Source organism: Solanum dulcamara, chromosome 2 (assembly GCF_947179165.1).
Source record: "Solanum dulcamara chromosome 2, daSolDulc1.2, whole genome shotgun sequence".
Lineage (NCBI taxonomy): Eukaryota > Viridiplantae > Streptophyta > Magnoliopsida > Solanales > Solanaceae > Solanum > Solanum dulcamara.
Genome location: NC_077238.1, coordinates 32271300 through 32343388, shown reverse-complemented (window position 1 = coordinate 32343388; position 72089 = coordinate 32271300). Strand labels below are relative to the sequence as shown.

General features: G+C 36.1%; 1 protein-coding gene across 1 annotated transcript; it reads left to right on the top strand.

Annotated features, from left to right (window-relative positions):
* The first annotated feature begins 15507 nt into the window (after nt 1-15507).
* On the top strand, nt 15508-64963 carry LOC129880488 (protein REBELOTE). Its single transcript, XM_055954541.1, has 14 exons — nt 15508-15756; nt 27139-27257; nt 28228-28285; nt 29832-29940; nt 30022-30073; nt 30207-30301; nt 47107-47172; nt 60489-60998; nt 61824-62126; nt 62220-62537; nt 62642-62848; nt 63758-63847; nt 63936-64033; nt 64612-64963. The coding sequence occupies exons 2-14, from the start codon at nt 27149-27151 to the stop codon at nt 64760-64762; spliced, it is 2166 nt and encodes a 721-aa protein (XP_055810516.1). The 5' UTR covers nt 15508-15756; nt 27139-27148; the 3' UTR covers nt 64763-64963.
* The last annotated feature ends 7126 nt before the right edge of the window (nt 64964-72089 follow it).

The following is a 72089-nucleotide window of genomic DNA, read 5'->3' as shown; positions in this document are numbered from 1 at the left end:
CCTAATGTGATTCTAAAAGAGTTATTTAAAAGTTAAAGTGTAGAAAATAAAGTCAAAACTATGGTCTGTACATGTGCATTGATTGAACTTCATTCGTGAGTGTGAGTGATTTAGTTTCAGTTTCTGTTTTGCTTATATATATCATGCGAGAGACTTCCTTGTGGTGAGGGCACTGTGATTATGTTGTTTAGTATCTATATTGACTAGTACAGCGTGGTCTGCATTAGTTTAGTTGAGTGTGGGTAGTGCAATGTCATAAATCTATCCTTGTGAGTTAGTTGAAATATGGGTGCATTGCATAGCTGAGTTGGTTGAAAGATAGGGTCATGTGTTTTGTGTTTTGGGATGCTATATGTCTTCTGATAGTCATTTGTGTTTGTGTGTCATATTGTTTTGTTTTGTGTTATTGTGTGAGGACAAACAATGGTCCTAAGTTGAGGATGTTGTTGTGTAGTGTATTCACGATACTTTCAATGCTCAAAATGGTGAATTAGTGTGAGTTTCAAGCATGATTTTGTAAATATGATATGTGTTTTGTTCATTTTGCAGGAAAATTAAGTTATGCATGAGTTTTGGGATTGTTGTTGAGTTTTGATGAGATTTGCTGAGAAAAGTAGAGCAATCAAGGACCATGAGTGCTACCACAGTCCGTGATGCCTTATACAATCTGTGGTGGATAGCTGTTGTGATGAAGATGTTAGAGAAGAGAATCTATTGAAATTTTGTTAAGTGAAACTCCACGAGACCCTTCAAGGCCATAGAATCCACCAATGGATCGTGGTGGTGGAGCGTGAAAAAGATTGTAAGTGGTTTGAAAAATCCAAGTGAAGAACCACGAACCCCATCACGGGGCGTGGAGAGGACCATAGAGCATGGAGATTGCTCGTGAAAGAGAAGATGACCAAACATTTGTGGATCCAAGTTAAACACCAAGGAGAAAGGACCACAGGCGTGAATTGCAGTATGTCCCATGAATCCTGACGTGAACTATTCCGACTTAAGTTTTCTTTATTAGTTTAGGATTGGGTTTTGTACTTCTATAAATACCCAAACTTATTTTATTTTAAGTTTTATGTAATTTTGCTAATTTTTGAATTTTGTGAACATTGTGAGGAGCATAATCTCAAGTACTTCCAAGATTCAAACATTCAATATAATCTTTTGTTCGTTCTTGATTTGTTCTTCGTTATTGTGATTCAAGGTTTACATTTTCATAAACGTAACCATTTTCTTATGAATTCTACATTGATTCTTCATTCATTGCTAGTGAATATGAGTAGCTAAACCCCATAACTAGGGTTGTGGAAATCATGATGGAAGAATGAAGTAGGAAAATGTATAAGTGATTGTCATTAATTATTTAGCGTGAATTTTAGTTTTCTTCATCTTGTTTTCTTTTTAACATGTGCATGTGTTAAAATCACATGTATTCATTACTTGCTCAGGAGAGGGGTAGTAATTAGGAAAAAAAACTAAAATAAAGATTCAAGGTTCAAAACCTTCATTTAGAAAATTGAGCCCAGGAGAGAATAGTTGCCTGAGGTCAAATGTAGGGGTTAGTTAGATACACACTCAAAGATCAGAGGTAAAGAATGAAATTCATCTAATAGGATCAGAAGGAGTTTATATGTACATAACTTGCTATATTTTGCATGCGACGCATTGATACGATATCATTAATATGAAATGACTACTAAGTTACATGTCATGAGAAACACAGTCCTAGCTACTTTCTCATCTTATTTACAACCTTAAGTCTATTTCACTCTATTACTGCAAAAAATGATAATTGTTTCTTCTTAAACAACAACCCCCACCCCACCCTATTTACTTTATACATTTTCAATATATGAAAATACTGACTATAACTGAATTGAAGTGCTAGTAGACTTATTTCCTCCGCATTCCCTGTGGGTTCGACCCCAACCAAGTTGGGTTTTATTTTGATAACAACCTCTGTATTCTACTTAATTTAAGTGTAAGTTTGGGCGTATTCTTCTTAATAGAAGTGTAAGTTTGGGTGTATCAGTTTGTGGCAAATGATTTTATTTGAAGACCATAGTTCTCGGTATTCTTTTCACCCAAGATCCACTAAGATGTATCATGATTTAAGGGATATTTATTAGAGAAATTGAATGAAGAAGGATATTCAGAGTTTGTATTTAAGTGTCCAAATTACCAACAAGTAAAAATTGAAAATCAAAAAATTGGAGGTTTGGCTCAAGATAGAGAGATTCCTACTTGGAAGTTGGAGGATTTGAATATGGAATTCATTACATATTTACCTCATATGTGTCACCAATATAATTCGATTTGGGTTTTTGTAGACCGAATGACTTAGCCGGTGCATTTTTCTCCAATTAAGACTTCTTATTCACCCGAGGATTATGCTAGACTTTACATTCGAGAGATGGTCAAGTTGCATGGTGTTTCATTGTCTATTATTTCAGATTGAGGTACTTATTTTGCCTCTTAGTTTAGGATATCTTTATAGAAGGGTCTTGATACTCAAGTTAAGCTTACTACAACTTTTCACCCTAAGACCGCTGGTCAAGCCGAGCAGACTATTCAAACTTTAGAAGACAAGTTGAGAGCTTGTGTGATTGACTTCAAAGGAAATTGGGATGCCTATCTTCCCTTCTTTGTTTTTGCGTACAATAGTAGCTATCATTCTAGTATTCAAATGGTTATGTTCGAAACAGTCTATGGTTAGAGGTGTAAATCTCCTATTGGGTGGTTTGAGGATGAAAAATTCAATTTGATAAGGCCAAACCTGTTCATGAAGCCATGGAAATAGTTAGACATATTAGAGAGAGGTTGAAGACTGCCCAAAGCCGACAGAAATCCTATTTGAATTTAAGAAGAAGAGACCTTGAATTTGATGATAATGATTGGGCTTACTTGAAAATCTTGCCTATGAAGGGTGTGATGCATTTTGGTAAAAAAGGGAAGCTTAGCCCCTGTTATCTAAGCTCATATCAGATTTTTAGGCATTTCATTAAGGTGGCTTATGAGCTAAATTTGACTTCAAAATTGGCATCAATGAATTCGGTGTTTCATGTTTCTTTGTTGAAAAAGTGTATTGGTGATCCTACAATTGAGCCATTAGAGAGTGCTGGCGTGAAAGAAAGTCTCTCCTATGAAAAAGTTCTGATTGAGATTCTTGATCATCAAGTCCAGAAGTTGAAAAATAAAGAAGTTGCATCCATTAAAGTACTTTGGAGGAATTAATTAGTTGAGGGTGCTACTTGGGATGCCTAAATAGATGTGACGTCTTGTTATCCTCATCTTTTTCTTGGTTCCTCATGTTTACTATTTTAGATTCATATGTCTTAGTTATTCCTATGTTTCCATTAGCATGCATGCTCATGAAATTGATTTGTAAAGTCATGTTTTAACTTGGGGTTGATTACTCCTTGGTTTATGTATTTTGATGTAGTTGGTTATTATATCTCTTTCCCTACTCTATTCATGTTAACTAGAGCTATTTTTTAGGATGAATATTTTCAAGGGTGAGATATTGTAATACCTGGAAGTTGGAAAGTCAAAATAAAAAGAAACAACTCACAAACGTTGTTCATGCACTGGTTCCACACCTTGAACAGACCGTAGAAGGTTGTACTGGTCATAGGAACCAGTCATGAGAAGGAAAGATTTGAGACTTAGAAATTTTTGGCACTAATACATTATACGAGACAATCTATGGACCGTATAAGGTCTTATGGTCTGTAGAAGGGCCTCATAGAAGGGGTCCTGATAGTTGGAAGACAATCAAAGTTTCAAGTGTTTTTGTATGAACATCTATATGGACCGTATAAACTTCTACGGTCTATAGGAGTGATTGTAAAAAAAGATTCAGAGACTTGGATTTTTAACTTGTACAGGATAAGAGGGTATATGATCCATAAAAAGTTCTACAGACCATAGACATTGGTCATAAAGGGGAACCTCAGAAATTGGACATTCTGTACTTGGATTGTACGAGCGATGTACACGGGTCATAAAAAGGCCTACGGGCCGTAGAAGGGTCTGGTAGACCCTGAATCAAAAACTCAGAATTTCTATACGATTTCCACGGTGGCTCTCTACAGGACGTATGGGCTTCTACGGTCCATAGAGGCCTCCATAGACCATGACCGACAATTATTACCCCGAGGGTATTTAGTACATTTTCCATCTCTTTTAATGCTTAAACTAGGTCGTTTTGGACTATTTCTTAAGACCTATAAATACTCAAACCCTTCAAATTTCCCCATTCTTTCTCATTCACCTAAAAATCTCTAAGGCTCTCAAGGAACTCTACCAAGGTCTTCTTCTACAAGTCAAGCTAGGGTTCAAGGACTCAAGTCTCCTCTTTATTGTTTAAGGCTAGGATTCTTTGAGGTAAGTGAGAATTTCATCCATGGAATCCTTTCCATTCATGAACTCCCAAAGTGTTTTCAAATTCCTATTATAATTTCTTCCTAAACCCTAGATTTTGATGATCTTGCATTGGTTTCAATCAATTATGATCTATTTCACATCAATTGATCTTATTATGCATGAATTGATCATAACTACACGTTTGTGATTAAGTTCACATGAGCACATGTATTGTGTCTATTTTATGATTATGAACTATGTTTGAGAATTATGCATGCATCATTATTTTATGAACTACGATTTTAAAGATGCTTTAGATAAAGTATCAACATGAATTTTATGAAACTAATGTTCACTTCAAAAGAGAAGAAATCTCATGATGAATGTGATGAAGGTTTTCCATGAGTTAGACACTTTGATTTAAGTATGTGTCATGCTCCGAAAAGGTACCCTAGGTGTGGCTAGCACTCGGAGACCATTTCTAGCCCCAAGCGAACCACTTGTTTTGATCACTTGTTCAATAATCTAACGGAAGGCTCAACTCAATATAAATTTAACTCAAGTGGGAATTTAAAACATCTTCATCAATAAGTAAATAATAGATTTAAAAAACTCAAAGTATAATATACTCCATGTCATAGACTCAATAATAAAATTATGGTTTAAAAATAGATCTGAAAGAATCCTTCTAGTCAACTCTATTCTGTCTATGAAACCTCTAACTGACTCATAAGAAGGTGCCGAGACAAGTGTACGGCTACTTCAAAGAACTACTAAAAAATAAAGGAACGACTGGAAAGAAAGGAGCTCCTCCGAATGCAAAGAGGTCTCACCAAAACTAGAGAAGTAGATCCTCAATGATATGTCTATTGATGATCTCTAATACCTGTGTATGCATCATAAAATGATGCAGGACAAATAACGTCAGTACGTGGAATGTACGAGTATTAAAATAGTTGAAAGGAAACTTACTCTAGGACACTCAAATCAACTCAACTCGACTCAACTCAACTCATGAGACTCACTCTGAAATGACTCAACTCAATAAAGCACGAAGTAAAATAATATAAAAGCTTTAAATAATATACAGTAAGAGGTGCAACTCAATATATAAAGATATAATATTTTACTCTTATTGAGTTTCTCTAACCGACAACCATCACTTTAATGATACAGCGCTTAAAACTGATGTTGCTGCAACCGTCCAATACCTTGCCAGGAAAAAGGACGCCCAAACTCATGGATCCAATATAAAAGTCCTCTTTTGGGACAAGAGAGACTTGGCCTCTATCCTACGCTAGCTATGTAGTTTATGGGCTCACTCCGTATCGGTGCTCAATACTACTCCCAAGATATTCTATTATGCTCATATACAATACGTGAGAGAATTTAATCATTTAGTCTCTTTAGGAATTTAACTCAAGACTCAACACATGCCCACTCAAAGAATACATTTAAAGCGTAACTTGACTCCTCAACTCATCTCTTCTCTTTAAAATAGGTATAACCTCAACTTAGTGAATGCATTTAAAATAAGAATAGAATTTAACTTGTCAACTCAATTTCAAAATAGATGTCTTAATGTAATAATGTTCAACTCATTTATATTTAAAATACTCAAGCTCAAGATAATAATTAAGGGATTTCTCAAACTCTTCCTTAATCAAAGGTGAAAATATTCACTCTTCAAACTCAAAATAGTGCATAAAATATTTAATGCAAAACGTTCACAAATCATTCTTTAATAAAACACGATCAATGCATAATATATAAGTGAAATCTCAATTAGGGTTCATATGAATAAAAACACGAATTCATACTCTCAACAAGACTCAACTCAAGAAACTCATCAAGAAATATTGTAGCATATACAAGAACATAATGGGATTTTATGCAAAACTCAATGAGGATTATAAAGATTCAAGAACTCAAGAAACTAGGGCGAAAACTCAACTCAATTGTTTAACGGTAGAATTTAGATGTAGGGCGCGTGGACGAACTCAATCCAACGCTATGATTAGCCTTACATACCTTAAAAACTCCACAAATCTTGATGAAAAATCTTAACTTGAAGAAGAACAATCAAGATACCTTTTCTTGAAATTCATAGATTCATTTTCTTGGAAAACCTATGGTTAGGATTTAAGATTTCTCTTAGCGATTCATGAATAGATGAATAAGTTTGGTTTGGAAAGCTTGAAATCTATGAAGAAGGACTTACCTTGTTGAAGAATCTTGAAAAAGAACCCTAACTTGATGCTCTCTTGAAAATTCTTGAGCGTTAATGTTTAGGAGTGAATGAGAGGGTTTTTCATGAGGAAATACTGATTTCTACAAGTTTAGGGACATTAAGATAACTCCCCAAAGAGTTATAGGAAAAAATATCCTTAAAAAAATAAAGGGGGCGTCGTTCGGCTTAGGCAGTGGAATCTGCATCCTCTTCGCATCGCGGATATATCACGGACTTCTGTCAAGATGGAGCGTCTTTAGTAAAATGGTCATTACTTTTTACTCCAAACTCCATATGAGGAAAACTAGGTAGCGTTGGAAAGAGAATACGTATATCTTTAATTTGATAGGTCATGGGCCACTTAACTCTTTATATTATGAGATATATGATCATTTAAATTTGACCCTTAGAAAATCTTATACAAAAACTTAATTGGTAAAGGATCTTTGAACTCGACTTAGTACTAGAGGTTTCTCATGACCCCAATTCACCTCAAATACAATTCAAATTCTTAGAAATTGATCCTAAAATATATATATACAATTAGAAGTCAACAGATTCGGGCCTATACGCACAAGAAGAATGACTTGGGTCTTAGCTTAAAAAATTTTGGGGTATAACCGTATGATTTTCTATGAAAAGCTTATCATGATCTAGATGCTTTTCACTAAGTATCTCATATGACTTTGATCGGATTGATGGTTCATGATATGTTTTAAGGAGTTGTTCTTATGGTTTTATGTATTTTGTGAAGAACTTGGTATTACTAGATTTTTACCTTTCTTCTCAAAAAGTATGATTTGTTATTTATGACTATTTTTGTTGAGAGTTTACCTAGCATCGAGTGGACTAGGAGCAATCATCTAGATCCCATAACTACGTGCACCCGTAGGATATTCCTATTTAATAGGAAAAATAAATTAATTTTCAACTTTTTTAGGGTAAAAACCAACTTTGAAAAACAGTCGACACTTGATTTTTAAAAGAAAATTAAAAAACCTTTTCAATTTAATTTCAAAAAGACTTAAAACAGAAAAATCTTTTTGAAATTTCAAAGAATGGTACGGGGTTCTAATTTCTATTTCAAGAAGGCTTTATGCACTTGAAACTTCCGGTAACATGCGATTTCCAACGATTTAACTAATATAATTTGACTAACTTTTAGGAAAAATGTTTAAAGTAAGAAAGAGACATTTGAATCACTTGGAAAGGAGAAATTAACTTGAATGAAATAGAAAAATCAAAAATGGATAAAAATTGGACAATGTATTAATTAAATAATAAAATAAAATTTAATAAATGAAATTAACTAAATAAAGCAAACACAAAGAAATTGGTTCTCCTTTTCGGGAATTCGACTATGTTAAACAAAATCTAAAGTTAGTCAAGCAAATTACAACAAATAAAATGCAAAATTAAATAATAAAGTTGTCTAAATTAATATTCTTTTTAGATCCAAACTCTTTCTAGCCCATTTTCGCTCAAAATACATTTAGTAGGCCCCCTTGGCCCATCTGGAGATGCAAGAATGATGGGAGAGTCCACAATGGACTGGGTTTGGTTTCACATGCACCACAACAAATAGAAAAATAATTATTACATCCAATATGAATTTAACTAGAAAATCATAAAATTAAATTGATATGTATGCCACTTCATCAGTCATCTGCCATACTAATTAATTACAGAAGGATACATCACTCCCAAGGAAAATAAAATCACATAAAATACATAAGGTAACAATCACACAATAATACAATTTCTAGAACTTGAGTAACTTGAAAATTTCACAATGTCGAAATCATGTAAAATGGATTGTTTTAAGATTTTAAAGAAATTAATATGAGTTCAAATACTTAACAGCAGCAAGGCAATAAATAACCTATTGGAGTCGGAACATGATTGAAACATTCAAATAAGAAAAACTTGAACTACAGCTCATACTTTGAAAAAAATTAATTCACTCTCGAGCCTTTCTACTGACTAATTAAAATAGTGACCATGCTATATCTAAATGTGAAAAGCAAACTAGCTTAAATAGAGAAATAATACACAGGGATTTATGCTAGGACTGTACAAACCCAGGTGTTATCAACATGTATCAGGTCATAGGATTCGTAAACAGCTAATCCCAAAGAAAATACTAAGCATGTAAAAGCCAAGCCAAGACAGGCAAAAAGGAAAAAAGAAAACAGATACTATAGGGAGAACTTAAACAGCCATGAGCTTAAGAAAATAGCAAGTTAAGAAGGTCATGTGTACCAATAAAGAACAACATTAAACTTATGCTTCCACAATGATACACTTTGAGCCAAGGCTACAATATACAAAAAATTCAGCTACACTAATGAAGCATAAATTTTAGTATCACTTTAAAGCAAAAAATACTGAAATGGACTCGAAACAATATTAAACGAGAAAAAAAATAGACTAGGACTTGAATCAAGGATTAACTAAAGGAAAACGGGAACAATAGAAAACATCGACCTAAAAATAATAATTTGAAACATATGTTTCAAAACAATAGTTCTTAACAGAGAATCAGAGCAATAACAACTTAGGAAATATATTCAACAATCACAGCAACAAGGACAGTACACTAGAACTATCAATGGACCAAAATCATAGATAAGCATTGGAAGAACACTAATAAAAGACATTGTAGAAAAAGAAAACTGGAGCTAAATTCTACCAATAGACAACATATTAACTAAAGATAAATTAAGATTTGAAAAGGATTGTATCTTTCTCAGAGTAGTGAAGTGGAACTTGAACTCATATGCCACAATTCCACCACAAAGATGAACTCCGGTGAAGCTCTAATGAGCCAAAAGATGACTAGGGATAGCTGATGGATACAATTTCCCTCCACAAAATCTAGAACTCCCAAACAAGGGGGTGTTCTTCATCTCAAAGCTCCCGAACCCTCCATGAACAGTGAAAGATAGGTGCTTATATATAGGCTTCGAGATTCCCAGAAATTTGATTCTCCATATGTGTGGGAGCATTAATATTTTTCAATTCTTAAGAGATAAGCCCTTATTTTTAAGCCTTGGATGTGAATTCGTACTGATTTTGCAACATAATTTTGAGAAATCGAATAGATGTGCGACGCATGGCCCTTCTTTGGAAGTTTCTAGCACGAAGGCTTGTACCTCTTATGTACTAACTATAACGAATTTGAGGGAAAATTGGATGAGCATCGTTTAGTATGGTTTCTATGGTTCGATGGTATCATTTGGTTTGTTCTTCTCTAAAGAGACAAAGTGAGGAAGAAAATGAGAGCGTGTGAGTTATTGATGGAGCATCTATTCATTTGAAACAAAGAGTGTGTGCGTGGGTTGAGAAAGATGGGTGAGCATCGTTTAGTATGGTTTCTATGGTTCGATGGTATCATTTGGTTTGTTCTTCTCTAAAGAGACAAAGTGAGGAAAAAAATGAGGGCGTGTGAGTTATTGATGGAGCATCTGTTCATTTGAAACAAAGAGTGTGTGTGTGGGTTGAGAAAGATGGGTGAGCATCGTTTAGTATGGTTTCTATGGTTCGATGGTTTCATTTGGTTTGTTCTTCTCTAAAGAGACAAAGTGAGGAAGAAAATGAGGGCGTATGAGTTATTGATGGAGCATATGTTCATTTGAAACAAAGAGTGTGTGCGTGGGTTGAGGAAATAAAGAAATTAGGCCGAGTCAAGAAAATTGGGCCTGAAATAGGCTTCATTTTAGACCAATTTTGGTCTTTAGGACTTGACCCAATAAAATAGGTGAAGGGACCAGGTCCCTAAACATATTTTCACAGATAATTTGAATTCGATGAATAAGAACGAGAGGAATTAAAATTAATTATGAGCTTCTTAATTTTAAAAAAGTAAAATAATTACCTAATATATTACATACATATTAATTATAACATTAACTATAATTTAGTAAATTAAAGAGAAACCAAAACACATACTTAAAAGGAAACACTTATTTTTTGAGATGATTTTCTATATATATATATATATAATGAAAGTCGTATATAAAGATATATGTAAATATATAGATTATATAGAAAAACTACCTAAAAATAGACTTGAAAATATTTTTGAATTTTTAAAAGTAATTATTTTCAACTATTTAAAATGGAAGAAACTCGATAATTTATTTATGTTGTGGGAGGCCAAAATTGGGTGTCAACGATCCCAATTGGACAATTAATACTTAAGCTAGTGGATCACAAATAGCTCATGTTAATGGTCCTTACCTTGGCAAGTGGGACAATCTTTTTTCGGTGTGGGTGGAATGACAATAGGACTACATGTTATAGATCACATAGTTTAAGTCGATTACGGTATCTCTCACTACGCTATATTTTGATTATGATCTATTTACTGATATTGCATTGATCATGTTTCATGTTTCTAACGATGTTTCAAAGGCTTTCTTCATGTTTTAGCTTGTTCATTGCATTACTATGTTTCATGTCATGCATTGCACATTCTCCATACTCAGTACATTTCATAGTACTGACTGCATACTTCTTTTGCTTTTTTTTTATAATATAGGTCACGACGCTCTCCGTCCGACTCATGGTTAGTATTGGATCCTATCTACGTAGCACTGCTTTGGTGAGTCATAATGCTTTGAGGGCACAACCATCTTATGATGTCTTTCATTTCATATCTTTCAGTTCAGATTATTTTGGGGTTATGATGAGTCGCTCGAATAAACGGTACGATCCTATCTACGTTGGCTGCGTAGGTTATGGGGTTAGAGTTCTCTAAACTTGTACCCATATCGGTGTTCGATACTACTCCCCAAATATCTTTACTCTGTGCATATATTTAAGTGGGTGTATTTACTCCATTAACCCTTTCAGTCTCTTTTGGGACTTAGCTCAAACTCAACTTTTCTTAACTCGTCTCTTCCCTTCAAGATAGGTAAATTCTCATCTCAATAATGCATTTAAAAGCATACTATAGCTTCTCAACTCAATCTCAAAAATAGAAGGTTAAATGTATTAAGAATTAACTCATTTATGCTCAAAATAGAATTTAAGAGATTTCTTTCAACTTGATTGGACTCATGCTCAAACTCTTCCTTAATTAAATGATGTAAGTAATTATTCTTTATTTAAAAAAATGCATAAAATATTAAATACAAAACTCAACTAGGGTTCATGTGAATGCAAACATGAATCCATAATCTCAAAAACTTAACTCGTCAAAGTATAATCAAATACACATACTAGGAACTTGTCATATGCCCGGTCTAGACTAGTAGAGGCATGTTAGATTTGTGATGTCTATATTGTCCCTTTATTCGGAGATTTTAGATTTGTACTTGCTTATGATGAGATTTTCTTATTGAGACTTCTATTCCATTCATGTGTTAGCTTATTGCTTCTTATTTACTTTATGTATGCTCGTGGATGATATGCTAAGAGGCTTGACTGGAATCCCTTGGGGTTCTAATCGTTGTGTCACGTCTAGGGTCTAACTTAGGTCGTGACAATGCTTATGCTAAGAGGCTTGTTTAGGGTCTTTCGGGATCCTATTCGCCATGCCATGTCTAGGGTCTAGCTTGAGTCACGACAAACCAAAATTTAGAAAAGAGTATTATGTTTATTTAATTTTTTTCTATATATTTTATTCTCATAAATTCTAAATATATATGGTAATTGATTATAATTTAATAATTAATTTTTCTTTTTCAATTGGAGTATAACATTTATTGTAATATTTTTGTAAGACAAGAATAAATATATATAAATTATTGTACGTTACATAATAATACACATATTTAAAAGGAATTTTTATATAAATGAACTCTTTTAGATTAATAATTACCATTTTTAAAGGTACTTTTTTTATTATGGTCTATAACATATATATCTTAGTTAATAACTAAAATCACCAATTAATCCCCCCCCTCTCTCCCTTTCTTAGTTAATAACTAAAATCACCAATTAATCCCCCCTCTCTCCCTTTCTCTCTTTCTGCGTCATTTCTTTTTTTGTTTCTATCCTTTTTTTGTCTTTCTTTCTCTCTCTTTCACTTTCTCTTTTTCTTAAAAAATAATAATTAATTATTCTAATTTAAAACTAATTTAAATAGTACTGAAATATTTGAAATTCACACGTAATACCTATAATAAATTTGTATTAAAAATATTTTAATTATATATTCACCATATTTTAATTATAATATATTGAATTCAAAATCTATTATAATTATTTTTTTATTTTTTTCTCTTATTAATGGATTATATTATTATAGTAAAAATATTTTTGCTATATATTTAGCACGTGCATTAAAACATATCTATTTTATGTATAATATATTGAATTCAAAATGTATTACAATTCGAATTTAATATTATACATTATTTTGAATTCGATTATTGTTATTTCAACAAATATAATATATTTCTAACAATGTAAATTAATTTAAATAGTACTAATATATTTGAAATTCACATAATACTTATAATACATTTGTATTAAAAATGGTTTAGTTTTATATCCACCACGTGCATTGAAACATGCCTATAATATATATAATATATTGAATTAAAATATAATTATTTTTAATTTTTTCTCTTATTAACGATGCTAAGATATATTATTATATTAAAAGTATTTTAGTTATATAATCACCATGTGCATTGAAACATGCCTATAGTATATTATATTGAATTCAAAATTTATTATATATTTTTTATTATTTTTCTCTCTTATTAATGAAATATATTATTGTATTAAAAATATTTTAGTTATGTATTCTCTACGTATATTGGAACATGTCTATAATATGTATAATATATTAAATTCAAAATGTATTACAATTATTGTGTAGATTTATTTCATTTATTGGATTAGAAATGCATTATATATGTATCTAAATAAAAAAATTATTTAATTTAAAAAGTAGTAAAATTATCATTTTCGTAATATACAATACAAAATTAAATTTTAAATTAAAATAATTAATTATTATTTTAAAAAAAGGAAGAAAAAGAAAAAGAAAAAATGGACCAAAATAGAAAAAAGAGAAGAAGGAGAGAGAGAGAGGAAGAAAGAGAGAGGAGAGAGAGGGGGAAGAAAGAGAAACAAAGAGAGAGAAGGGAGAGAGAGGAAGAAAGAGAAAAAATGCTCTTTTTTAAAAATTATTTTGGGTAAAAAAGTATTGTCAGTTTTGGTAAAACTAGAATATGTACTAAAATTCATAATTAATATTATATATTATATTATTTAAGTAAATGACTCTATTTAAATCTCTCTAATTGATTATAGTTTTTAAAAACTTTTTCAATGGAGTCAATTGTTACACAAACTATTAAAAATATTCTAAAAGTGTTTAAAAATAAAATTAAGACTTCACTGAATTGAATATGCCAATTAGATTATTTTTTTACTTATATAATATTTTGTATTACTTTTAGTTAAATCAATATTATAGTGATTGTCACCTTTAGAAGACATTCAAAGTTACAATATATATTTTTTAAAATTTAATTATTTGATAATCTAGGTAGTTTGAGCTAGAAACATTTAATAAAACATCTCAAAGAATTGAAGACAATTTTATAAAATCAATATTAAAATATGATTAATTCAAATTGAAGTGAATTAGACAAATTAAGAAATAGAAAGTAACTATAAATTTAATTGTCTATGATTTTTAATTATAATTACATCAATAATAAAATTTCAAAAATATGTGCATAATAATTAGTAAGAGATTACCAACAAACTATTAAATTTTTTTTAATTAATAGTAACAATAAATACATAATTTTTTTATATTGTACTTGGGGTATTTTGTTTCTTCCAAGTATACTATTGATTAATACTAGGGTTGTGCAAAATTCAGGCCAAATCAATAACCCGAATCAATTTTTGGTTGATTAGGCTAACATGTTGGAATATTGGCTTATTGGTTCGGGGGAGGGATTACTAGTTCAGAATATTAGTTTATTGGTTTGGATCTTGATTTGGGGAAATGAAATTTTGAGATACCCAATAACCGATAAGACCCGTTACTAAGTCTTGTTTTAATTTGAAGTTTTTGGCAAAAAACATTCCTTAACTAAGAAACAAACTTAAGGTACATCATTGTCTTATAAAAGTGAACAAAAAACATCCCTTATCTATGTCAAAAATTACAATATTCATCCTTCTATTAGTTTCTTGGCAAAAACTAACAGTTATGGTCTAAAAGTCAGCAGTTTGGCACAACTTGGATTCAAGAAAAGACAAAATTCAAAGTTGAATAAACAACATAAAATACTAATACAACTTGCTTAGTTTTGTTATCTACTAATCAATTGATTCAAATTCAATTTGCCAAATGCACACTTAAGCCAAAAAAGAAAAAAATATATCAAGGAATAAGTCTTAATAGATATGAACAAAACAATCAAAGCTACAATGGAATCATTGAAATAAAAGAACTGACAAAAATAAATACAATGAAAAACTTATTTAAAAAGAAAAAAAATTATATATTGATCAAGTAAAACATCCATTTTATGCAATTGTTGAAACATTCATATCATAATGAGTTAGGTTGAAAGATTATACAAAAATGAAGTTTCTTGTACTAAGAATTTCCACTGAAGCTTTTACTTCCGCTGAATCCTCTGCTGCCTTTTTTCATCCGATCCGTTTTCATTTCCGTTGTTTTTGGCCTTTAATGACCATATCCGTTAGTTTTTGCCAAGAAACTAACGGAATGATAAATATTATAATTTTTGACATAAATAAAGAATATTTTTTATTCACTTTTATAATAGAGGTATGTACCTTAAATTTGTCTCATAGTTAAGGGACGTTTTTAGCGAAAAGCCCTTTCAATTTGTTTAATTACTTGAATTTTCAACGCAATTCCTTATTCCCAATTAAAAAAAATAAAAATAAAAAGGAGAACTTATTAGGTCTTAGAAGCCTTAGTCACTCACCTCTCACGCCGCGTCGTTCCCTTCTCAAAGCTCCACAGTCCTCAGTGCTCAGGCGAGACGACTGATCACGATTTCACTGTTTCACTTTCAGATTTTGCTCACTGCTTACTGTTCAGAAGTCAGAAGCTCGAGACTTCGAGACTTGGAGTCTTCTCAGTTCTCACCGGCTCTCAGGACTTAGAAGCTCACAATTTCACTCTCAGAACACCGCTCAGCCGCTCAGAAGTAAGTCTCAAATTCTCAATTGCACTTAATTTCAACATTTCACCGAGATGTTAGGGTTCGATTTATGAGAAAACTATCGTGAATTTCAACCCAAGTTCTCGATTTCCCTCTTTTGTTACTGGGTTTAATTATTATTTTTATGGTTTGTAGCCTTGTTTTGTTGTTACTGTTGTTGTGTTGTTACTGTCTTACTGAAATGCATTTGATCGCTAAGATTTGTTTCTGTAAATTGCTACTATTGTTGTGTTGAGCAGCTTGTAGTGCTGCACTGTGCAGTGTGTGATTAGTTGGAATTGGTCCTCTAGGCGTTTTGTTCTAATCAGTTTCTTGCTCGATGATTAGATGATCTGTACATATGACAGATTCTCCAGTCTTCTGCCTTCAGTCAAGAGCCTGGTTTGCTAGAATATTTCTTTTTTTTTTGAAACTGGTAACGTGTATTCATCAGCATTAAAGGTATGCTGGCCACCTTCAAAAGTGTGATTACATAGATAGCTAATTACAACAAACCTAGGAAATCCACTATGTGTATTTCATCTACTATAAATTGCTCTTTACACCAAAAACATAAAGTAGACCATTTTCCTTTGATCTTCTGAATGGAGTTTGATCTGCCTTTGAAGATTCTCTCATTCCTCTCCTTCCATATAGTCCACCATATGCAAGCTGAGACAGTTTTCCACCATCTCTTTTGGCTTTTGCTCCCTCCCCTTCTGATCCAGCTACTCAATAGATCAGTTGTGTGCTCCGGCATTGTCCAGCTTTCCCAGCTAAGGTGATGAATAAGGACCAGACTTGAGATGTTACCTTGCAGTGGAGGAAGAGGTGGCTGTTTGTTTCAATAGCTTCCGTACAAAGAGGGCATATGGAAGCTAAGTTAGATTTCCTTTTCTGTAAAGCTTCATGGGTAAGGCATGCCTTCCTTACTACCAACCAGGAGAAACATTTCACCTTATTAGGTGCCATGCTTCTCCAAATAACTTTCTAGGGACCTCTGTCTCTTCCTATTAGCTCTAAAAGGCCCTCCAATGGACTATGTTGATTGAGAATTTGCCATTTGTGTTGTGAATCCATCTATAATATCAGGGTCATTGGTGGTCCCTGTGAAGGTTCCTATTCTACCAAGTAGAGCAGCCACTCTTTCAACCTCCCAATCATTCAAAAACCTCCTGAAAATTAGGTTCCATCCCTGATTTGTCCAGGTATCTTCTATTGTGCTATTTTGGTTGGTGCTGATGTTGAAGAGGGTGGGGAAGCCTCTTGCAAAGTGCCTTGACCATCCCAGTTATCCTTCCAGAAAAGGATTTTTCTGCCATTACCCACTTGGAAGGTAATGTCCTTCCCAAGGTTGGTACAGAGGGACCTGATGGTCCTCCATAATCCAGCTCCATAAGTGTCAGTGGATTCGTTAGTGCACCACTAACCATTTTTTCCATATTTTTGTTGTATTACATTCTTCCACAAGGCTGTTCTGTCCTCAGCATATCTCCACAACCATTTTTTTGAGCAAGCTGCTATTTTGTAGCATTAGATTTCTGACTCCCATACCTCCATCTCCTTGCTATGTTGCACTATGTTCCATTTCACTAGGTTGTAACCTTTATGCTCCTTGTTGCCATGCCATAGGAAGTTTCTTCTCAATTTGTGTAGAACTTTGAGTACTTTGGCAGGCATAGGGAAGAGGGACATCACATAGGTTGGTAATGAGTCTAGCACAGAGTTGATTAGAATGAGCTTGCCTCCTAAAGATAGATACTGTGCTTTCCACATAACAAGCTTCTTTTCTGTCTTCTCAATGATATTATCCCAAATATCCAATGCCTTGTGTTTTGAGCCCAATATCCTAGGATGTTGGCTAGAACCTGAATCTGAGTGACTTCATTAATAGGGAAGATGTTGCTTTTCCTCCAGTTTATCTTCAGGCCTGAAATTGCTTCAAAGATGACTAGCATTAGTCTCAAAAAACTGATCTGCTCACTGGTAGCATCACAAAAAACTATTGTATCATCTGCATAGAGTAGGTGACATCTCCAGCACCTCTTCTGTCCTGCTCCTTACTTTGAAGCCTTTTAGCCATCTCCTTTGTATTGCGATCTTCATCATGCTATTGAGCCCTTCCATGACTATGATGAAAAGAAAAGGGGATAAGGGGTCCCCTTGTCTTAGTCCTCTTTCTGCTGGGAAAAAACCAACAGGTCCTTCATTTACCAGAATTGAGAACCTGGTAGTTTTAATGCAAAAGCTAATCCAATTTAGCCATCTTCTTCCAAAACCCATTTGGCTAAGGATTCTGAGTAACTTCCAGTTGATGTGGTCAAAAGCTTTTTCAATATCTAATTTGCACATCACCCCTGATTCTCGGCCTCTCAGTCTAGTGTCCACACACTCACTTGCCACCAAAACTGCATCCATGATTTGCCTTCCTTTAATAAAGGCCATTTGGTGAGGGTTGATTAGCTTATCTATCACTCTCTTTAACCTTTCAGCTAGTACTTTGACAATGATCTTGTACATTCTAGTGATGAGACTTATTGGTCTGAAATCTCAGTTCAGTGGCACCCATCCTCTTTGGGATAAGGGCTACAAATGTGGCATTGAAGCTCTTCTCAAAGATCTGATGTGAGTGGAAATTCTGTAAGGTAAGTAGTATGTCTGATTTCAGCGTTTCCCAGAAAGTAATGAAGAATGACATTGGGAATCCATCTAGGCCTGGAGCCTTGTCAATGGCACACTATTTAAGACCCTCTAGTATTTCATTTTCTTCAAATTGTCTTTCCAGCCACACGTTCTTCTGTGGAGATCTTGGTATTCACTTGAAGGGTGAAATCAGATCTCCAATTCTCAGATTCTTTGTAAAATTCCTGATAGAAGCTTATTATGGAATTTTTAATTTCTTCAGGATCAGTAACTTCCGCCCCCTCCACTTTGAGGATGTCAATGGAGTTGAATCTTCTACGAGCATTTGCCATCCTATGGAAGTACTTGGTGTTTTTATCACCATTTTTGATCCACTGTACCCTGGATCTCTGTCTCCATGCAATTTCGTCGTTTCTGGACACCTCTTCAAACTCTATAGCCAGGTGAATCTTCCACAGTTATTCATCATCTGTCAGAGGTCTAAGGTTCTGGATGGATTCCAGATTTCCTACTTGTGATAGAATCTGGTCCTTCCTTTCCTTCCAGTTGTTCCTGTTGGCTTTGCTGTGTTCTTTGCTAGAATTCACAGATGCTTTCATTACTATAAATCTTAAGAGAGGACACACCACAATAGAGAGTATCATTGACATTGGGCATGAACAAACTTATAAATGCTGTATGTTTGCAACAACATCTATTTATATAAATAGCCCTTTGCTGCAAGTTTAGTGAATGAACTGTATCTGCAGATGGCCACTGAAACATGTTTGGAGGATATTAGACAGACTAACATTATTGTTGTTTAAAAGGCTTCTTGATTTTTGTTTTCTATTGCCTATTGGGGAAAGTTGCAAGTTTAAGGTCTTTAATGTTTTTCAATAAGCTATTCCTTTGATATTTTTTGGGATAAGTTAACTTTAGCTTTGAATTGGATGACTTGGGTGATTTTAAAAACTACTAGTAGTATTATCATTAAAGTTGAGCTATTTTAAAAAGTAGAATATGTATAGAGCTAAAAGTTTGAACATGAGTCTAGTAATTAGAATGGTACATATGTGTAGTTGTGCCTCACGCTGCTCAACTACTGTATATTTATAATTTAGTACACTGATTTTCAATTAAAAAAATATTGTGAAATGTTAATGGTTAAACCGATAACTGAACCGATAACGATCAATAATCGATAACCGATTAACCGATATCTTAATGGTTCTTCACCATTTACCATGTCTACGAACCGATAACCAATAAGTAAAAATGATAACTTTCATAACCGAACCGAACGATAACAACCCTAGTTAACACAGTGCTTCTCACAATTAACATTTGCATTGCCTTCATTAGATCTGGTTCTCTTTTTATATATCTCCTTCATCTTTTGTCTGCGTCTTCTACTCAGTGCTTTTGGTTCTTTGTTTAATCTTGCATCTTGGTCGAATTTATTTGTTTTTTGTGCATCTTCGGATGTATATATATGTTTTCGTATTGAGCTGCCTTTTTCAAACTGAATTTCGGGGAGGGTTTATGGTTCTTTGGAGGATTTGTAATTTTGAGGCCCTTATTTTTTTGGGCCTTTAGTGGCTTTAGCCGCCCTTGGATGGTTGTTAGTTTGTTACACATTGTTTCCTAATATATTGTAATGTATTGTATTGTACTGTATTGTTCTAATGAATGCTGTCTTTTTTTGACAAAAGTAATGTTAATGAATACAATGTTTTGATAAATTATATCGTTTTCCGTCACACATTACAAATTTGAAGCCTACCATAAAAGTAGGGTATGGCATAGAACTACCACAAAACTTTATGGTAAAAGATAAAATATGATTATTAAATTATAAGTAGAGACAAAATGAGAAAAAAAAAGGTAACAACGCGGTCATACCAAATACTTTTCGTGGTTACCTGATGATGGATTTAACAATATGATACAATAAAATTTAGGCGAAATGGTCTGATGGATCCTTGTACTTGTATAAGCTTGTATTCTGGACCCTTCTACTTAACCATTTGTCAACTGAATCCTTGAACTTAATTAAAATGAGACTTTTAAACCACTTTGACCATTGATCGAGCTTATGTGGCATTTGTTTCGCTGACTCAGTTATGGCACGTTGCATCACACTTACAAAAGCAGGTGGAAGCAACGAATTTGCTTTTAGCAAAAATTAAATAATAAAAAGGAAAAAGAAAAAAGCAAAAAACAAAAGTTCCCAACCCTCCCGTTTCTTCCGCTACATCTCCGCCTTCAATGGCTGTTTTTTCCCCAGAGAATTGCATAAATAAAACTAAACAAACAAACCTTATTGTCGTAGCACAAGTGAGTCAAAGGTCCTGTAAATTTTTGAGTATTCTTAATTGTATTGATTCTTTCTCATAATTCACGAATACCTTAGTGAATTGAAGGAAGGGGGAGTTTCAGTGTTTGGAAAGTGGGGTTTATGTAGTCTAGCATCAGAAATGGAAAATCTGAGGAGATGAGAAGTGAAAGAGAGTGAATAGGAATCACAAATTGGGTTTTTCGATGAAACCCATATGGAAGAAGCCATTGATTATCCGGAAGGAGTTTCGATGAAACCCAACCTTCTCTATTAGCTTATTTGGTAGAGACAAAGATGTTAAACGAAGAACAATTGAGGAAGAGGAAGCATAGCAAACCCTAAATGAAATCAATCCCCGTTGATTGTGGTTGTGGGTTGGGGGAGGTGGAGGAAAGGTCAGAGAAATAGCAATTTTCTTTTATTTTTTTAAATAGAAAATTTATTATTTTTGCCTTTTATTTAATAATTAAAAAAAGTTATGAAGATAGTTATGACATGGCATTAATATATCTGACGTGGATATGCCATGTCATTTATGTAAGGGAGAGTGAGCTACACACATGGTTGGACGGGTTTAAGAGTCTCATTTTAATTGAGTTTAGGAGTTCACTTAACAAAGGATCAAGTAGAAGGGTTTACAATACAAACTCATACAAGTACAAGGGTCCATGAGACCATTTCGCCTAAAATTTAAATATCAATCAAAACAAACATTGTATTTAAACTAACAAGAATATATTACAATAAGTAACAACCATCCAACAAGCTGTTAATGTATTTGAGTTGTGATTTGTTCAGTTATAGGCTTTGATTCTGCCTTCTTTCCTCAAGAACCTTGTTTCTGACTTTGATTATGCCTTCTTTCCTTGAGAACTTTGTTTGATTCTGTCTTCTTTATTGCTTATTGAGTATGCCTATAAAAGCTTTTTACTCTTATTAATCAAATGAATGAATAGTTGAACTTTGAACACTTTGATTCTGCCTTCTTTCAGTTTATTTGTTTGCATTTTTAATTCTCTTTTCATTCAATGTTCATAAATGGAAGAACTTCAAAGTTGAGTTAGTGAGGTGGATTCCATGAAAGTGAACCTATTTCTTCACCTACAAATTCAATTGAACTTGAAACTAGTCAAGGTTCAGAGAAAGGAGAAGTCGTACAATCTAGATTAGGTGCTTTGGGAACATTTTGAAAAGTGTAAAGATGCTAATGGAGATGATAGAGCGAAGGTGTAATTATGTGATTGTGATTATAAGGTTGATACATGAAAAAATGTGAAAGTTTGATAATGAAGTAGTTAGGGGAGTTTTAGTTGATATACTCACGGAACAACTACCTTTTATCTTTGTAGAGAAGGAGGGCTTTCAGAGGTTTATGTGTAAAGCCAACCTCTATTTTGACGTCCTTCCTATAGGACAATAACACAGAATTGTTATCAGTTTGCAATGAAGAGAGACATGCTAAATAAATGTTTCAGAGCAGTACAACAAAACATTTGCTTACCACAAACTCATGGACTTCGTTGCAAAGAATTAATAATGTATTTGACCGCTCATTTTATTGATAGAAATTGGGTGTTGCAAAAATGAATATTAAAAAATTTGCCTTTTATTGAGTCATAAGGGTAACGAGATTCCGGATGCTATTGGTAAGTGTTTACTTGAATTAAATTTGGACAAGATGTTCACTATTACTATAGATAATGCTTTTTAAAAATAATGTTATGGTTAAAAATTGGTTAAACGATTAGAGATGTGGGAAACTAATATGATGGGTGGTATGCATCTTCATTTGAGATGTATGACTCTCATACTTAATCTTATAGTTCAAGAAGGTTTGAAAGAAATTGGTGCTTCTATCAAATATGTTAGGCAATAGGTCATGTATGTTACATCATCTCCTACAAAGACTAGAAAATCTAAGGATTGTTGTGAAGACCAAAAGATAGAATGTGATAAATCATTATCTTTGGATGTTCTACTCGGCGGAATTCCACCTACTTAATGTTGGATACAACACAAAACATTGAGAAGGCGTTTGATAGATTTGATCTTTTTGATAATGGATTTGTTGTTCACTCTCTGTTGTTCTGTTTTTCTTTGGTTCTTCTTTCTTTCTTCTTCATAAAAAAAATCTAGTTTCACAGCAGATTATTTATTACCCTTTTAGATCTTCTATTAGATTCTCCATTACTGAGTTGAAACCGAGTTATACTCTCGATCGGAGTTGAACTCAGTTCTCAATGTTGGCTTCACTTTCTTGAACCCCTTCACCATAATGTCGGCTTCACTTGCTGCATTTGAACGTCCACGTATCGGTACTTCAAATACGCTCCTCTGAGATCTGCTCAGCCACGCGCTGTCACGCGCCGCCAGAAGCCGCAAATCTGCGTCGCCACACGCTGCATGCGCCGACGCGTGTGGCAGTTTTCGGTCAGTTTTCGACTTCATTTTTTCTCCCAGTGTGGTCGCCTCTACATTCCGAGGCTGACCATATATTTGTATTCAGTGTTTCCCGGCGAGTGAACAGTACTTCCGGTAGTGAACAGTGTTTTCGGCAGTGAACATGTTTTATTTACTTGGAGTTGGTACCTCCAATAGCCCATTTCCGATATTTTAGCCTTATAAATATTGCTTGCATCGCCTAATTAAGTACCTATCTCACAACTATTAGACTATTGCTAACATGTGCTATACTATTGATTTTTTATTTATCTGAGATTATCCTTTCAGTAGCGTATATTTGCTTTTCTGGCTTTAGTGAGTGATGGTAGACTAGGGTCATGTTCCCGGTTGGGATCGAGGGCCAGGGTTGGGGGGGCTAAGAGGGTTGAGGGAGCTTCTAGATTGAGAGTAGTAGGTCTTGGAATATTGGGATTTTATCGGGAAAGTCCATAGAGTTAGTTAAGATTCTTAAGAAGAGGAAGATTAATATAGCTTGCGTCCAAGAGACTAAATGGGTAGGACCTAAAGCTAAGGAGGTGGACGGGTACAAACTTTGGTTTTCGGGCAAGTCGAGGTATAGGAATAGAGTAGGGATCTTAGTAGATAGCGAGCTTAGATATCAAGTGGTAGAGGTTAGGAGGATAATGACGATTAAGTTAGTCGTTGGAGGGCTCACCTTGAACATTATTAGTGCCTACGCTCCGCAAGTGGGGTTGGACGAGGAGATAAAAGGGCGCTTTTGGGAGGACTTGGACGAAGTGGTGGTCAGTATACCGCCTACTGAGAAGCTATTCATAGGAGGAGATTTCAATGGGCACATTGGGTCTGTTTCGACATGCTATGATGAGGTGCATGGAGGATTTGGCTTCGGGTGAAGGAATGGTGGAGGAGCCTCACTCTTGGATTTTGCAAAAGCTTTTGGATTAGTGGTGGCCAACTTGAGTTTCCCAAAGAAGGAGGCACACTTGGTAACCTTTCGTAGTTCGAGGGCGGCGACGCAAATAGACTTTTTGCTCCTTAGAAAAGATGATAAAAGCCTCTGTATGGACTGCAAGGTCATACCAAGTGAGAATCTTACGACCCAACATAAGCTATTGGTCATGGACTTGGACATAAGAAGGAAGAAGAAGAGGGTCGTGGATGACCGACCGAGGATTAGGTGGGGTCGTTTGACTCCGTCTAGTGCCCTAGAGATGGGGGAGAAGCTGATGGCCATATGGGCGTGGGCTAGTAGGGGGGATGCTAGCAGTATTTGGGATAGGACAGCCAGCTGCATTAGGAAAACAGCTAGAGAGGTGTTGGGGGTCTCACGAGGCCGCTATGGTGGGCACCGAGGGGATTGGTGGTGGAATGGAGAAGTCCATGGAAAGGTAGAAGCAAAGAAGCAGGCATATGTAAAGTTGGTAGATAGCAAGGATGACGAAGAGAAGCGAACGAACAGGGAAAAGTATACGATGGCGAATAAGGAGGCGAAGATGGCAGTTTCGACGGCTAAAACGGCAGCCTTTGAATGCCTTATGCAGAACTAGAGGACAGAGGCGGGGATAAGAAGCGATTTAAGCTTGCCAAGGCGAGAGAGAGGAAGGCACGCGACTTGGATCAAGTGAAGTACATCAAGGACGAGGATGGCCAAGTACTGGTACAAAAATCCCGCATTAGACAGAGATGACAGTCATACTTTCACGAACTCTTGAATGAAGGAGGGGACAGAGACTTTGTGTTGGGAGACTTGGAGCACTTCGATAGGCGTTGCGACTTTGGGTATTGTAGGAGAATAAAGGTTGAGGAGGTTAAGGGAGCTGTTCGTAGGATGTGCAGGAAAAAAGCGACCGGACCTGACAAGATACCTGGGGAATTTTGGAAGAATGCAGGTAGGGTAGGATTGGAGTGGCTGACTGCGTTGTTTAATGTCATTTTCAAGACATCGAAGATGCCGGAAGAATGGAGGAGGAGTACAATCATTTCCGTGTACAAGAACAAGGGAGACATTCAAAGCTGCAACAACTATAGAGGTATCAAGCTGCTAAGTCACATTATGAAAGTGTGGGAAAGGGTGATGGAAATGAGGGTGAGGAGAAGTGTGTCTATTTCAGAGAACCAGTTTGGATTCATGCTGGGGCGCTCGACTATAGAAGTCATTTATATTGTAAGGAGATTGGTGGAGCAGTATAGGGAGCGAAAGAGGGACTTACACATGATGTTCATTGACCTAGAAAAGGCCTATGACAAAGTGCCAAGAGAGGTCCTATGGAGATGCTTGGAGGCAAAATGTATACCTGTGGCGTATATTAGAGCGATTAAAGACATGTACGATGGAGCTAAGACCAGGGTAAAGACGGTAGGAGGGGATTCAGAGCACTTTCCTGTTACGATTGGGTTGCACCAGGGATCGACTCTTAGCCCGTTTCTATTCGCCCTGGTGATGGATCAATTGACAAGACAAATACAAGGTGAGGTGCCTTGGTGTATGTTGTTCGCGGATGACATAGTCCTGATTGACGAGACTCGCAACAGAGTTAACGACAAGTTGGAGGGCTGGAGACAGACGTTGGAATCTAAAGGATTTAAATTGAGTAGGACCAAGACAGAATACTTGGAGTGCAGGTTTAGTGGCCTGCCACGTGAGGCTGACGGGGAAGTGAGGCTTGGTACCCAGGCCATTCAAAAGAAAAGAAGCTTCAAGTATCTTGGGTCTATTATACAAGAAGATGGGGATATCGATGACGATGTTTCACACCGTATTGGTGCAGGGTGGATGAAATGGAGGCTCGTCTTCGGAGTGCTGTGTGACAAGAAAGTGCCACTAAAACTCAAAGGCAAGTTCTACAAAGTGGTGGTTAGACTGACTCATGTTCAGAAGATGAAAATCGCGAAAATGCGAATGCTGTGGTGGATGTGTGGGCACACTAGGATGGATAGAATTAGGAATGAAGATATTCGAGACAAGGTGGGAGTGACATCGGTGGAGGACAAGATGCGGGAAGCGAGACTGAGATGGTTTGGGCATGTGAAGAGGAGAGACACAGATGCTCCAGTGCGGAGGTGCGAGAGGTTGGCTATGGACGGTTTCAGGAGGGGCAAAGGGAGGCCGAAGAAGTATTAGGAAGAGGTGATTAGACATGATATGACACAGTTGCAGCTCACCGAGGACATGACCTTAGATATGAGGCTGTGGAGGACTCAGACTAATATAGTGGGCTAGGTGGCTTATCTTTTCTCCATAGTAGTCGTAGTTTTGCTATTTGTTTATTAACATTTGATTTCTGCATTTGATTACTGCTTATATTTGTTGGTCCGGTTTACTTTGGGTATCCTATTTATCTATAGTAGTTAATGCTCCTTTCTTTCCGGTCTTTCCTACCCTGAATTTCTCGCTCTCATTATTTATATTTTTATATTGTTTTCGATATGATTGGCTCTACTGACCTATGTCTTGTTTTCCTTGTTTCTCCTCTCTTGTTCTTCTCTCTTAAGTCGAGGGTCTTTCGGAAACAGCCGCCCTACCTTTCAAGGTGGGGGTTAGGTCTACGTACACTCTACCCTCCCCAGACCCCACATGGTGGGACTATACTGGGCTTGTTGTTGTTGTTGTTGATTTGTTGTTCACTCATATTTGTGAAGATGGCAGTTTTGCATGTCTAATTGAATGTGATGATTGGGTGAATGTGAGGTGCGATTTTAACTAGTAGGAACATCCTAATAGAAAACCAAGAAAGTGCAAATAAAAAAAGAAAGATAAACTTACTAGTCACCTTACTCGGGAAGTTATTGCCCTTAAACCCTTCAAACTCCTCTCTTTCATACTACAAGACAAAGAACTAGTGGAAAGAGGCAACAAGCTGAACAACAACATGACCAGTATTTCGTCAAATCATCAACTGCATATTAAGGTTGTCTCTATGTGTGTGTGTTTGTTAGCAGGATGTGAACAGTTATGACGTTCATTCAAATGCTTTGTTGATTTTCATTTTTGTTTATTACAGGATTAATTAGATGGGCAAGCTAGGGAAGAAAGCGAGGAAGTTTGCCAAGAAGAATCTTCCGTCGGTGCTTCGAGATCGCCGGAAGAAGAAAGCTTTATTCAAAAAGAGATATTCATCCAGTAAATGTTTCTCTGTGTGTGTGTGTGTGTTTCTGTGTCTTCTTGAATGCCTTATTCATTAATTAATCTTTAGTTTTTATTGCGGTAGTTTTATTAGATTTAGAGGTTTTTATTTTGCAAGAAATGTCACAAGACTAAAATATGCGTAAGCCATTGTTTTAGAGGCTTAAATTGGGCACACTTCGAATGGTATGTATTTACATACAACTTTTGTATTTGATAGATAGATGAGAGTAATTGGGAAAGAGGAAGAATTGTGATGGGGTTGTTCAGTCTGCTGCAATACAAATTTTCCTGGATTGCTTTTATTTAATTGAAAGAGTTTCTTAAAGAATAATATTCTGATATTCCAAGTAAAGGATTTTTCAAGTTTGCACAACTACTCCAGAAACTTATATTCCTTTAAACTGAGTAGTGAGTGTAGAGGTGCATCCCAACTTGAAAGCTCTAGTTCTTCTAGGGAACTCATGGGTGTATGAGAAGTAACAGGAAAGATTACACAAATGGTGAGTGTTGTCTGTTTTATCAATGGCTGTAACTTATTTGTTTTTTATGTACTTATGTCAAAAGTTTGACCAGATGGATCAAGTTTGCTTCTCTGTTTTGACTTCCCTGGACATCTTGCCACTATTTTTATTGTGCAAGTACATTTATTGAGATTGGACATTCATATGAATAGCTTTATGACCTTCCCAACTTGAAAGTTCTAGTTCTTCTAGGGAACTCATGGGTGTGCGAGAAGTAACAGGAAAGATTACACAAATGGTGAGAGTCGTCTGTTTTATCATTGACTGTAACTTAGTTGTTTTTATATACTTATGTCAAAAGGTTGACCAGATGGATCAAGTTTGCTTCTCTGTTTTGACTTCCCTGGACATCTTGCCACTATTTTTTACTGTGCAAGTACATTTATTGAGATTGGACATTCATATGAATATCTTTATGACCTTGAGTTCTTTACTTATTGTAGAAAATGTGCAGAGTAATGTTGAAGACCAAGCCAATTTAATACACCACTCTAATGAAAGGTGAATTTAGTTCATATATTAAAGTTGGATACATGCTGTTTTCTTCTAAGGCTGGATATTTTTGTCCTCTTCCTCTGTTGCATCTTCTACTTGTGGCTTCATTTACTCTAAAATTGAATACTGATGCTAACCAGTTAGCACTTTTAGATTTGTAGTAAATATTGGACTTGATTTTCCAATCTAGGTGAAACATAGAGGGGATTGTTTTTCCTGCAATGGCATGCAGTAAGAGAGTTGAGATGTGAGAAGAATATGAAGCTCGGGGAAGGTCCTAGGTCACAAATAAAGTAGAACCAAATGCTGCAAATATATTTTTTCAGCTAGATGGGTCACATCGATCATAAAGACTAAGATCTTTCGGTGATATAATCTGATGTCATCAAACTGAAAACACTTTACAGCAATTGATTTCATTGGACCTCTCATTGCAATTGAACACCTCATGTTTTTATAGACCGATCATTTGTACTAGAAGCTATATGACTAGTAAATCTAGTTAGATAATTACAATATTCTCAACCTAAAAGATTGTAATGTCTCTTGGATGATGTGTCTAGTCAAAATTAGTAGTTTTTTTTGACTATGCTTAGGTTGTCACATTCTCAGAGTTAGTTTACTCAATTCTTGTGCCTATCCTTTCCTTAATAAGCTAAACGTCTTTTGCAGCATAAGGACCAAGAAGCCTGAAGCTATGCTCATGTTTCTTTCCAGAAGAACTCTTCATTTTCTCTTTTGTTACTTTCCTTATCAGCATTTTGATTCAAATAATGTTCTGGCAGTTCTTTGTTATTGGTGCTCTCTGTTTTTTCCCGGTTCCTCTCTCTTTTGTAGAAACCACTATCCAAGACTTGCAAGGGATGTTTATGTAAAGGAAAAGATGTTGTTTAGGGGTACACACACAATGTTTCTTACATCAAACCGACAATATCTCATGATATGGAATTGTAAAATCTAAGTTTCTCGCAATGTGTTTCAGCTTGTGGCTTTGCCTTTCTTCAGTACTTCAATTTTTCAGCATTTGACCCCTTGATATCATCAAAAAAGGACTGTTCAACCCAGTGTTGTCAAAGAAAAATAGCTTTAGAAGTGCTCAAGGTCTATTGGGGCTTTAAGCACAACAACAATGGAAGTGTTGGTGTTAGTAAAAGAAGGCACTGTGAAGAAAAAGAAATAAAAATCTATCTATCGTGCAAGAAACTAACAGATTCTTGATAATGTATCTCTCTGCTGAGGTTATCAAACAAATACATCTCTTTGCCGATTAAATCTGTTGTTTAGTACTGCTCGATTCAAGATAGAATTCTTGGGTAATGAGGCACACATCTTAGTCCTTTGCCTACGCTGAAGCACAACTTAAATGAGGCAAAGCACCTTCCCTGAGCTTTTCTGAGCTTCAGTGTTTTTTAAATGAGCTTTTAACAACACTGTTTCATCCCTTACAAAAAAAAAGGTCTGTTCATCCCTTGTAAGCTGGAATTTTTGTTCCTGGTGTCTCTATCTTTCACGTAAATCACATTAGTTATTGACTAGTCATAAGTTTTCTCAGAAACACTGAAGTTGAAGCTTTTGAAGACTTGCCTCTTGAGACACCATTCATGGAAAATGACTGTGATGCTGTTGCCGATTCTTCAGACAGTGATGGATACCTTTCGGAGGTTTCAATCTTCAATTTAGCAATCATCTGTACTTCAATGTCTACTTTTGCTTTGTCTAAACTTTTTATGGCCATGTTTCAGGATATAAGCTATGAAAATGAAACAGAAAGTGAACCTGGGAAACTTTTAGAAGGTCCATCGTCTGACTTAAATGGGATCATCTTGTTCTTCTGTTCCTTATCTTAACATCCCTTCCATTATTTTTTTATTTCCAACTTTTCTCCTTTCAACAGCAGAAATCCTCTGATTCACTAATGGATGTGCAGGTGATAAATGTACTAGTGAATTGATGATGCAGAATATAAAAATTCAGGAAAATCTTGCTGTACAAAAGAGAAAGCTGGAAAGGCTGAAGAGGAAGGTAGGTTGTTTTTGGTAATTAAATCTATTGTCTTTCAAGAGTTCTAAAGATGAACCTTGTGGATTTACAGAAACAACAACAATAGCCCAATGAAATCCCACAACGTGGATTTACAGAAAAAGTCTTATAATATTGTACCGAAGTGCTCAAAAGAATTTTCTGGGATGTGAAAGAGTAATGTATTTAGTTTAAAATATGTTACATCAATACTAAAATGATTGATATTAAGTTATGTTAGTTTAGGCTGTTGAAGAAAGAAAGTTATCCATTTAACATCAAATTGTTTTGGATGATGAAAAAGAATAGTAGATCAACTTCCTTCTTGATGGAGGAATAGAAAACATTTTTCTCTTTTCCTCATGCTTGTAATTTGACTGTAATGGAAATTATTCAAAGTGACTAACCACACAAGGAAACTACTGGGTCTTTTGCCAATCTGAGATCTGTTAACACATCTTCTCTTTGATGGACAGCTGATGTTTGGGATTTTTTTGTGATGGCACTAAAGAACAAAACTACAAGGGCTTTTGCCAATCTGACATCTAGTCTTTTCATCTTTTCTTTGATAGGAAGCTCATCTAGTTTTAACGTTTCTAAATAAATATGCCTCAAGTATAGCCAGTGTAGACTTCTTTGGGATTATGTGTTAATACGCAGTTGATGTACCATCTTCTGTTCTAGAGTGGTTTATTCTTTTGAATCTGCATTCCTTGATGCTTATCCCAAGATATCATTTTATGTTCGTATGTAGTTTGTTTGACATTTTTATGTTGGAATGCTTTCTCAAAATTATTTTTATGTAATTTTATTGGAATAGTATACCAAAGTATTGTAAATAGTACACTGAGCTTCAATTGATTGAAAAATTCAGTCCTGTAGGGTACAATAGTTCCCTATGTTCATGGACTGGGCTACAAGATTGTTCTTATACCAATGTGTATAAGTATGTAGTATGGGTACATGCAGTAGTTTGCTAATATTTGGTGCAAGAAGAAATGACATCAGAAGAATGACCATCAACTTTATGTTGCTGTGGCTTGTCACATGATGTTAGCAGCTTTAGATAGCAGAGGCAAAGATTACAGAAAGTGGAACCAATCCAAGCAGCTGTATGTATACCTGATGATACAAAATTTCAACATCCACATAAGATTTGCTGCCATCTGCTTGAAACAAGGTGAGAGGAAAAACAGTATAATCTTCCCAGAATTTAAGTTTGATAATTATTGGGAGGATATTGCAAGAAAGATACGAAGATTTGATGATAAAGCTAGACTACCAAATGTTCTTCAGTTTTATAGTTATGCCAAGGCAATGTAGTTGATGAAAAAAGGACATGGCTTGTGCAAATTGTTTGCAAAACAAAGAGCAGCAGGGCATATGCAAATTGTTTGGTAGGAAATTTTCGAATGGTTTCAACGAAATTCCAACCTGCTTTGGTGTTGCGAGCTGGGTACACTACAAAGTATCAAGTCGATCCAATATACAAAGTGCATTGGTTTCACTTTTTATTTGAGCTTCATTCGAAAATGAAGGCTCAGATGATAAATGTTGGCTTTGGAGATACACGAACACAACTTTGGATTTGGATTTGTGGGAATCGAAAAGTGGATGTTATTAGGGGCTCCTTTTCAACTATGGTCTGACATGTTCTTTCAAAATATAGGGTAGAAGTTTGGGATTTGCTTAAGATTGGGAAAGAGTCAAAGTTGAGGAATGATCTCATATGGGCAAGAATTCGAGTTAAATGCCCTTTGAGTAACTGGTAAAGTTGTTGCCATGTGACTAGGAGGTCACGAGTTCAAGCCTGGAAACAGCCTCTGGCAGAAAATGTAAGGTAAGGCTGCGTACAATAGACCCTTGTGGTCGGGCCTTTCCCTAGACCCTGCGCATAGCGGGAGCTTTAGTGCACCGGGCTGCCCTTTTTTTTGCCCTTTGAACTTAATCGTGGCATCAATAGTTCTTGATTCTGGTATTGGGATTTTGAAGTCGCTATATCAGTTGAGATAGCCACTATTAGCACAGATTAAAATGGGCATGGCAGTAACAACTGAGAGATCACGAGTCCTTTAGGAAAAAAAGGAAGGGTGTATTACGTGGCAATAGCTTGTACCATCGAATATAAGAAGGGTTCTGATGACACTTGGGAGGTTTCAAAAATTCAAATCTAAGGAAGGCAATCGAGGGAAGCCAAGTGGGTTTGAAGGGATGAAGATGCCCTTGTTTAATAAGTCATTAGTTCTCTCTTTGTTTGGGCCTTCGTTGAGAAACCCGATGCTACTATAAAGGAAAAAGGCCCATGTTGTTCCCCAATTACATCAACTTCTTTAGCATGATGGGAAAGGCAAAGGCCCAAGTCAGGCTCAAAATATTTTAGGCATACACTCAAAGAAACAATGGAACTGGATCTAGTGACTACATGCTATAAGACCTAGTATTTGATGGTAATGGTGCCCATTCCTTAAATAGACTTTCTTCTCTACAAAGCTGAATCTCCGAGCAAAAATTCACCAACAATGGCTCATGAAGAAGCAGGAAAGTATACCAACAATGGCTCATCACGAAGTAAGAAAGCTTGGGAGATCATTTGATGACAAAGATTATATGGTCGAATCAATAGGTACACACAAGGTTTTCTTGAGCTTGACTAGTGCTTTGGGATACAACTCACCAAACAATTAAACAGTGGGTACTTGGCAAACAATAGCTAATGCAGAAACGGAAAGAATTGTTTGGTTTAGCAAATACATTTTAAAGCTTAGGAAACAAACGAGGGTTGATTTAGAGGCTTTGAAGGGGAGCCATATAACTTTTCACCAAGATAGACAACAAAAGCAATTGAAGGCCAACAAAGTTTATGGGGTTTAGTTTGGGGGGGGGGGGTTCTAGTTTTGAGGTAGAATGCAATGAAACAGGTTTGTTCATTTTATGGGATAAAAGGGTTTGGAAAGGAAACTGTGGCAGTTTTAGCTTGAAGTCTCACCATAAAATTCGAAAGCATTCTTCTGAATTTTAAGTGGCATTTCTCAAATATTTGTGGTCTTATCGGTGATCGAGACGATTTGTACTTTGACATGACTACTTTTAAGGGTTTATGTTTATGTTTGTAGACCATAGGTGTTTTGGGGAAACTTCCATATTATCTGATACAAGGGAAAGAAGAGGCTATACCAAAAGATCCATTTTTTTGATTTTATAGAAAATTGGAATTGGGTAATTCACCATTGATATAGCGTTGTCACACTAAGGTTAAAAGGGGAATAACCTTGCCCTTGTAAATAATGGTTCTTCCTTCACTTTACTTTATTAGCTCTCTTAACCTCGCTTGACAACCTATTATTATAGTGCTCTAGCTTGATACCCCATTTTTTGGTGCTCTACATTTTTTTAGCTCTTTGATCCTAGCTTAAAAACATGTTGTATTGGAGCTAACATTTCACTTTTGTACTCATTGTGCAACTCCTTGCTACCAACAATATAACAAGTTAACAACAACATACTAGTGTGATCCCACAAGTGGGATCTGGAATGGGAAGGGTAGGGGTGTACACAAACCTTACCCTTAACTTGTTGTGAGGTAAAGAGGTTTTTTTCGATTTATCCTCGGCTCAAGAAAAGCATTTTTCAAAAACAGGTTTGAAAAGTACCAGAGTAAAAAAGCAATGATGAAAATATTGAAGAAAAAGTGTTGTCACAAAAATAATACAAATACCAAAGTTAAAGAAATAATAGTAGTTATAAATTGAAGAGTAAGCCAATGCTAGAATAATGATAATAATGTAGGAAATATGGTCTAAACTAAGACCATATCTCCCACAGAGAAGAAAGAAATCGCGTGACTACCTACTAACCTTCTATCCTAATCCTTGACCTCCACGTTCTCCTATTTATGGTCGTGTCCACCATGCCCCATATATCTCCATTCCTCATCTTATCTTTCCTATTATGGTCGCACATCCATCTAAGTATTCTCATTTCTGCTACTTTCGTAGTAAAGGGGATAATGAAAGACAACTTTAAGGATTGATTGAGTTAAGTTCTCAAATGGGATGAAACTTCAAGATTTACGAAGTAATCTATCACGGCCCGAAATCTCAGGTCATGATGACACTTACTAACACCCATCAGTAGGTAAGCCAAACCCACAGCTTGAAACTAGAAGCAACAGGCTATCATGCGGAAAAGAAACATATAGAAAGTAAGGAACAAACATTAAAATAAAGGAAAGAGGTGTATCTGTCGGTAGTCGAGCTACTAAGTTCAATAGAGTGCAAGGTAAATAAAATACATATAAAACCGTCTCTGAATGCAAAGTAAAGATTAATCCTAGTCAAAACAAAGGGAGTTTGGCAATTTCAAATGCGAGGAGCTCACCCTAGTCTTTGAATCCAAAAGCTGCTTTGCACGAGATACACGTCAACGGTGAGAGCTCATATTATGATCTGCAAGGTGCAGAAGTGTAGTATGAGTACCAACAAGCGGTACTCAATAAGCATAGGCCGATTGAGCTCTAAAGACAAAGTAAGTATAAATAACATGTAAGTAAGGAATGTACAGTACAAGCAGCTAAAGAAGAGATATCATGCAATGAAAGGAAACAGAGACAAGGGATAGGATAAAAGAAGCAAGTAACTAAGACAAGGGAACATACCTGGAGGCGCTAGCCCAACAACCTCGTCACTACAAAAGTTCATTACGTAAGTCAACTAACCGGAGATATAACAATGGTAACCACCGCTACACATCATAACAACCAAAAGGCCAGTCCAACCCGACCAAATTAGGAAGCTCCAATATAGAGGCAAGTCCAAATCATTCATACAACCAACTATCAAACCGACACAAGATACACAAATATATAATCAAACAATAACCTAATTCGACCCCCATAAGCCAGAAGGTACACAATAGCAAACATAACCCAACTGATCCCCATAAGATTGATGGGTGCAGACAAACCCTTGACATGCCAGGTAGGACCTACGCAGGTGGTACTCCTTTTCAATGTGTCACATGGACAGAGGGGACCCATAGGGGACTTGGGAAGTCCGTATATATTGCTTGGTCTCGATCCAAGACTTTCATAACCTATTCGTCACAGTATCAGATTTGCTCTGTCATGGTACTAGAGATATGTAACCCAACCGATATGGAAAGGGTAGGCTGTATCCCCGATCAATCAAATAAAAAGTGAGCACATCCTCGATGCCTTTTTTATCTCAGAAAAACCATATTTCAAAGTGGTAAAGGTCGTACGCTTCCCGTTAAAACCAGTTTTAAAGAGAGTGTAAAATCAACTTTCTCGAACAACAATAGTTGTGAAAATCAATGTTTTTACTGGGATCGTACGACAAAATACGTGAAAGTGAGTACCAATACAATACATGCCATAACCAACATCCAAACAATAGCCGCTAAACAATCAAATGTCCATTGCAGAAACAATCTTGCTCCCAAAGCATAGAAAACTAACCTGAAATCCAGCTGGTCCTCGACCAAGGCCTCGGGCCCAACATATTTCAACATACTCAACAATAAAGCCATAAAATGATCATCATAACTCTAGAAATGAAAGAATTTATAAAGAACCGACAATCCAAAAGGTAACTCAAGAATCTCAAGCCTAAACCACAAGTGCTACTCATGCGAATACTAAGTACATCTAATGCCAACCTACGACTATAACAAGCAACAAGGTTCCATGCACTAGCGGAGGGTACCAAACCACAACAATTACTACAAGGGACAATTTAATTCTAAGGGCTTGCTAAGAACTCATTCTAAGGCACTTAGATCACCAACTACTCTAAAGCATCTATCATCAGCTTTGGAAGAGGATAACATCACCAAACTAAGCCATAAACCAAGGATTTCTAGCCTAAGCTAAGGATTCTGCTACACTATACTAGTCTAAGGCCCCTACGAGAATCAAGAAAATAGGAATAAGGAAGGGATTCTAAAACTTGCCATATACAATCCTAATTCACATGCAATCTATACTAAGCATTATCTCAAGGAGCACAATCTAAAAGAAAGTAGACCATATCCTCCCTTGAAGACAATCACACATGCTCCAACCTCTAAATTGAAGCCCTTCTTTCTGAGTTGCCTCCAAATGATGTCACACTATCATATAAATGATCACAACGTCAATATAGACGTTTTGACACCACAATCACAATAATTGAAGATGGGCCAACGACACTATGGAACCCACATTGGGAATCTCAAAATTGACTCTGTCAATTGGTCCCCCGTTCAACTCAAGGAGCTTGTGCTAGGAATTCGGGCACAATTCGAGCTTGGAAACAAGCTAAAATATTTCATGCAATAAAGCTTCAATAAAACACCATTAAAGAGGTCTTTGAGACAAGAATTTACCTCCAAAATGAGTCCCTAACACAGGCTCGTGATCCCAATACGAAAATCTAGCAATTATCGACACAACATAACAAAAACAAGCTCAAACGGAGCTAAGATGATCAAGAAATTGACTTCACAAATTGAATATATGATCACATTTTTTAGGACAGGTCTTTTAAACAAGACTAGTTAAATGATTTCTGTGAATGCAGGCCCATGGCCGCAATTGCGGTGGTCAACAGGATCGGGTAAACTCTGACCTTTTTCGCGAACGCGAAGGGTTGGGGTGCCATCTCTCTGCGAACGCGGCTCCAAGACCGCAAACGCGAAAAACAACTTGAAGTGCACGAGCAAAGGCTGCACCAGCTCGAGGTGGACTTGGCAAAAATGCCCTGACGGGGGACTCAGGATTCGTTCAGAACCCCGTGCATGTGAACAAACTATGTTACCCCACCAATTTCGACATTTCAGACTCAACGGATATGTCAAAACTTCCAATTGAGGTCGTCTCGACAAAGAGTGGGTCCTATATCCAAGGCTTCGTTTTAACCAAAATCCACATAGTAGCTTCGAATGAGCTCAAAAGCATCAAGACCCGAATCAAAGGTCCTCGTAGACCAAACTCGACGTTCTAGAGCTAGACGAACTGTCATAATTGCATTCTAAAGCCGTCTACATGAAGTTTTAAACGAACGATCAAGTGACTGAACTGTTAGTCCTAGCAAGTCATAAATGACTTGGAGTCGCTATAGGAAATTTCTAAACGCGGGAAAGATTCGAAAACAGATGAAATGACTTGAAGGGTCATTGCATAGTCTACTTTATCAAAATTGGCATTAGATCATTTTCCTTTATTATTGCAATGTGGTGTTTGAATGAAAAATAACAATTGACAATTACTTCAAATTTGTAATCTTGTGGTTTGAAAAAGAGGATTTCACTGAGAGGATTAAAGATTGGGAAAGCTCTTTTGTAGTGGTAGGAAGTCTAGATCTCATTCTATCAAAAAAGCTGATGCTGTTGAAACTAAAACTAAAAGAATGGAATTGAGATATGGAGGAAATTTTATACAAAGAAGTTAGACTTGCTAGAGGAAATGGCAATACTTGACAGAGTCATGAAAGGAAGGAATCTAGAGGAAGCTAAATTAATTAAGAAGACATCCAAATGCAATTGGAAGAAATAACTAGATGTGAGGAAATCTGTGGAGAAAATGTCAAGGTATCCTTGGTTGAAACAAGGAGATAGAAATATTATAAAGGCACATCAAAGATAAAACCATTGGACAGAATGGTGGTTAATGAAGATCCCTACGAGGTTCTAGAGTGATCAACTCTCTATTGAAACAGAGAATTGGAGTCCTAATTTCCCAATGGGAAACATAGGAAAGGCAATTGTGAAAAAAACTCATGGTTGACAAGGCCTTTTGAGCAAGAAAAGGTCATTTAAGTGATCAAACACAGTATGGGAGATAAAGGCCTTGGCCCATGGTTTCTTTATAGTTTTTACCAAAAGTGTTGGCATGTAGTAAAAGAAGACATTGTGAAGCTATTCTCAAAAAAGAAGAAGACATTGTGAAAGCTATGACATTATGTTTTCAACAAGAAAGGTTTGAAAGAAGCTTTGAATGCTACCTCCTTCATCTGATTCCCAAGAAAAACAACCATTGAATTGAAAGATCTCAAACCCATTGGGTTGATTGATAGTGTGCATAAATTATGACCTAAATTAATCTATAAATTATAGCCGTAGACCAAGCTCATAAGCTTTCCTAGGTTGGAATAGGTTGATAAGACCCCCTTTTTACGCCCCTATGTTCCCCAGTGTGGGACATGGGGTGAAAAAAGAAAAGAGAGGGATGGAATTTCTCTTGCTTTTGCATAACGGGCCCCCAGTGGGAGGCTCGCACGACGGGCTATTAGCTCAGTGGTAGAGCGTGCCCCTGGTAATTGCGTCGTTGTGCCTGGGCTGTAAGGGCTCTCAGCCACATGGATAGTTCAATGTGCTCATCGGCGCCTAAGCTGATTTCCAAGTCACATGATTTTTGTGAAAGGGAGACAAATTACTAACACTCTATTGATAGTTAATAAAGTGTTGGATTCAAGTATATAAAGGATAAATACATATGATCTAAATTCTAAAAATATAATCATAAAAATGGATGGAGATTCTTCCATAATTGTTTACTATAAAAATGGTTATGGACTCTGTACAAAAAAGCTAAAATGCTCCCAGACACCATCCTGAGTAGTTATAACCCCCTCCCCCCAAACCCAAAGACTCTCTCTCCTCCCTCTCCAGTGGTCCTTTTGACCACCAAAAACCTACTTCCCTATCCTTTCTCATCCCTTGCTTTAACCAATGGAGAACATTCTCAAGCACAAGTATCTGTATGAGTGGACCGATAGAAGTAGAAATGCCATTACAAGGACCTTCTTCAGTAAGATATCCATGGAATGGATAGTTCAGACCCTCAGAGAAGCATCTAAAGGAAACATAGTTCGTAGATGGAAGAAGACAAAAGCCTTGTTAGAGATTTTTTGTGCGCACAACTACAATAAGTTTGCAAGATACATCAGTTTGATAAATATAAGGGGGGAAAAGGAAAATAGTTCTCATTATTCTAGAAATGACTCTCAACTCTGGATGGATGGCTATACCCGAGAAGCTAGCAAGTTTCATTAACACACACATGATGAAGAATGTCGTTGGGGAATATAGGCAAATTGATAATAATGTCCCTTATGCAGAGATGGTTGGAAACTTTAAATGGGCAAACAATGATGGAAAAGACCAAAAGGTTGACTTTACAATAAAAATTGGAGGAATCATCAACTTCAAAGACTTCGTAATAACTCCTAATAAAGTATTGAAGAGAAGTTTGGTAGTTATGTTTAATGCCTCGGTAACTCTCTCAGAAGTTAGAAGGTGGGCTACCAATCTTTGGAAACAAGCACATGGCCTAAATTTTTATAAGATGGGGAATGTTTTGTTTCTTCGAATTTAATCCCAAAATAATTGCAGAATTGGTCATGGAAGGAGGACTGGTACTAGTTGAAAGTACCAGTAAGGCTACAATGATGGAACACTTGAAGTGGAACCATTGACAAGAAAATGGTCCTGACACAACCTGGGTCAAGATAGTTGGGACTCCCACTTCACCTATGGACTTGGAAGGTCCTCAAATCAATAGGTGACCACTGTAGGGGGATGGATCAAAATAGAAGAGGAAACAAATCTTCGAAACCATCTGAAATGGCCAAGAATCAAGATCCGTGGGGATGGCAGGAACATTTTGAGGGAGATAAAGGTTGAAAATGGCGGACTAATCTTCCCTATGCAAACCAGGGTTGAATTTCCGGTGAAGGTGGAGACGGGTGAAGACAAACAACATAAATCCTTTACCCAACGGATGTCGGGGATAATTTAATGGGTAAAAAGACTGATGATGCTAGAGATATAACATGTGGGGATGGGTAGGGAAGAGTCAAACCCTAGGCCATGTGCTACCATTAGTACTAGTGAAGTCGAGCACTTTTTGCCTCAGCTGAAAAAGAATTTATTGAAAAAGAAAAGTTAGGCAGGGCATAGTCAAACCCTAGGCCATGTGCTAGTGGGGTAGTACTAGTGGGGTCCAATTGTTTTTGTCCTCAACCTAAAAAGGATCCACCAAAAAAAGAAAAGTTGGGCCCAAAAGAGCTATTGGGCCATGACTTCATTGAAGTGAATTTAAATCCTCCTAAGTTTAAAAGGGAAGGCACGTAAGGTGCATGAGGTGTCATTTAATGGTCTTAAACAGAAAAGAACTGGCTTCACAGTTCTTAGAAGCTTTCAGAGCTTGGGCGATTTCACCAGACTTGAGCACAAGAGAAAACATGGCATCAAAAGCAATACCAACAGAAATTTCTTGCATGCAAGTTGTGGAAAGGGTAGAACCCAACAAAAACAACGACGTGAAAAGAAGAACTGGTTAGGAGAATAGGTCTATGATCGAAATTCAGCAGATACAAGAGAGATGGATTTACAAATTCAACGGATACTTGATGGAGAAACAGTGGCCATGGAAAATATGGTTGAATAGGAAGTGATTGAAACTGAAGCACCAAGCTGGGTCAATTCACACATACTGGAACTAAGTAACACTTATGGGGTAGCCTTCGAGGGGCTTGAGAAGGAAACACTAGCACTACTCATGAGAATTGATGAGAGGAAATCGATGCTAGGCAACAAAGGGCAAGGATTAATATCTACAACCCCATAGAGCTGGGGGATAGGAAAGAATGAACTAAAGAACCTTTAATCTAGCCTAAACAAAGAGGTTAAAGGGGTCAGAAATAGGGGCAGGGATCTCAATTTAACATTTAAATGAATCTTAAACTTCTTTCATGGAATGTGAGGGGTCTTAACATCTCTAACAAAAATATTGTTAAGACATGTTTGCAGAAATGGAAAGTGGATGTGTTTTCCTTCAGGAAACATAGGTAAATAAAGAAATATAGGTGATTGCCAAACAGTTATGATCATATACATGGATTAGATGTGGCTATAGAGAACTAGATGGAAGCAAGAGGGGAATCCTAATCATGTGGTATAGTAGAATATGGGCTGGCGCAAAGGTGGAGGAGGGGGACTACTCAATTACTTTCAAGTTTGAATCAGCAGAAAACTCTTTCTCATGGTTCTTTATTAGAGTATATGGTCCACATAGCAGGAGTGTGAAGCTAGAGTGTTTGGAGGAAATGGAAGCAATGAAGGAACTATGTGAAGGCCCTCGGATCACTGGTGGAGACTTTAACAAAATTGGACACATGGAAGAAAGAAAAGGGTGCAGTAGAGTTACCAATATCATGACTAATTTCTCTAGGTGGATTGAAGACTTGGAATTACATGACCCAAAAATGTTTAGGGGGAAATATACTTGGTTCAGGGGATCTGATCACCAAAGTGTTGCATGGCTAGATAGATTCCTTTATTCCATGGAGTGGGAAGAGTGTTTCAAAAATATCAGACAAAGCATACTTCCCAGAACAGTTTTTGATCACAGTCCAATACTCTTAGAATGTGGGAACTGGGAGCATAGGCAAACCTATTTTAAATTTGAAAATTAGTGGCTCAAAGTAGATGGTTTCAATGAGATGGTGCAGGGTTGGTGGAGTGGCTTTGTGGTAGAAGGATGCCTAGAGTACAGACTTAGCAGCAAGTTGAAGATGCTGAAATAAAAGTTGAAAGAGTGGAGCAAACAGACCATTAATGAAATAGCCAGAAGGAAAAATAGCCTACTATGTTTGAGTTGGACAGAATCCAAGAAGAGAGGGAATTGTCTAAAGATGAGATTTTGATAAGAGCAACAATACTAGCGGAATTGGAAGTATTAGCAAAGCATGAAGAAGGTAGTTGGAGGCAGAAATCTAGAGCTCTGTGGTTGATGCAAGGAGACAATAATACTAAATTCTTCCAAAGACTGCCCACAACTCACAGGGGGTATAACACAATTGATAGGCTAGTGGTGAGCGGTGAAGAAACCCAGGAACCTAAAGAAATCAGAGAGGCCATGATTGATTTTTACTCCAAGCTTTACTCAGAATCTGAATCATGGAGACCTTTCTTTGAGTTTGAGGAATGTCCAATTTTCTCGGTGGAGGAAAATGAATGGTTGCAAAGGCCTTTCACAAAAGTAGAAGTACTACAGTTCATTCAGCGGTGTGATGGTGACAAAGCTCCAGGCCCTGATGGTTTCACCATGTCTTTCTTCAAGGAATGTTGGGACATTCTGAAGGAATACCTAATGCAAACGAGCCTCAATTTCCACTAGAGGAGCTTCTTTGAGAAATCATTTAATGCTACTCTTGTAGCTTTGATCCCAAAGAAGACCGAAGCAGTAGTAATAAAGGATTTCAGATCAATCAACTTAATTGGAGGGGTTTACAAGATCATCTCCAAGATGATCACTGAAAGATTGAAAACAGTTACATGGAAGCTAGTTGATGGACATCAAATGACATTCCTGAGAGGAAGGCAAATCATGGATGCTACTCTATTGGCAAACGAATTGGTAGATTTTAGGGTGAATCAGAAGAAACCAAGCATCCAATGCAAGCTAGACATTGAAAAAGCTTATGTTCATGTCAATTTGAATTTCTTACTAAAAATTCTAAAAGACATGGGCTTTTGAGATAAATGGATATGATGGATACAATTTTGCATTTCAAGTGTATGATTCTCACTCATTAAAATGGCAAACTGAAGGAGTTTTTCAATCACATAGAGGTCTTAGACAAGGAGATCCAATTTGACCTTTTTTGTTCCTTCTGACTATGCAGGGGGGGGGGGAACGGGTGGTTAAAAAGATTTAGTGCTCAAACAAGAAAGAGTGATGATATTTGAAATCACACCTTTTTTATGCAGATGATGCCTTGTTTTTTTGTGAGGCAGAAGTGGCACAAATCAGACATCTAAGAGCAATCCTTACAATATTTGAGGGCATCCCAAGACTTCATGTTACAACAACAACAACAACAAACCCAGTATATTTCCACCATGTGGGGTCTGGGGAGGGTAGAGTGTACGCAGACCTAACCCCCACCTTAAAAGGTAGGGCGGTTGTTTCCGAAAGACTCTCGGCTTAAGAGAGAAGAACAAGGGAGGAGAAACAAGGAAAACAAGACATAGGTCAGTAGAGCCAGGCATATAGCAAACAATATAAAAATATGAATAATGAGAGCGATAAAGTCAGGGTAGGAAAGATCGGGGATAAAGGAGCATTAACTACTATAGATAAAATAGGATACCCAAAGTAAACTAGGCCAACTAATATAAGCAGTAATCCCATGCAAAAATCATATGTTAATAAACAAATGAGCGCGACTACGACTACTATGGAGAAAAGATAGGCCACCTAGCCCACTATCTTAGTCTGATTCCTCCACAGCCTCCTATCTAAGGTCATGTCCTCGGTAAGCTGCAACTGTGCCATATCATGTCTAATCACCTCTTCCCAATACTTCTTCGGCCTCCCTTTGCCCCTCCTGAAATCGTCCATAGCCAACCTCTCGCACCTCCGCACTGGAGCATCTGTGTCTCTCCTCTTCACATGCCCAAACCATCTCAGTCTCGCTTCCCGCATCTTGTCCTCCACCGATGTCACTCCCACTTTGTCTCGAATATCTTCATTTCTAATTCTATCCATCCTAGTGTGCCCACACATCCACTGCAGCATTCACATTTCCGCGACTTTCATCTTCTGAACATGAAGTTTCTTGATTGGCCAACACTCCACCCCGTACAATAGAGTCGGTCTAACCACCACTTCGTAGAACTTGCCTTTGAGTTTTGGTGGCACTTTCTTGTCACACAGCACTCCGGAGGCGAGCCTCCATTTCATCCACCCTGCACCGATACGGTGTGAAACATCGTCGTCGATATCCCCATCTTCATGTTAACTGGTCAAAAAGTTTCCTCTTTCCAATCAATCAGGTAGACATTTTACAAAGTCTATCTGAAAATCTAGGATGTCAGGTAGCTTCTTTGCCTACAAAGTACCCGTAGATCTATTGGAGCAAAAGACAAAGAATTGAAAGTATGGAATGAGGTAATGGAGAGGTGTGAAAAAAGGCTCTCTAGATGGAAAAGTCGGTATCTATAAATGGGGGGTAGGTTGACCCTCATCAAGTCAATTTTGGATGGGCTACCTTTCTACATGATGAGTTTGTTTCCAATCCCCAAAAGCATTGTGAAGAAAATCAATAGAATGAGAAGATCCTTCATCTGGCAAGGAAACAAAGAGAAGAGAGGCTACAATATGGTGAAACGGGAGATACTTACTTTGAACAAAAACCAAGGTGGCCTTGGCCTGAGAAACCTAAACAACCAAAATAACTGATTACTACAAAAATGGTTATGGAGATTCTGTACTGAAGAGGGAGCCCTATATAGAAGGTTCATAGTAGGGAAATATGGCTTGCTTATTCAATGGACTACTGAGGAGGTGATGGGGTCTTTTAGATGTAGTGTGTGGAAGACCATTAAAAGGTTGTGGCCAGGTTTCAATAACAATATCTATGTCAGTGTGGGTAATGACCTGAAAATTAGATTTCTGGAATGAAAGTTTCAGAGGGGATGATAGCCTGAGGAGCTTATTTCCACACCTCTATACTTTGAGTCTTCGAAGATCTGATTCTGTTGACCAAGTATGAAGCCAACAAGGGTGAAACTTAGTGTTCAAGAGGGCTTTGAATGACTGGGAAATTGAAGATGTGGCCAAGTTTTTGGAGGTGCTAAATACCTCACTAGATATATCTCAAGGAAAGGACAAACAAATTTGGAGATTGCATAGCAAAAGAGTGTTCCCAGTTAAATCTTGCTATTGGAGGATGAATGTAATCATTGTCAGATAATTGGCCTTGGAAACTAGTGTGGAAGACGTGAAGCCCATTAAAAGTTTCTTGTTTTACTTGGCTCATAAGAAAAGCCTGCCATACCCATGAGGCATAAAAAAAGGGTATGCAGTTTTGTTCAACGTGTTTTATGTGTGAGCAGAAAACAGAGGTAAATAACCATCCGCGTCTTCACTGTAAAGTAGCCACAAATTTGTGGAATATTTTTTTATGTATATTAGGGGTTAGCTGGGTGTTGCCAAAGACAACGAGGGAGCTCATTAGCAGTTGGACAGGAATTGGTAACAAAGGGAGAAAGGAAGACTGGTGGAAGATTATACCCGCCTGTATATGGGGACTCTATGTAAAGAAAGGAATGATAGATGTTTTGAAGGACAAAAAGAAAGTTTTCAGACCCTTCAGGGTGACTCAGTGATTTGGGCTTTGGACTTCCATGTTGGAGGTCTCAAGTTCTAAACCCCTTTGCCAACGAAAGAAAGGGGTTAGCCTTCTGGGTCGAGCTCGTCGCACCGGGCTTGCTTAGTGTGGATTACCTCTCTTCTGTGGTCTGCAAGCTATTGCGTAAGAGTGGGGGTTTTACCCTGTGTGCACCTAAAGTGTAGCAGCTCGGCTTTCCCTTTTCATAAAAAAAAAGAGAGTTGTCAGAAGATCAAAATGAAATGCTCAAGTCTTTTGTTTGTTTGGTATAAACAAGAATTGGTAGGGAAAATCATAGAGAGAGTTGATTTTACAGGAAACTTGTAATTCTGTATATCTTTTAGAGGGTGTGCACATCGCCCTATGGGATGTAAGTTTCTAATTCATCATCTCTTGGATGAATTTTTTTGAATATAAAGTTACCCTTATCTCAAAAAGTATAAAGGATAAAAGACCTGGGTTACTATGTAAACTTGGTATTGAGATAGCCTATGACTATGTATATTCAGGGTGCTTGCTTAACATGTTACAACAATGGGAATTAATAATAAATAGGTCAACTGAATCAGGTCTTGTAACGTTAAAATGATATGGAAGATAAATGGAGAGGGCATTTCCCTACGAAATCTTGCTGCCTAGTTCGAAATTGGAGTTCCCTGTTTCGTTTTTGAACCCTTGGAAACAAATATGAAAGTCAAAGGCTCCGATCAAGGTTATATATTTTGTATGCCTGGTATCTAGAGAAGCATGTCTTACCTAAGAATCAAGATAATCTGCAAAGGAGGGGCTACCTGTTGTGTAACAGACATTATATGATTAGTAACAACACAGAGTCAGTCAACCCTCCAATTTTTACGTTGTTTTGTTGCAACACAGATATGACAAATGTTTTACAGTATTTTGCGCATGAACTGAGTGATGCCAAAATTTACCACAAATTGACTAGATTGTTGAAGCATGAAATATGTGAAAAGTTCCTTGTATAATAGATGGAATACAATTCCACCTTTATGTGGGAGTAGCAGGGAGCTAGTCTCCACCCGCTTCTCCTTATTAGTAGTATTATCAAGTAATCACATAGTTCCTTATTCTTCAATGTGTTATACTATCTGTTGTTTTATTTGCTTTGTATCGTGCTATTATGTTGTCATAATTTTTTTGTAACCTCTTTCAAAAAAGGTTCTTTAAGCCGAGGGTTTATTAGATACAACCTCTCTACCCCAGACCCCACATGTGGGATTATATTGCATATGTTGTTATAGTTGGATCAAGATGGATTTTGTAAATGACGTGGAAACCTTGTTATGGGTATTGAAAGCTTACAATAGATGGTACAATGCTTTTCTAGTATTTTTTTTTGTTGTAATATACTCCTACACAAACTTTATGATGTATCAATAATACTTATCTTTTCACTGAAAAAATACAAGTAGCTTCGTTTTTTTTCAGAAATGTGCTTTGGAGGGCATTGTACATCTAGTATGAGTTCCTTCTACTTGATTACTGGTTGTATTCCGTTTTTTATATTTGTTGAAGGATATAGCCATAGAGGTTGTACAACTCTTATTTGTTGATATTAAGGGTGAAAAGCTCTTACACATAAGTTGTTCATTGTTCTTTGAATTTTTTCAGGATCCAAGTTTCTCTAAGTTCTTAGAAAGGCACAAGGACATTGAAACAATGCAAAACAGAGTAGTGGTAAGTAATTTCAAGATGGTTACCTGTTAACTGTTGTGTGCCAGTTTTTTTGGTTGGTAGTGAATGTTGTCTTCCAACAGTGAAGTGTTCATGGTCTAGCTCAAATTTCTGATCGAATCTGTTCATGTCGTCCTCAGGGAGAAACCTATAAAATTGTGAAATTTAGGGGAAAACAGAACTTTTTAGTGATATTTCAAAAATGACTATGCTGTTCTCTACACTATACTTTCCTAACTTCCATCAAGCTAATAAAGGTTAATAATTTTTTGTTAGTGGAACAAAAATAAATTTTATAGATATTCTTTGAGATTTGTGCTATTAAGTATTGGTTTTAGACTTAGCTTAGATTTGTTTTTACCGTTTTGCTTTGGAATGGAATGTGAACGTAATTTCAGTAATAAAATGTTAAAAAGTTTGAACTCATCATATTTAAAGCAAGGATCCACCTCGATTTATGTGTTTGTTAGAATGATTTTGTAACAGTTACTTGATTGCTGATTTTTTTAATGTCAACACCGCTTGTACAAAATCCTGCATACGCCCTTGACTTGACTTGCAGTTTAGGATTTCAATTTGACTTTCTATTAATATTAATGGTGGATGAATATATTAAAATAGTCTTATTTTCAAAAAAATAATAATTAAAATAATACTTAAAATGTTTGTTTGGTTTTTAAACATTGGAATAACATGCAAGTGTTATGATTTTCTAAAAGCGAGGGCTGTGGGAACTTCTGATTGCAATATGAAGAATATCTTGAAAATTACTATTTGACTGGAGGCAAGTTTTAATGGTTTTGACGGCAATGCAAAAACATCATTTGAAAGAAGACATAATATTTGCTGCTTCCGAATGTCCTAGCAGCTCAAGATATTAGGGCTTTAGAAAATGATAGAAATTAGAATTTAATGTAGATTATGGTGATAGAGATGATAAGATGAAATTTAGGCTTATTGTCTATACTATACAAAAGACCATCAGTCGGAATATTCAAGGGGTTGAGTGGTAGGCAAAAGACATAGGTGATAGGACTATAAAGTTACTGACACAGAGATGTAGAACCAACACTTATTGTTTGACCTAAGCAGATTATTCGGGTCTTCATTTGGAGTGTAGTATTTGGCGAAATAGGTTGATTGACTTAGCTTTTTCACAGTAAGAATGGAACAATCAAGGAATTGTAATGTTTTGGTACGAAAGAGATTATGCCTGTTAAGGAGACTATTTGGGGAGTACATTCAGTTCCACTGCTGGATAGTTTCACTGCTATCCAACAACACTGAGTCGTAGTTCAACATTCATGGAAGTATATGGCCCAGCTAGTGGAATCGGAGGGAACTTGCAGCTAGAGCTTTCAGTACTGAAATGCTATTGGGATTGGCGTTAAGGAATAGGAGGTGATCTTAATGTAAGAAGATATGAAGAAGAAAGAAATGTACACGATAGACATTCAATGGTTATCATGGACTTCTAAAGTCTTATTGAAGATTTAGAATCAGTTGACTCTCCTTTACATGGGGGGTATATTTACTGGTGTCTAAGGGAATGATCCAAGAAGAACATCTTGACTAGGCTGATTATTACTTTCAAATGAGTGGGATGATACATTCAAGTTTATTAGTCCTACTTTCGATTGATGTGGTTTTTGAGGATTCATATAACTCACGCCAACTAAGTTGGGGTTGAGTAGTAACTATTGGTGTTATTGCTTTCATTATATACCATCTCAAAATTCATAATAAGTGGTTGTACAATCTACCTTTGGGTCCGCTTGCTTTAAAATGTTATGCAGTTCCAACTTTATATTTAATGTTTGCTTGGATAAGCTTAGACCAATCAGAATAAAGAGAGTATTACAAGATGTTGTCTTTCTTCCCTTGAACTCATGGACCCACTTTGCCTAAAGAAATTAATTGGATAATTTTGAACCCTCAATATTCCGGGCATGTATGTCACATAGTGACCCTTATTTGTTGGTTTGGGTCCACCTAAGTTGCTCGGACTCGGGTGTGGGTGTCCGAGACGGATAAGAATCCGAGAGCGGATTTGGCAAAATCTAAATTTTAAGAGTCGGGGATGCGAATCCGAGTATGGATACGGGTGCAGGGATTCGGCTAAAAATATTCAATATTATAAAAATATAGTTATTGTTGAAAAAAGTAGATAAAGTGAATGTCCGTGTGACCCATTTTTACTGTAGTGAATAGTATTTTCAGATGAACAGTAAAATCACTGAAGAATTACGCATTTTGCACTGTAGTTGCACTGTAGCACGTGTTTTTTTCTTCAGCTTTGCCTATAAAAGGCACTCGTTTTCTGCAATGAAAAATGCACACTCAATTCTCTCAACTCTCTCTCTTTCTCTTACCATCTCTCCTTATTAATTTCTGAAGTTAGTTTATTTTATAACAGTAATAAAGATATTCTAAATTTGAGAGATATGTTGTGATAAACTTACATGTATATTGTAGAATTCAATTTTCATTCTCCAATATGAGATTGCTCTTCATTTTTCCTATGAACACAACAAAATAACAACTAAACATTAAAAGCATATTACAATAGCATAAATATATGGCGAAATGACCTGAGAGGCCATTTTACTTGGCTTCATTTGTCAATTGGACCCTCCTACTCACCACTTTACCAATTGAACCCTTAAACTCGTTGAAATCCAATATTTTAAACCCCTTTTTCTGACTTGTCATCCTATATGGCATTTTTGTGAAAGTGCGTCGGATACACATATTTTAACCTTTATAACAATCATCTTCTTCCCCAATTATTCCTAACACCATTGTTAATCAAACTTTAAGCTCCTTTTGGACTTTCACTCGATTTTTCCTCTCCAATATTCTGTCTCCACAAAATTTTCTTTCTCCTTCTTAATCTTCTGATCATACCCATAAATTCCAGTAGTCTTTCATATAGCAATCTCTCTTCGATTTCATCAAACACCAAAGAAAAAAGAAAAAATGGATCTTTGCAATTTCATCAAACACCTGAACAAATATTTAATTTTCCTCCATTTTCATCAAACACACAAGAAAAGATTTAAGCTTTCTCCAATTTCATTAAACACTCCAAAAAAATAAAAATTTCTCCAATCTCATTAAACACCTAGTAATTTTTCTAGAATTTTTTCAATTTTGTCAAACACACAAAAAAGAAGAAGAAAACTCTGCAAAAATCACACGATAATTACTACAAGTTGTTAAATCCTAAATTTGGCATACACGAGAATTGGAGGCGATTTCATTAGAACCCATTACACTAAACAAAAAGTAAAGACTTTTACACTCCCTTAAAACTAACTATTGCACTAATATATATATATATATATATATATATATATCCAGATCTAAAAACGATGTATAGGTATATAGAATTAAAAAGCATGAAAAATATTTAAAAGAAAATTGAGTTGCAATCGAACTATGAAGCTTTAATCAGTTGAATGTTCCACTCAGTTATCCAGCAACAAGCTCTAATCATAGTTAACCACCAAAAATACATATGAAAATAGAGGATTCATAAACTGGCGCCAACCAGATTCTTCATATTCATTCACAGACGCAAAGGAAAGAAAAAAAAATTAATTAAAAAAGAACTGTCCCAACAAGATCCTTTCTTGTTTAATTTTTTATTCAACAAAGATCTGAGGTGGAATAGGTTTTTTTAGACATTCAACATATAATTTCCTATGTGGCATTACTCAATTGTAGTACACGCACTAATAACTCATCCATAAAAGGGTTTAAAACATTATGTTTTAATGGGTTTAAGGGTTCAGTTGTCAAATTTGTGAGTGGGAGGATCCAACTGACAAATGGAGCCAAGTACAATGGTCTCCTAGGTCATTCCGCCTAAATATATAACTAAAAGAATTTTTAAAATTTGAAAAGAAGAACTAACCTTAGACCAAGGATAGTATCTTTTGAAACAAAGTGAAAGTGGAAAACTAAAAAAACTTAAGATTTAAGACATAAACAAAGATACTCATAATTACTAATTAATATTCAATACACCAAGTAAAAAATTACTATTTAACAAAAAACAAGAGATTATCTCAACTTAACTCAAGTCATAACTCATAACTCATAGCTAATACATAACAAAAAGTATTGTCAAATGTCAATTGTCAAGTTATTTAAGTTAGCTATTCTTCCGCATCTTCTTCAACTTCTTCCAAATCTTCAAATTCTTCCTCAAATACCACACCTTCAATCTGAGGTTCATCTATTGATAGTTCAGTTTGACCATTAGTTGTCTCATCAATATCAAACCGATCTCCACCTATAATACATTAAAAAGAATAGATATATTAGAAGATTTTATATAAAGAGAAAAAATGGTCATGCAAAATAAATGAGGAAAATAGTAAAGAAAATGTAGACATACCAACATCCCAATACTTGCTCGGCCCATTTATATATTTTTCTTTCTTGCGAGATAGCAACCTTAGATTATAATGTACAAACACTAAATCTTCGGCTCTTGAAGTTGTCAACTTATTTCTCTTGATGTTGTGAATCAAAGAATAAGTACTCCAATTTCTTTCACAACAAGAGGAAGAAGCCGGTTGAGTAAGCAACTTGTAAGCTAATTGTTGCAAAAGTGAAGCCGGGACCCTGTGATTAGCCCACCAAGAAAGAGAATCTTCATACATCATAGCCTCAATCACATGAGGCTCACCAAAATAACCACTTCCACTACAAAAGGATCCATACTCCAATGAGACCTGTTTCATTTCATTAGAATTTTTAAAGTACCTTTGAAAGCACTTCATTCTATTCAATGAAATTTCTCTATCTTCATTAGGGGCTAGCCTCCGAATTCCATTTTCTCCTTGAAGCCATGATTCATGATAATACTTGGGAACCAAAGAGTGTGCCATACAATGTAGGGGGGTGTTGCTTTTGTTCCACCTAGCCACAAGAATATCATGAATAGTATCAAAAAAGTTTGATTGACCGGAAATGAGATCTTTCCCCTCATGCTCAAAGATTACTTTCTTGAACTTCTCAATCATTGAGTCCCACATATCATAGATGAGATGTAATTTGGACCATCAATATTGGTACTTCTAAGCATATCAACAATTGGTTCTATAAATTCTAAAAAGTAGTCAATACTATCCCACTTCTCATCATTCATTATAAGGGATTTTATTTCACGAGTTTTGGCTTCAATTCCCCTATCCCCCTTATAATTCTTCCATTCATCATCCATGACCATTTTCTCCAAAGACGATTTCACTTTGCAAACTTGGGTGGTCGTAATAATGTGAGGCAAATCTTGTTTCACCAACTTTCAATAAGCACAAATCCGAATGTTTTTGAAAAAGTGCATGTGCCAAGTCATGATTCACAACAAAGTTCTTCAAATTACTCACTTCACTAAGTAATTCTAAAATCCATTTGCAATTATTAAAGTGAGGTGATTTATCCGAAGGTTGGCACATACTTTTCAAAGCTAGATTCAAACAATGAACAACACAAGGAGTCCAAAATATATGAGGAAATTTTTGCTCCACCATAGTACCGGCAAGTTTCATATTACTTGCATTATCCGTAATAACTTGAACAATATTGTTTGAACCTACATTTTCTATTGCTTCAATAAACAAGTTAGCAATATATTCTCCATCCTTTACTATCCCACTAGAATTGATTGAATTTAAAAACATTGGACCTCCACTAGATGATGCCATTATATTGATCAAAGGTCGTCTTTTAGTGTCGGACCATTCATTCGAACAAATCGAAAATCCTTTCTTTTTCCATGTATCTTTAATAGGTTGCAACTTTCTATCCATGTGTGTCTTTTCTTGAGCCAAAAGAGTTGTTCTCAACCTATTATATGATGGGGGAATATAATCGGGAATAGAATTTTCAGCTAGAAACTTTGAATATTTTTTGAAATAGGGAGAGTTTGCAAAATTGAACGATAAACTTGATGCATAGAACATTCTAGTTGCTAATTTATCCGCTGTGTTTCTCTCATAGATGCCGAAGGATTTTCCTATAGCTCCACTCTCCGAACTCTTTTTTTTGTTGGAGTAAATCAGTACCTTCCGGAAGTGATACATAATAAGCCTTCTTTCTTACATCGACTTGAACGGTTGATTTTTTCCATTCAGCTGGTTCATGCTCCAACTTCAAAGCCACAAATATATCACCATGAATTTCTTTACATATTTGAACTCCATGACTTGATAATCTCAAGAGATGTGCTTTTACTCTATTATATGATCCAGTAACTATTTTATTGCAATAGTTACATGACCATGTTCTATTTCTACCACCATTAGGAGCAACCGAAATAACTTTGACATGATTCCATCATGGTTTATCATCAAAATCTACTTCTACACTTTTTATTGGTCTCATAAGATCCTTTCCCTTTTGACTATTAGATGCACTAGCCATTTTGCTATATAAAGAATGATGGATTTTTTTTTTGCTAAGAAGCTTTTTAGCTATGGCAGAGAGAACATGAACGGAAAAGAAAAGAAATTGAGAAAGGTCATACGGTTTAGGAGGAAAAAAGGTGGGAAAAGTTGGTGGAAAATGAAATGACTTCTCTGCAAAAGGGTCATTTTGATTTTACTCGGAACACTTTTTTGGCTTTTCCTCTTTTCAAGAATGGGATATGGATTGTATATATGTATTTGACTATATTTCTATTCTAATTTGATTTTTTTTAGTTCTACTAGACATAAAATTGTTTTATCTATTTTAATTTATGTGATATTGTTTTAATTTGGAATAATATTTTTTTTAAAATAAGGACTATATATCTTGTTATTAATAAATTAGTTGGATAACAAGGTATGGTCTCTAATAAAATAGTATATATTTTGTTATTAGTTAAATTTGTCTGGTTAAGTCAATAATTAATTCCTACATAACATATACTTACATTTCTAGTATTTCGATAATTCAAAACTTGTATTGATAGGAAGAATCAAATGATCTAGCAAGACAGGATCCTTAAAGCACTTGTATTGACAGAAAGAATTAAGTGATCTAGCAAGACATGATCCTTAATCTAATAGTGTGTATATTGTTATTAGTTAAATTAGTCGGATAAACCAATCATACTTACATTTCTAGTATTTTGATAATTCAAAACTTGTATTGATAGGAAGAATCAAAAGATCTAGCAAGACGGGATCCTTAAAGCACTTGTATTGACAGAAAGAATTAAGTGATCTAGCAAGACATGATCCTTAATCTAATAGTGTGTCTATTGTTATTAGTTAAATTAGTCATTTAAACCAATCATACTTACATTTGTAGTATTTCGATAATTCAAAACTTGTATTGATAGGAAGAATCAAAAGATTTAACAAGACAGGATCCTTAAAGCACTTGTATTGACAGAATGAATTAGGTGATCTAGCAAGACATGATCCTTAATCTAATAGTGTGTCTATTGTTATTAGTTAAATTAGTTGGATACACCAATCATACTTATATTAGCTGAAAGATACTATGTATTTTATGGTATAAATATATTTTATGATTAAAAAATATTATTATTTTATTACGGTATACATTTATGGTATAAATTTATATGTAAAGTATTATTTTGTAGGATTTTTTTTACAACTTTTATTTTAAATATATGCAGGGTATACCTTTTTTTATATCTTAAATATATACCATATATTTTATAGTATAAATGTGCTTCTATGAAAAAAGTTGGATTACTTATAATATTGGTATAAATTTATGGGATAAATATTCATGGTACAAATTATTCTATTGAAAGTATTATTTTTTTAAAGGAAAAATGTTTATTATATGAATATATATATGTAGTATATGTATGGTATAATTTTTTATATCTAAAATATATCATTTTTTTTATATCTATTGTTATTAGTTAAATTAGTAGATAAGGATATAATTTATCTGGAAAATAGGTTTTACCTGAAAACTAGGAACATAATCACATGATATATTTGGATGCCTCATTAGTTGCCCAGGTTTGCGGATAAAATTGCTACAACAATAAATATTTTATGTGAATTAATAATATTAATTACATCTACATTATAAAAATGTTTTTGTCCCAAAAAATAACATGCAAATACAAAGCAGATTGGGCACTTGGCCCAACACCCAAGCCCAAAACAAAAGTTATCTTCAGTCTTCACTATGAAGAGAAAAGGGATTAGGGCGCTGGCAGTCCCTCCATTGATGCTGTCCTCTGTTCTTTTCCAAAAGGAGAACCAAAACGATCTTCTCTGTTCGTTTCTTCTCCCCAGAACTCTCTTTGCTTCAGCTTCTCTCTGTTCTTTCAGCGAAGTCCTTATGAAAAAGTGGAATCGAGAGATCTCATAACTTACAAGTTCGTCGCTGATCGTCGGAGAAAATGTCAAGTTTGTCGGAGAAAATGTCGCTGACCTCTCTGTTAGCTATTCTTTATCAATTCTTTATCAAGTTCATCCGAGAAAATATGGTTGACTTTCGGTGGCGAATGAAATAGCTCTCTTCTTCACCAACTCAACTCGGAGACGCACCCCGCACCTGCACCAGTGTCGTGTCGAGACGGGTTCGGCGGCAAAAGCGAAGAGTCCGCGCAACACAGGGTCCGCTTGCTTTAAAATGTTACGCAGTTCCAACTTTAAACTTAGTGTGTGCTTGTATAAGCTTAGACCAATCAAAATAAAGAGAGTTACAAGATATCTTATTTCTTCCCCTGAACTCATGGACCCTCTTTGCCTAAAGAAATTAATTGGATAATTTTGAACACTCAATATTCCGGGCATGTATGTCACATAGTCACCCATATTTGTTGGTATTTTTTTTAGGTGGAACACATTGACAACCCCTTAAACTTGCAAGTAAATATCATTTAGATACTTGAGTTACGACTTGTTTCTATGTTGCACTTGAACATGATGAAATGTTTCTATGTCACGACCCAAAAATCAAGGTCATGATTTCACACATCCCAAAATCCAACTTGACGTGTAAGCCAAACAAATAATCACAGAGGAGACTCCCAAAGGGGAAGTTAGGCCACAACTGAAAAGAAAAGAAGTATAACGAACAATTTCCCAAAATCTGTTGTCATAAGTTTAAAGAGCATCTAATACAACTTTTAAGTATGAAGTACATCACAAGTCTCCGAATAGAAATAAAGACTGAAATAGTAGATGGAAGTGATGGTTATTCGAAACACAGGATTTCACCACCACTCCGAACGTGAATCTCGAAAGCTAGATATGATCAGCCACTTTGAGGGATGCCCTAACTAGAATTTGCATAAAAAGTAACAGATTTAGGGGTGATATCCATATGTACTCAGTTGATTTGACTGATTGAGTATAAAGAATTAATCAAACTTATGAAATAAATTGAGAACGCTTTCATCTGCATACAGAAAAGTCCCAATTTGGCATTGGTGTTGCCAATTTATAAGGAACGATGCGAATAATGTAAACACATAAGATCAAAATAATATCACGTATCATCAGACAAGTCAAATAACTCAAAGATCAATGCAACGCAATGGGATGATGCAATGAATGATGAGGTGGTACGGTGGAATTAAGACTGTCGCACAACCTGTTATATACATCCTATCATGCTAAGGCTTCCAGACGAGGACCCAGACCCATGGAGGACTCGCAATCCATATATCAATCAATTAATCTCAATGTCTCATCAACTTGCCACCTAGCTCGTAGTTAAGGATATATAAAAGTCTCATTTCTTTCTCAAAAAGAATTTCCACATTTCTCAACTTTCCAAGAACAATAATATGATGAATGAGGATGAATGCATCACGACACATGTACCATGGAGACAACAATCAACTCAACATATATCAAAAGGTTCAAAGTTCTCAAAACTATACACCCTCATATGGAAAATAGTTCATTTGAAATAACTGTTCACCTTTTTGGAAAGCATTTCATTTACTCAAAGTGTGATCAAAACCCCAACTCAACTCCTCACTCAGGCATTATAAGTCAAATAGTGTTAGAAGCCTATCCCACCGACATCCTAAATCACTTGCTCACAAAGCAAATAGAATAACAAATAAGGCCCCCACATGGGCTAAACTGCACAAATAAGCCCCCGCAAGGGCAACATAATATAATCAAGCTCCCATATGGGCAACACAATATAATCAACAATCCTAAAGCATATTACGATCCCATCCCAAAGCCTATTACATAATAGGACTATACAGAGCAGCGGGAAGGTCGGAATCTAGTGAATCTGTAAACGATCAATTACCCAATTTAATGTCTAAGAAGGATAGCCAAACCTACCTCGAAGGTCGAAAACTTCACCCGAACACTCTACCGAGATTTAACCTCAAATACTAACTTCGAAACGATCTCCAACTATCAAGAATGGAAAGAATTCATCAAAAAGGAGTTCAATGATACCTATATTGCAAGGTTTAAGAATCGGGGTAAAAATCGTTCAAAAATTACCTCAAAAATGAAAAGGGTAAAATTGCTATTTTACTTGAAAATCAGGTTCCACACATCAAGAGGAGTTCGTTGTTGAAAAACCTATTGAAATTGAGTAGAAATCAAATTTGAAATCATGAAATTACTAATTTTGAAATTTGGCCGAAAACCCCCAAAACCCACATTGAAATCTTGATTTTGAGATATTTTTGGAAGATGAAATCGTTAGAAAATGATTTAGAAATGGTAAAGAGACTTACTCCAACGAATTTCCTCAAAAGATTACTTCAAAAATCGCCTCTCCTAACCTCCAATTGAGTAACAATGGAGGAAATGAGAAAAATGAGGAAGAAAACCGAAATATGGGCTATTTTCGGCCAAAGAGGGTCTGTTGACCGCGTTGACCATGCATTGACTGCGGTCAACTTGCACCAACATCCTCCAAAACATGTTTTGTCCCTCAGAACTCATTCGGAATCCTATAAACATGAACCAATAGTGCATATTGATCATAAAACATGTTATGTGGACAATGTAATCGTCGGATTTCTAAAGAAAGGTTGTTATGACCAAAATACTCCCATGGACCTCTCTTAGGTATAAAACTCAACTTTTAGCCTAAATACTTGAGATGATTTGTAAGGTCTCAGGGCTCTAACCAACCAACCTACTAGACCAAACTAGACTTTTCGAATGCAACGGAGCCGACGAAATCACCATTCGAAGCTCGGAGTCGAAATGTTGGCCAATGTCAACTATCTCATTAAAATTTCACCCATAGTCTCAAAATCACCAAAATCTCTTTCGATCGCATCGGGGACCACACAAACCATTCTTGAAACACAAACAAAGCATAAAACCACTAAGGGGAAGGGCAAAATTGTCATTTCATATGAAAAAATAATTTCTCAAAAATTGGGGCACTACATTCTATTAGACATTTATGGCTCAAATTAGGAAAGTTTATGCACGTGTTCTCAAATGCATCAAATGCCCATTATGTAGATAAGCTAACCACTTAAAATATTTCACCTCTTTTTATTATACGCATTAGCCTCATAAGCCGTAAAACCTCGCGCCTATTATGATTGAGGCTGATGTATATAATTAAAGGTGGTGACATATTTTATGTGGTTAAGTTAAGGCACTTAAGAACATGCACAATTATTTTTTCATAATTTGAGTTGAAAATGTCTAACGCAGTGTTTTGAGAAGCGAGAAGCGAAAAAAAGCGATAGGGGCTCGCTTCACAGAAGTGAGAAGCGTGAAGCGAAGCGCATGCTTTTTTCAGAAAAAGCGCTATTTAGTATAAAAATATAAAATATAAAATATGCATAGATAATAAAATATGCCCCATTGGTATATTCACTTCAACTTCATCATCCATTTCATCATCATCAACAAGATTAACCATGGATGCTTCAGGATTCATTTGAGTTTTAAATTCATTTTTTTCGTAAAATACTCTTTTATTTCTTCCTTCACGCTATTCGGGACCTTTGGACACACTTTAACATCTTATAACCACCAATAAGATGCTTCTTTTGAAGAAATATTCCGCCATTATATGTCATATCACAAAAAACATATTTGATTTTTGTGTTACTTCCTATGGCAATTCCATATGCCCAAGCTGGATTTCTTTTTTGTGCCATTAAGAAAATACAACTTACTACAAAGAAAAAATAGAATAATAATTCAGTCACACAAATCAAATTGTCAAAACAATAACAGAGCAGCTGCAGCAAAATTAAAAAAAAAAAAACAGCCAGACTATGTGGAAAAAAAATAGAGCATATGCTTTATCTTCAAAAAAAATGGCCAAACTGCTGAATAAAACTTGAAAAACATAATTCTTCGCAGACAGCAGTTGCGCAGAAATAGAAAAAGAAGAAGAGATGAAGAGAAGAACATCGCAGCAGTTGCGCAGACGACAGAACTGCTGAATGGAAATAAAAATAGAAGAAGAGAAGAAGAGAAGAAGAGAAACTAATCTGGTTGAACTGTCGAAGTTGAAGAAGAAGTCGCTGCAGCTTGGAACAATTAATTATAAGTTTTACAGATTTTTTTTTTTAAAAAACCCTAGTGCCGCTTTTTCAAAAAAAGCAAGCTTTTTTCTCGCTTCTAGATGAAACGTGCTTCTCGCTTCTCCCATGAAGCGCACGCTTTTTTGAAATCGCTTCGCTTCACGGTGTTGAAGCGCTAGTGCCTCGCCTCGCTTCGCTTCGCGCTTAAAGCGAGCGCTTCAGCGCTTTTTCACAACACTGGTCTAACGGGAACACTTGCATCATATGTTGAGGTTGCTTAATTGAACATACCTTATTTCACATATCTATATGTAATTTACTGTCAAGTTTAAGGGCTGTCAATATATTCCGCCAAAATATCTGTTGAGCACATTCGTTGTTGTTACTATGGGGTCCTGAAGCACAAGGAGATTCTACTCGTTGGTGTCAATTGGGGGGTCTGTGGACTTTTGTTACTCTCCATGGAGCTTTTTGTCTAATAGGTTTCATGTTACGGAAGGGGAGTCCCATCGTGCTGGCTTGGCATGGAAGGACGGCTAGCCGTCAGAGGATTCATTTGTGACTTCCCCCTTTCGGAGAGTTTTCAATCGCGATCCAAGCTGAGCAAGGTTTTGAATCTGGCTAAGGTGTGAGCAAGGGTATCTTCTTTGGGGGCATGCGCTGGATCGCGGACGCATATGTTGGATATCCTGGCCTTATCTCTCTTTCTTCTTGTGTTTTGTCTTTCTGCTAATAGGATTGCAAAATGGAACCCTCGTGTTTTCCTTTTAGAGCTAGTTATATGATTGTATCTTGATTACTCTGAGATATCAAAGTATTTTGCTTCTGATTAGCTTCGTGGCAGTTCTCAGATGAGGATGAGACGAGTAATCGTGGAAGAGACTCAGCGCCTGAAGAAAACCAAGGTAAAAACAAGTGGAGAGTTTTGACGGTATCTGCCATTAGTTCTTGGTATCGACTGATCAAAGAAGAGCGCAAGGAGGCAGCATTTGTTTGTTTATTGAATGCTTATCGAGCAGCATGCCACTATGGTGCTGAATCCATTAACCTAAGGTTTCAGAATGCTGAGACTTTCTGCAGCTTAGTAATGTCTGTTCTTTCCGAAGCAGATAATATATTTCGTGGGCTTTTGGGGCTATCATCCTCCAGTTACAAGAAAGAAGCAGTACTAGAAATGAAGGATACCCCACAATGGGTTAATGTGAAACCTCTCATCAAATCTTACCTAAGGAGTACATTATCTCTGTTGGATCAGGTTACTGATTCAGAAATTCTGGCTTTCGCTTTGACTCGGCTCAGGGATTCTTTACCATTCTTTGCTGCTTTCCCGTATCTTTTGCAGATGCTCATTAAGGTACATTATCTTTAGCACTTGATTTGTATGAAGAGTCTTCTACATGCGATTTGATGACATCTTTTGCATATGCTATCCCAGGTTGACTATTCAAATTGATGAAGCACTTTTTTTTTTTTTTAAATTAAAAATTGATCTCGTATATGTATGCATTACTCGAGTCCATACACTTGCTGGTAACCTACTAATGTACTACTAGTGGAATAGCTAGTTTTGCTGTATTATTTTATTATTAACTTTTGCTTCTGTTTATCCCATATATGATGTATGCTTTTGTGAATCAGATAAACAATATTTCTAGCTGTACTTTTCATGCATATGCTGTTACCTGTTAGTGAATTCCTAGCAAATATATTCTTAATTTTTAATGTGATAATTGTTGTCCTAGTTGTACATTGAGCTAATATAAGTTGTATTGTCTTGAAATGCATATTTGATATTCTGGGATTAGTATTGCACACCTGCATTGCATTTTATTGAGCATAGCTCCTATGTTGACAATTGATATGCTCAAGATACACCGTCAGATGATGTAACATGGTCGTATGCAATGACAACAATCCAACTAGTTTGAGGTCGAATCCACAAGGAATATGGAGAACTTTCAGAGATTACTATTGTGGTTTTTCAAGAGAGTTGCATATGTAATTATTTTACTACTAACGACGTACCTCGTAGAACTCATCCCCACATTCAAAATCCTATGATTTGCAATTTGAAGTTATGTTAACATTGTGAATCTCCACTGGTCTCTGATGCTAATACTACTTTTAAGTAGCTGAATACATGATGATTCCTTTATTCTTGACCTTTATGTTGAAACAGACGACAATACATTTGTGGGCTACAGGTTGGGGGATGCTATCATCAGCGTCTTTTTCGATCGTACTGGATGTGGCCTCTCTATTTACAACTGATTGTTTTGACAATTGCTTAGCAAAAGCTTTTGTGTCTTATCTTGCTCAGTCGAGAGATACAGATATTGTCAATAACAAACATTTGCAGTTCCTAAGAAATTCCTTAGTTGACATTTGCTCCCTAGATGTTCAAAAATCATTGTCTAAAGCCACCATGTCTGTCCGTCAGCTTGCAAAAGTATTACAGTGGGGTTTGCGTACTAAGAAAAAGGTAATTAAAATTGCCATGTGGTTTTAATGATTAAGTACGAAAAATGTTGCTAGAAGTAGCTTCTTGACTAGTTTTAATCATCTTGTGGTGCAGGAAGCTCTTCAAAGGATCTGCAGTTGGGAGTACGCCAATTGTATTAATCTCTGGGTTGGTTTTATAGCACGCAATGTACGGGATTATGATCTTCAGGCCTTATTCTTCACTATGGTTCAACTTATAAATGGAGTGGTGCGCCTGTTTCCTGGACCGAGATATTTCCCTTTTAGACTCAATTGCATTCAATGGCTTAATGATCTGTCTTATTCTACTGGAGTTTTCATCCCTATTACTTCATTTGTGTTGGATGTCTTGGAATATAAAGTAGTCGGAGAGCGTGGAAAACCTGGACTCTTCTTTCAGTCTGTTCTAAAGGTTGGTTGATGTTAGGATTAACTTGACAATCTTGCAACTGAGTTTTCTCTATGTATTTGTGTTATTTGTGTCACCATTTTAAATTGCAAACGAACATACTGCAGTTGCCAAAGAGTTGCTTGAAGTCTCAGACATTCCAAGATGAATGCATTACATCTGCAATTGAACAACTATCATCACACTTTTTACAATGGAGCTACCACATTTCTTTCCCTGAGCTAGCAACTGTTCCACTAATCCGTCTGAAAACGTTTTATGAGTCAAAGACAAAGGGAAGTCTATGCTGTGCGGTAAAACATTTGATTGAGCAGGTACTCAACTTACCTTTGATGTTTTTGATGGCTAGTTACCTAGTATAGCCAAATCCATTCAGAAACATGCATGGTGGATGCCATTATAGTTAAATTAAGAATATGCTGGAGATGCAGCTTAAAACAGGATTTGTACCAAGTACCCAACTGAAGGTCAATTATGTGTTGGAACTAATTAAAGCTCAAAGGAATCTCATGCAACCATCATACTCTCATTTGACTTGAGCACTTGCTTGAGATCGCACATATTCAGCGTTTGCTTGACAGGGTTCCTTTGGTTCAAAAGTAGATTAAAATAATGGGTGTTGAACTATTGGTGCAAGTATAGAGGAGGATAGCATTGTGTTGTCCTGCACATAAGTATGAAAATAGAATATTCCTGTTTAGATAGAATAGTTAATGTGCACGGTCATTCTCATGTATTAAATTGCAAGGGACTTGAAGTACATGGGAGATGATAATTTGAAAATCATAGAGTTCCTTTCTTTTGTCTGATAAGTTAGTTTGGGAATTACATAGTTAAACGTTTCTTTTCATTATCTGGGATTGGACAAAGTTGTACTCGTGCCTTGTGGCTAGGAAGGAAAAGATAGCTTGGAAAGATCTGCCAATTCAGTTTATTTTGTGGATCCCTTTTGTTCCTTTTTCGATTTAATATTCATGTGTTCGGAAGCAGTTTCTATCCTAACATCTCTCTCTTCCTCACATTCTGCCCTGCTGTCTTTGAGGCTTCTTTTAGTTTCCCTAGTTAGAATGGACGACGTATACTGGCTAAATTGTTGACACCGGTAAATAAGACAACACCAAGATCTAAGCTATCAAATTTCTCAATAATAATTTCTCTTCTTACCATTAGTTGCTTTTCTTGTCTTGTTCTGACGTTCTGAATGCTTTCTTTTGCCTCTGCAGGTGGAGAAAAATGTCGATTCTGTGCAAAAGAAGAGAGATGAGGTTGCCTTTTCACCAAATGATCATCAATCTGTTGAAACATTCCTTCAGGTGGCACATTTCTTATCAACTAGTAACAGCTATCTTTCAGATTGGAGAAATATAATTTATTTAATTTAAATATATGTTCAACCTGCAGTTTGAGAAGTCCAGTCTCAGTTCTCCATTTTCTCAGTACTACAGAAGTGTAATTGACAAGGCTGCTCTAAGGGGCTCAAATAAGAATGAAAAAATTAGGTACTGTGACGCTGCTGCAGTTTGGTTTAATCTCTTTTAGTAGTCTAATGTCTAGGTGATTTTTGTCGTTTATTTACTGTGAGGACTGATAATAATTTTGTGGAACAACGGGTGTATATTTAATGATTGTCCCCACCCTTGGGTATGTGGGTGGGATATTCTTTAGGGGGTTCCTCTGGACCTTTTCCATGGAGTCCCTTATATCTCTGTCATTAACTATGTTTGGATAAAGCAGTTTGCAATTTGAACAATATTATTAGTTGGGAAGGGGGGCTTTTGAGGACAACTCTATTAGTGAACCGGGGCATAATTATATGGGCGGAATGAGTCACCCACTATGTCTTGTTGGTCATCCTCTGAACATTTTGTTCAAGCAACTGCAATGTTCCAGACAGAACAGCAGTTGAGCATTAGCTGGACTCAAGTAGCGATTATTTAAGGGTGGTGGTTCTGATATGTGCTCATGGTTACTTTTTGTTTCAACTCCAAACCCCAGTGTGTTGTTTTTGTTTTTCATCAAGTGAAGAATGTTTTGCGGTGCTAACTGTGGCGTACTAATTCTGTAAATTCTATTGCAGTTTGCCAAGACGATATAAATCAAAGCGTAAAAGAGATCAGACCCTAAAAAATGCAGTGGATGACAGTTTGATTAGCATTTCAGGCCACAAGGATTTAGATACTGTTAATGGAACAAAGAAGCGGGTCAAAAGACGAGCTCTGAAGGAATAATTGTTGTAGCATTCTTTTATTTGCTATAGGTTTTGATAATTTTCTAGTTGGCCCCGACCAGGTTGGAAATTCTGAGCGTCAATTTTTCTCACAGGGCAAACATGTTATGATATTCTTTAGTCAAATTTCTTGTTTATTTTTTAAAACGGAAAATAGAAAAAAGACTTTGCTTTTATTAAGATTCTTGAATTGTTAGTTAAATTTATTTATATTTTTCATTTTTGTCTTTTCAAGTTAAATCAAATCGGGTAAAGTATACAAAATACACCCTAAAACTAAACTATTTATGCAAAATTGCTCACTCCCATACTAATCTTGGAAATACGAGGGCGTTCAAAACTATTTACCCGAAATGCCCACAAGTTTTGCCCGGAGGAACTGCTCCTTTTGTTTCCTTTTTTTTTTGTTCTTTTATTTATTGCCTTTATTCATTAACCAACCAGATGAGCAATTGTCCGTCCTTGGCACAGATCTAATAACCGAACAATTAGGGTAAAGATCCCAAATGACTCTTGTAAGGTTGGTATTGATATTTTGTTTCTCATAAAAAAGGTCTTCAAAAATAGTTACCAGTCATTTAATGAAAATTTCTTGGACACAATTGTCAATCTAACAAATTAGAGTAAGTTTGTATTTAGATAACTAAATGGAACTTAAAAAAGTTATATTTTTCTCTTTTTTTTTTCTCGTTTCTGTTAGTTTTTCTTACTTTTTTTTTAAAATCTTTTCCTCCTTTTCCTTTCTTTCTTACATTTGTTTTCTTTTCCTTCCCTTTTTTTGCTTATCGTTATTTTTTCTTTCTTCTTTTTTTTTTAAAAAAATTATGAAACTAAAAAAAAACTAACTATTTTATACATTTTGTATTTTTTAAAATTAAAATTTATCCTTACATTCAAGTGCTAAGGTTCAAGATAATTTTTTTCCATATTTATTACCATATTGTGTCTTGATTTATTAGATACTCAACTCAAGGAATTCAACTCTGAAAATAGCTCAACTCAATAAGGCATGCAATATAATAAAACAATGCTTTAGAATATATGAAATAGTAGATGCAATTCAGTAAATAAAATATAATATTTTACTTCTTGAGGAGTTTTTCTAATCGACAACCATCACTATGAGCCTCGTGAGGATATAATGTTCTAGCCACAATGCCAGAGCCATCCTATACCTTATCAGGGTATAGGACAATAACTGAACTATGGATCCATCTAGAAAAGTCCACTTTTGGGGTTATGATGAGTCGCCCGAATAAATGGTACGATCCTATCTACGTTGGCTGCCTAGGTTATGGGGTTGGAGTTCTCTAAAATTGTACCCATATCGGTGCTCGATACCATTCCCAAAATATCTTTACTCTGCGCATATATTTAAGCGAGGTATTTACTCCATTAACCCTTTTAGTCTCTTTTGGGACTTAGCTCAAACTCAACTTTTCTTAACTCGTCTCTTCCCTTCAAGATAGGTAAATTCTCATCTCAATAATGCATTTAAAAGAATACTATAGCTTCTCAACTCAATCTCAAAAATAGAAGGTTAAATGTATTAAAAATCAACTCATTTATGCTCAAAATACTCATGCTCAAAATAGAATTTAAGAGACTTCTTTCAACTTGACTGAACTCATGCTCAAACTCTTCCTTAATTAAATGATGTAAGTAATCATTCTTTATTTAAAACAATGCATAAAATATTAAATACAAAACTCAACTAGGGTTCATGTGAATGTAAATATGAATCCATAATCTCAAAAACTTAACTCGTCAGAGTATAATCAAACACACATACTAGAATTTAATAAGAAATTATATAGATACTCAAAAGTTCATTTTATCGGAATTTAAACTCAAACTCAAAACTCAACTCGACTGTATGAAGATGTAGGGCACGAGGACGAACTTAGTCCAATGTTATGATAGCCTTACATACCTGGAATGAATATTATCTAACCAAAATTATAAAGACTTGTCTTGAAACTCTTGAATCCTATTTCTTTTTTTTTCTCTCCAATTCTTGCTCTCAAAAGATTCGAAGTATTAATGAGAGAAAAATCCTATCGAGTACTAATAAGAGACTAGTTTTAGTCCAAAAAATGACTTAGGTTTATTTTGAAAAGGTGGGAAAAGATCAAACTAACCTTTCTTAAAATTGGGTTCAGGTCGTCTACGGACCGTAGGGCTTCCCACGGACCGCAGAAGGTCAATAGTAGAAACCCAGGTCCATAATTAAGACCATTTGGAAATTACACAAGGGGTTTATGACTAGCCTTCTACGGGTCGTAGGCCTTGGAACAAGTCGTAGGGGCCCTCTCGTAGACTTGCTTGAGAACTTGGAACTGGGGTCTACAGATCCATTTCTACGGGTCGTACATCCCTAGACGGGCTATAGACCCTGATCGTAGGGTCTTGGTGATAATTCTAGTAGCTACTGAAATTGTGCACTTGGACCTACAAAGGTCTCTTAGGGGCCTTATAAGTTTTGACGGTTAGTAAGGGGGACTCATAGAAACTGATCTAAACTCTGAAGATTTGGCTAAGTATGGAGGGGTTCCACGAGCCTCTTCTATGGCTCGTAGAAATACCTACGGGTCATAAGGTGTGGTGGTAGAAGTGATCCTTGGCCAATGAAATTTGATGAAATGTCAAGGGTCCTACCGATCATCCCTACGACTTGTAGAACACTCTATAGGTCATAAGGTTGGCTCGTAGACCTCTAGCAATGCTAAATTCTAACTTTTCTCTAGGTTCTCTAAATTTATCTAAGTTAGAATCGTATAGGGTGTTACAATATCTTCCCCTTGGGATCATTCATCCTCGAATGATGATCAAGCTAAGAATTTACTCAAGGTACGAATACAATGTAAGAACTTAAAACTCAAGAAGGTACTAACTCAAAAATAGGATAGGAATATTACCTTCAACATCGACATTAGAAGGAAAGAATAGATGCGGGTACTTGGCTTTCATATCCTCCTTGGCTTTCCATGTAGCCTACTCAACAAATTGATTTCGCCATAAAACTTTGACTGAAGCGACCTCTTTGGTCCTTAATTTATGAACCTAGAGATCAAGAATTTGGATAGGAATCTCCTTATAGGAAAAACTATCTTTCACTCTAATATTTTCTATAGGAACAATGAGAGAAGGATCTCTCAAGCATTACTTAAGAATGGAAATATGGAACACTGGATGAATGAAATCTAACTCTGATGGAAGCTCTAACTCATAGATGACATTGCCAACTCTCTTTATAATCTCGTAAGGACCAATCTTGTAAGGAAAGGTGTATCGAGGACTCAACTTTCCTTTATTCCCAAATCTTATAATACCTTTTATGGGTGAAACTTTCTAATACACCCAATCATTTACCTCAAACTCCAAGTCTCTCCTCCTAACATCAGTGTAAGATTTCTGATGACTTTGCGCAGTTTTCTACCTCTCTTGAATGATTTTTACTTTTACCATAACTTGATGAACCAAGTATGTCCCTATCAACTTAGGTTCACCAACTTCAAACCAACCAATTGGCAATCTGCATCTCCTCCCATAAAGAGCCTCATACGAAGCCATTTGAATAATTGAATGAAAGCTATCATATTAACAAAACTCAATAAGTGGCAAGTGGTCATCCCAATTACCTTTTAAGTATAAGAAAATCTATCAACATATCCTCAAGAGTCTAAATTATACGCTTTGCCTAACCATCTGTTTGTGGATGAAAAACAGTACTAAGGTTTGCCTTTGAACCCAAACCTTTCTAAAATGACTTACAAAACTATGTAGTGAATTGGTTATCTCTGTCTGAAATGATAACAAGGGAACTCCATGCAATTTGACTATCTGTTACATCCCGTACTTTTGTACCTTGGAACGCGTTCTTTAGTCTCTTGAAAGGTTCTTAAGTCTCTTGAAAGGCTCTTAAGTTTCATGGAAAGATCGTAAGCCTCTTAAGTTTCTTAAGGTTTCCTAAAGTTTCTTAAAGCTTCTAAAAGCTTCTTAAGACTTCTTAAGAACTCTTAATCTTCTTAAGAGTTGCCATGTGAGCCATATAATTTATAACTCTATCAAACAACTCTAAGAAAAGGAGAATGTGATACCCCATAATAGAGAAAATTAGAAATAGAGTTATAAGAATGCGGAAGAAGTTGGAGACTGAATGATGAGTCGTAGGACACGAATTATTTACGTAATCTACCAACTTAAAAATATTACATACTTAAGCTACTGGAGTACATACCAAGCTTACGTAGCAAGGATTACATAGGTTCATAAAGTAAGACGAGATTACGAATCTACGAGGGGGAGAAGAGAGTGCCATGTGGCAGCATAAGAGAGTGCCACATGGCAGCATGAGAGAGTGACACATGGAAGAAGCTAGAGCAAGGGTGGGGTCCCCATATGCCATGTGGCAGCCCAAGTTTGGAGGGGGTGGTGTGTTGGCACAATGAGGGCTTAACACGTGTCACCACTTAGGGGTTGACATGTGTTACCTCCTAAGGTGGCATATATATATATATTGGATGAATCATTCTTATAAAAAATTCATCCTTATCTCCAACAAATTCAAGAAAATTCTAGAGAAAGAAAGAAGAGAAGAAACCCTAGAGCTAGAGAGAAACTCGTGGCGGCCAAGGAGAAAAAAAAGGTAAGTCTCCAATTTCATTCTATGAATTAATTATCTAGGGTGAAACACGATGTTATGAAGGTGTTAGTAATGAAAATTTATGATTTGGAGCATCCCAAAACGTTATCAAATAGCCACGAAGTTTTAGGCGCGCTAAAGGAACTTCTGAGGCAAGTTTCGATGAGTTTGACGAGTTTCGAGCAAGGTAAGGGCTTCCCTTTGAAATCAGAGTTTATGATGTTGTTATGAGGTATATTAAATGTCTTAAATAATGTTGGAAGTGCATAAGGATCATTGACGTTAGAAACAAACTAAATTGAAGTGGTTATAGCTAAATCGAAGTCGAGTAGTGGGTTGTCGTTGTGGTTTGCAGGTGCAGCTGGTTGGGTTGCATGTTGTAGGGATTTAAAGTATTTTAAAAAAGGTGTGTGTTCTTCTGGTTGCAGCTACATGACCCTCTGTTTGGTATGGTTAAAAATTTTGCGAAATAAAGATTAAAAAACTCTATTTTCATATCGTAGTTTGGAGCTAGTTGTTTGGAGCTTGTATTGTGTAAGGTTGAAGTGATTTAATTGTAAATATGATAATATTTGTGTTTGGTGTTATGGTTTTTGATATTGTGGACGAGTTGAAATATCGGAGATGTTGAAGTTATAGGGGAGATGCTGTCTGATTTTTGGTAGATTCGGAACTAGTAACAAACTAGTCGAGGGTAATGGCTAAGGAAATAACTCCTATGAGTACTTGGGTGTAGAGTTGGAAATTAGAAAGTGAAAGGTAATTAACCTTAGTATTACTTTCATGTTAAATATATTCAAGAGACGACGAGGCGAACGTGTAAGAGTAATCCGTAAGAGGTATGTAAAGCTACCCTTCTTTTCTTTTGGCATGTCTTAGCCTTAAGTGATTGATAGATGAAATGTGGGGATAATTCCATTCATAGAACCCAAAGTATGACTCATAAGTCTTATTCACTTCTCAATGGTAGAATTTCTATACTAGTTGAGTTATTGCCTCTCAAGGCTTCTATATGATGGAGAGTAGTAAGTATGTGAAGTTATCTCTTTTCTCTTGGCATGTTTTGGCATAAGTACATAGAGCTACCCTTCTTTACTCTTGATATGTATTTGACATAAGTGTGGTGCTATGATGGTAAGGTAATGCAATAACAAGGTTATGATATCGATCCCATGACAGGCCGGGTACAATATATGTAATGATGACTCCTTGAGGAAAAGTAGAGACTAGGTAAAGCTTATTATTTCTCTTTCTTTGGCATGTCCTAATTTAAGTAAAATGTGATATGATCTCTGGGGTAACTCCACTTTTAAGTCTAAATGTAATCCGTATCTATTATTCACTTCTGAATGTCAAACTTTTGTAGTAAGTTGAACTACTTTTCTTGAACTCCATAGGTTGAGAAGTACTGGATGCAAAAGCTCCTAGTCCTAAGGACTATGTGACGATGGGTATCCCTAATTCTATGAACTGTTAGTATTACTTTAGTACATGTCTAGGGTCCCCGAGATCCTAAGTGATATAGGCCTCCATGGAATTTAGAAGGCACTTGAGATGGCTACACTACTATTCTGGTCCTTGGACGATAGCTTAATCTTCTTACATTGTCGAGTCTCTGATAATGATTTATATTGTATATGGTTACTCACTACTTGATTCGTGTATACTGTAATACATCTGATACCGAGTCCCATAAAGGGACGGGTATGGTATATGATGATTATGACACTGAGTCCAATAAAGGGCTGGGTACGGTATATGATGATATGATTACACCAAGTCCCATAAAAGGCCAGGTACGGTATATAATGATATGATGACACCGAGTCCCATAAAGGGCCGGGTACGGTATATGATAATATGATGACACTGAGTCTCATGAAGGGCCGAGTATGGTATATGTATGCAATGATATAATATGATAATGTGGATCGGACCGAACGTTCCTTGGCATTATTATATGATATGTGGATCAGACCGAACGTTCCTCAGCATTACTATATGATAAGTGGATCGGACCGAATATTCCTCGGTATTTCTATATGATATGTGGATCAGGCCATTGTTTCTCAGAATTATTATACGATGTGCGGATTGGGTCGTATGTTCTTCGGCATGTACTTACTATATACATGGATCGGGCTGTATGTCCCACAACGCTAATAATATATATGTGCATATGATGACAGAATGATGTAGATGGTATATCGAGTCCCCAAAATAGGCTGGGTACAGTACATGATGGTAATATGTATGACTTTCTTTTATACGATGTGAGTACGGTAAATGGTTAAATGTTATGCTTGCCCCCTGCATCCCTACGCCAACTGTAATTTTCTTATGATGTCTATGCTTTACATACTCAGTACATATATCGTACTGACCCCCCTTTATCGAGGGGGGAGGGGCTGCATTCATGCCCGCAGGTACAGATATACACTTTGGGGATCCGTTAGTGTAGGAGTTCCACTCAGTAGTTCAGAAGCGCTCCATTGTATCGGAGCCTAGTTTTGGTATTAACCCTCGATGTATAAATTTATTTGTTCACAGGTACGATGGGGGCCCTGTCCTGCCTTATGGTACTGGTCTTACTCTTAGAGGTCTGTGGACATGTATGTGGGTTGTGTATGGGTTGTATATGCATGTATGTATAGTGGTTCCTATGATAAGCCTCGCCGACTTA

Bases quoted from the DNA above. Each gene is read 5' to 3' on its own strand.
- LOC129880488 (XM_055954541.1), top strand. From the start codon at position 27,149: ATGGGCAAGCTAGGGAAGAAAGCGAGGAAGTTTGCCAAGAAGAATCTT. The intron at 28,286-29,831 runs GTGAATTTAGTT...AAGTTTTCTCAG, and splicing joins ATACACCACTCTAATGAAAG to AAACACTGAAGTTGAAGCTT. The intron at 30,074-30,206 runs GTCCATCGTCTG...ATGGATGTGCAG, and splicing joins ACCTGGGAAACTTTTAGAAG to GTGATAAATGTACTAGTGAA.